The 72,089-nt window shown below is 40.1% G+C and overlaps 2 protein-coding genes and 3 long non-coding RNA genes across 5 annotated transcripts; 2 read left to right on the forward strand and 3 right to left on the reverse strand.

Annotated features, from left to right (window-relative positions):
* Positions 1–19,090: 19,090 nt before the first annotated feature.
* Positions 19,091–21,352, forward strand: LOC110918141 (SNF1-related protein kinase regulatory subunit gamma-like PV42a). Its single transcript, XM_022162503.2, has 3 exons — positions 19,091–19,586; positions 20,491–20,842; positions 20,927–21,352. The coding sequence occupies exons 1-3, from the start codon at positions 19,141–19,143 to the stop codon at positions 21,242–21,244; spliced, it is 1,116 nt and encodes a 371-aa protein (XP_022018195.1). The 5' UTR covers positions 19,091–19,140; the 3' UTR covers positions 21,245–21,352.
* Positions 21,353–24,578: 3,226 nt separating this feature from the next.
* LOC110917129 lies at positions 24,579–25,794 on the reverse strand. The gene is made up of 4 exons (XR_002580361.2): positions 25,599–25,794; positions 25,223–25,311; positions 24,915–25,044; positions 24,579–24,827 (listed from the first exon to the last, which is right to left on the reverse strand). It is a non-coding gene; the product is annotated as an uncharacterized LOC110917129 (long non-coding RNA).
* A 197-nt stretch (positions 25,795–25,991) lies between these two features.
* LOC110916645 lies at positions 25,992–27,003 on the reverse strand. The gene is made up of 3 exons (XR_002579896.2): positions 26,711–27,003; positions 26,517–26,643; positions 25,992–26,439 (listed from the first exon to the last, which is right to left on the reverse strand). It is a non-coding gene; the product is annotated as an uncharacterized LOC110916645 (long non-coding RNA).
* Positions 27,004–44,531: 17,528 nt separating this feature from the next.
* LOC110918888 lies at positions 44,532–47,162 on the reverse strand. Its single transcript, XM_022163166.1, has one exon. It carries the CDS (start codon positions 47,160–47,162, stop codon positions 44,532–44,534), a length of 2,631 nt encoding a protein of 876 aa, XP_022018858.1.
* A 13,751-nt stretch (positions 47,163–60,913) lies between these two features.
* Positions 60,914–62,136, forward strand: LOC118488425. Its single transcript, XR_004884686.1, has 3 exons — positions 60,914–61,213; positions 61,292–61,449; positions 61,529–62,136. It is a non-coding gene; the product is annotated as an uncharacterized LOC118488425 (long non-coding RNA).
* The last annotated feature ends 9,953 nt before the right edge of the window (positions 62,137–72,089 follow it).

Consider the following 72,089-nt stretch of genomic DNA (forward strand, 5'->3'; position numbering starts at 1 on the left):
CATAAGCTACCTAAACGGGTCGTAATGGGTCGTAAGCACTTAGGTTAGGTTTCATTTTAGAATGTAGGCTTTGTTAAACCATATTACACGAGTCTCTATACTCGTTTGGTTTACGAACCCTCATTCTATCCAATCTTCCGATTTTGGTCCGGTATATTAATATAGCTACCTATTAGGTGCCGTTTGATATTCCGTGATCTCTAGCATTGTGTGAATATTACACAAGAACTTCAAAGCAATCTCAGGTGAGTACATAGTCCCCTCTTTTACTGTTTTCCAAACTGTTTTGGGGTGAAACACATGTGCCTACTTGTTACTTTCATGCTTTCCTGTTTTCACATCATGTACTTGTTATGCTCATTAGTACACTATTAGTACATGATTTACATTACATTGTTTCGCTATGTATGTTTACTTAGCATACTTAGTACATTGATTTACATTACATTTTCTGTTGTGTATGTTGACTGAGCATGCTAGCACATTGATTTACATGACTTTTATGCTATGTATGCCCATTGTGTGCGTACTTAGTACATTGTTTTACATTACATTTTATGCTATGTATGCCCATTGTGCGCATCCTTAGTACAATTATTCATCACATGCCTACATTTTGGTATGACATTTGGTTTGTTTAAATTATACAATGTACATTCATTAACACCGATCATGCTGCCCGTTAGTAGGTAGTGGTACCATAGGAATTGACAACTCCCGTTCCGGACATCCTAGGTTGGTTTGGATGAAAGGAATGACCGAATTCGATACACATAACTTAGAGAAACCTTTAATTTGTTTAAGGGTTTATCGCCACAGTCTCAAGGCTTGGATGTATGCATTTTCACAATACCGCATAAATGTTTGTATCAGTACAGCATGCATTTGTTCCGCAAAACATAACTTTGATTTAAACCATGTTTTACTTCAATACCTTGTTTTTGTGCATTTTACATATGGTTTAGTTGATATATTTCACTTACTATACGTGATATATTTTGGGTACACATTACATGATCTACAATAAACATAAACATTTCGACATTGATATACACATTTGGTGGTTTACATTGAACATAGACATTTCGATATGGTTTACACAATAACACTTGACAATTGATTTATACATGAACTCTACATGGTGGTTGGTTTGGGTAAATGGTTTGAGTAACGTGGCGTATGTAACATGATACAAACATGGTGGATACACCGCTGGTACTTCCTATATATAAATGTTTGTATAATATTACCTATTGTAGCATTATTTAAATCATTTCAGTATAGATATGTTACCTTTTTTCACAAATAACATATTCTTCACAAGACATTGTCTTACAAACAAACTTATCTTATACAAACTCATTTTTACTCTCATTTAACCTTACATTTTATTTATACATATCATCTGATCTTATCGTCTCTCATATGATTTACAAGACTAAGCAATTTACAAGGTTCATGATTGACTGTTATTAAACGTTTTCTTTAAACTCAAGTCATGAATCCCATATTCACAAAACCTATGTATCTCACAGGCATTTTTATGCTGGCGTACCTACTTTCACATGTGTTTTCAGGAGCTGTTGCTTAGGATGATGATTGTGATACTAGGGCGGACCTGTGCCTTAGAGACATACAACAAAGATAGACTAGTTTAATTATGTTATAAACTCTTTATTTCCTATTTAAAGACAATGTAATACGCTTGTTTGATAAATAAAATGTAACTTTAATTTCCATGGTTATGAAACAATTAATTCTGTCCCAACACTCCCCGACGTTTCCACCGCGGTTGCATGTTATACGCGGTCGGGGTGTGACACAACGAATGACAGAGTATAGCCCGAGTTCGGACAGCACTCAAACATTCAAGTCGAAATCACGACGAATGACAAAGTATAAACTTAATTTGAGCAGCACTTAATCATACGTTGGATAGTTTCAATCGATCGGACGTTGAATCGTAATAGCGATCGAGTTATTACCCTGTTTTGCGGCAGCACTTCGTGAATTTGTGTGTGTTGTGGACTGTTTCTATGATATCTTAGTGTGTATAACGAATTTCTTCGTCGTTTTAGTGCCAGAAATCAAGTCCCAATGTCTACTATTTATGCACAAAATATGACATGCTTACGGACCGTAAAACTTTTATCCCTTACGGTTCGTAAGGGACACCTAATGGTCATAGGGTTGCCACGTGTGGGACTAGGCCTGCTGAGTTGATGAAATTGAAAAATTCGAATTTGACAGCACATAATTTAGATAATCGTAACTAGGGTTTACCCCCCCCCCCTTGAGTTTTAGGGGCCCTGATCCTGATTCTGATTGTTCTGAAAATTTTAGGGTTTGTGCAGAATCACTTGGGTGTCTTAATTAGGGTTTCCTATTGGATAATTAAAATAATAATTAAGACTTTTTGATAGGAGTTGTTACACCAAACCACATAGTTCAGGAGACAAGATTAAGGGTGGATGATGTGCTGAAAATGGGTCAAATAAAACTAACTAAAATACCCTAATTCTAGACTCTCTAAGTTTTAAATTTATAAACTAAGACTCGACCTAAACCCTAAACACACAATCGGCAAGTGAACCGATCGAATGTAGTAAAGCTAAAGTAAGTCCGAGTATCGAACCCACGAGACTCTACTGACTACGCTACGACTCTATCTAGACTCGGACTGACACGACATACTAAATTGTTTATTAATTTGGGGGGGTTTCTAAAAATCCTAAGTAAAATAATAAAATAATACTAGAAAGCTAGACACGAACTAAAACGAAGGGTCTGATCAGTGGGAATGAAGACTACCTAGGCTAGACGCAGGCTAAACTCAGAATGGATTCCTAAATGATAATGATGTGGTGTGGAACCGGGATCTTAAAATTCTCACCTCTAGGGAAATCTAAGGACCCCTAATCCCTCTCAAGAGCACACTAAGATTCCCTAGAGGTTGTTAAATTACCGGTTTTCTAGATTTCTTGTCCGTCCTCTAGTTTCTTGAAAGTGCTTATGTAAGACGCTCTACTTTGCCGCGCGAACGTCTAAAGCAACTATGGGTTTAAACTTGGCTTGATAGACAATGGGTGGTTAATTCCTTATAACTACTCCTAGACCTACCAATATCCTCGAGCCTTTCCGCGACGAGTCTAGCAGCACACTTGATTTTAATTAATTACCGAATATTGTTCCTAAGGTTACTAGTGCACTTTTCACCCTAGAGAATTAATGACCTATTATGTGATATAGACACTCACCTAAGTCAAAAACCCTAATTCAACTCTATTCCGTGATAAAGACCGTCACCAAGAATTGAATGGAACAAATAAACGATAAATAAGAAATCACAAGCATACAAACGCACCAAGACAAACTATCATAGTGTTTACAATGCAAGAAAAATCACAATCACATCAATAATCATATAAAAATCCAATCTTTGTCATGCCATAGTCATCACCTAGGTAGTTTGTGGTTTTTAGCCGAGAAACATAATCAAAAACAATATCAATAACATAGTATCAACTGAATTCATCGATAACAAAGTCTAAACAAACAAAGAATGCAAGAAATAGGTATGTAGAACCCGAATCTTCACTCCCGAATGCTCAAGAATGCTTTCCCGATGATTCCACGCTTCCGGTATGCTTCCGACACGATCACAGCCCTCAATCAGCAGCCAAAACAGCCCCAAAGTTGCCCTAGTTCGTCAATAATCGGCTGTGTACGCGTATATCTTCATATATAACCACAAACCCTAACTTGCCATGCAATCCTCATAATTCTGCCGACACAGCTTCTTTAGGCGGCCCGCGTGGAGTATTGGCTTGATCTTTCACGGGTCGCCTAGGATTTCAAATTCTGATTCGATATACATATCTCTCGCGGCCCGCCTAATGTTTCTGTCTAAGTTGACGCGGGGCGCGAGAGGGTATTGTTCCATAATTTCTTCTTTAAGTCAATGCGGCCCGCCTTGGTATGCCTGTTTAGTCAACGCGGCCCGCCTAGGAGCTCCAGAGTTGCAAATTTTCTTCGTTTCAGCTCCCGACTCCCTCGGTTTCCGTGCTAGCCTTTCGCCATTCCAGATTTCTGCTCGTTTACGCTCCTTTTGACTGAAAAGACCTGGAAACACGAATAGATCAATAGTATATACATTCTACAGTAAACCGACACTAAAACTGACTAAATAACAACTAAAACCGACGCGAATACCGATGTATTTTGCAATACATCAAATATCCCCACACTTATCTTTTTTTTCGTCCTCGAAAAAGAATAATGCAAACGGAATCATAGTCAAGATAGTCGATCGGGACAAAAGCTTAGATTAATTTATTAAATCTATACTCGTGTTAGCCGCGATTGCAAGTATAATGATCCTCTTAAACCCAACCCGGTTTCAAGCCCTTATCATGCAATTTAGGTTCAAGTTCGGTCAATCCACCTAGGGTCTCACGCTACGAATTGCAAGTCCACCTACTCCCCCCTCAAGCTTATAGGACAAAAGGAACCACCACTGGGTTATTTCCTAACCGCCTTATACCAAGATCAAGAGAGTTTAAAATCAAATCTATTTTTCCATTTTTTTTTCATTTTTTTTTCATTTACGAGCGTAGACGTTGCTTTCCCTAATCCTAGAGGTATTCCGGCTGTAGAGTCGCTATCCCCAACCACAGATTACATAGGCCTCGGTACTTTTTATTTATTTTGCAAGGTCGATTTCACACATTCTAGCGGTATTCCGGCTGTAGAGTCGCTATCCCCAACCACAGATTACATAGAATGGCTACTTTCATTTAGTTTCTAGCTCGCTTATTTATTTATTATTTTTTTCTTCAACGAGATAATGACCAAAAACTCTAACGATCTTAGCTTATAACGGCATCCCTTATACTATTATTGGCGGTTTCAATTTCCCCACTTTCCCTAGATGAGAACCCACTAGTAGACCGACAATTAGGTATAATTAATATCAAAGGAACCCGAAACCGAATCAAGCCTACCCGCGCATCCCAAACTAGACACAAGCACGAATATTTTATCTCATATTATTATTATTTGAACCCGATCAAAAACCCGACTTTTCTATCATTTTCCGTTTTTATTTTGCAAACTTCTTATTTCAAAAGATATTTTTCTATTTATTTTATTTATTTATTTTTTTTTTCAAATCAAGACTCACTAACTAAAAGTTCCCATCCCCACACTTGAATGTTGCATTGTCCCTAATGCAAGGATGTAAACCTGACTCCTAAAACCTAAAAACAAAAATAAATAAATAAATATACAAGTATACAAGTGGAACGACTTAGCTGAATCATATGTGAGACTGTCAGTATGCCAGTCGATACCACACATGCCCTCCAATCCAAAACGCGCTCAGCAAACTGTACTAACTCGGACACGCGAACGGAAGCGGCATCAAAATCAACCTATCACTCAAAACATACTAAACCCAAAATAATATAAACATCGAAGCATCAACCAACAAGTATCATCCAACCCAAAAACCCAACCAACCAAATATATCGTATTTATACAAACCGACTATCGAGGATCAAAAACAGCATAAAAATAAAACAAAAGATATAACCGCTGTAATCACTGCTGCTCATCCTCATGCATCTCCACCAGAATGCTCTCCCCCAGCTGGCTCCTCCTCTCCACCAGCGGGACCCCCCTGCTGTGGCTGCAATGCTGGTGGTAGCTGTAACTGAAAGTAATCATAAAGACCCTGAAAACCCAGCTGCATCTCATGTCTAACCTGCTCGACCCGATCATACAAACCCTCTAGAGTAAGCGGCTCCGACCGCGGCTGCCTGAAAGGATACTCCCGTGCTGGGAGCTGATGTCGCTGAAGTGGCACCTGGTACCGCTCCGGAATCGTAGTGGTCGCTGCCTCCTCGGCAGTCGGATCCGGAGACGGTGGTGCTGGCAGAATCTCTGTCCATGCTAGCGGCTCAGTGAATGTGACAATCCTGGCTAGCTGTAGACTCCTCAACTCCACAAGAGATGGAGCGGGTCCCGCAGTCATCCTATCTGCTGGAAACTCAGCAAACACTCCCAAATTGGCTGCTAACATGGTGATATACGGCCCACCATACAACCTGGCCGTATCACCGCCCTTCTTCGGCCTCGCCAAGGACCACGCCAAAATACTAGCTAAGTTGGCCGGCCGCCTCTCAACCATGCACATCAAGCAAAACAAACTGTGCTGGTTCACCTTATCTCCCTCGTGCTTTCCTATCAACGTAGAACACAAAATCTTATGCACGAACCTATAAACCGGATCCCTAATGTCTGACGCCACCAAATTGCTAGAATATGGTGAAATAGCAATGGTGCGCCAGAAACGTGCTAAATCCTCCTTCACAACACATGCCTCTGCCGGGTCTCTCAACACCTGCCTCAGTAAACCTCTAAACTCATCTGACCCAACCTCCTCAGCCGAATACAACCCTGTCGCCTCTGCAAACTGTATCAGACTCATATTGTAAACCTGTTTGCCCAGCGCAAACGAAACCACATCCGGCTGATCGAACCCCCTGGGTGCCTATAAATGAATGTGGAGTGAAACTCCATAGTCAGCTCTAGATACTGCGGCCACTCACACTCCACCGCCCACCTAAACTTATCTCCCAGAAGCTCCTGAACTCTCTCAACCTGCCCTAACCTCCTAACCAACTCCCAGTCAATCCTCCTACTTTCTAACAACCTCACCTTCTTCAATGCCCCAAATTTCATGTACTCGTATGATCCTACCTCAAAACGCAGCAACGGGCTCTCAACCAGCCTCTCACTCTGCCCGTGTGGGGTCCCAGCATCCCTATACCTAATCTCCCGAAGCACCGGAGCACCCGGCTGCTCCTGTGCAGCCGTCTGTGAACGAGTAGTGCGCCTCTTGCGCTTGGTACCCGACGATGATCCTTCACCTGACATCCTGTTCACAAAGAATCAAACAAACATGCAAAACAGGTGAACCGTTAGTAATCGCAAGCTATTTTTGGTCTTTTTGAATTTTTTTGATTTTTTTGGAATTTTTTGTTTTTATATTTTTTTTTCTATAATAAAATAATATTAAAATATTGTACAATCGGGCGACGGCCGTATAGCATTTCGTTCGCGGCCGTCGTTCGATACAAGTGCATATCACACAACAACCCGAAACTAGGCCAACCTCGCCCGAATGGAGATTGAGTACGGGCAACGTGGCCTAAAATCGAGCGGTGCAATAGTACGCGCACGACACGACTTAACAAGACGCAACTATGACTCGAAACACACTAATGGACCTTAAACGACGCAAAAGTAGACGCTACGACACTTCATGACTCATTTTACAAAAATTTAAAACCTGTACCCCCTCCCGGCACCTTGCTCGCCCTCGAGCAATCCTAAGTGCCGAGATATCAAAATGGCCCAAGTGCGGAAACAACGGAAGCGAGGCGCGTTATGTTTGTGAAAAGTGTAGCTTTTATGTGAAAAACGCGCGACGCCTCCCCACACTTATCCTAAACAGAATGCCCGCGCCAATTAATATGACCACAAAATTCGCGGACAAAACCACCCCCCCTTAATTTCTCTATGTCGCATCCCGTTCGCACACCTCTCAAAGCAAATCAACCAATACAAACAAACCAACCCGAACCGCCCGCACCCTCTCTACACTATGACACGACTGACTCGACTCAACTGTGGTCCTGACTGAGTAACCGGACTGCACATAAGTGACTGCTACAAACATCAAATAAGGACCTGTAAACAATGACTCGACTAAACTAAGACTTTCAGACCCGACACCTAACGTTGACCAAAACACTGACTAACTACTGACACGACACCTAACAATAACCTAATATACGGACTCGACACAAAAGCATAGTGCAAGAATCATACCTGGTAACCGACGACGCTGAACTCAACTACTGTTGGTGCTGTAGGTGAAATCGATGGTAATCAGCTGCGAAGGTGGACAGTGGTTGAAATAGTGGTGATGCGGTGGAAAGCGTGGTGGGTAAACGGCTGTGGATGGATGGTGGTTGTGACGGGATGACTGTGGTGGCAGGTGGTGGTTAAAATGGACGGAATGATGGTGATGATGTATGGCAGTGGTGGAGTTCGGTGAATGGTGGTTATGGGTACAAGATGGTGGTGACCGGAGGTAATAGTGGGTGGTGTAGTCGGTGGGGGTGGTGGAAAACGGTGGTGGGTAGTGGTGGATATGGGGAAGAACGGTGGTGAAGATGGTGGTTATGGGGGTTTTAGTCGCCGGAGATGAAGGGAAGTATGGTTAGGGTTTCAAATGACACGGTTTGGGGGTTTTGAAAAGGGCACACCGACTGTGACTGTTACGCGACCCGCATGAAGTATCGAGTCACAGTGAGGCGGGTCGCTTTAGCTTTGTTATTTTTTTTGAATTCCTTAAACCCCAGGCGACCCGTGTGAAGTATATGAGTTAGTGTAGGCGGGTCGCGAGCGTTTGATGATGCTGAAATTCTTTATAAGTCCAGGCGGTCCGCGTGAACTAGGGAATAACCCTACACGGGCCGCATGGACAGTGCAGAACTGCTGTTTGGTGAACAGCAACAGCATGTTTCAGCCAAATTTCGTTTCCTTTAATTACCCTTTTACCCCCTGTATTTATTCCCGAGTTTTTAGCGTTAAACGTACCTGCGTCACCGTTTGTTGATCGATGTCGGCTCCGATAAAGGCGATGAATCCTGCAAAACACTTACGACACACACACGACGCAAAGACACACAAAACGACGCAAATGACGCAAAAACTCACAAAACTATACTAAAGACTCGACACGAACAATGATGCAAAAAATACAAACTCTACACTTGAGTTTTCACTCAAGAACCTACGGGGCGGTGCTAGGCGGGTCCGAAAGAGGAACGGTTTCCTCTTCGATGGTATCGATGGGACCTCCTATGTAATGCTTCAACCTATGCCCGTTCACCTTCCACACATGTGAACTCTCCTCATCAAACAACTCGATGGTACCGTACGGGAAAACCTCCTTCACGACGTACGGCCCGGACCATCTTGACTTCAACTTCCCGGCGATCAATTTCAACCTCGAATTGAATAATAGCACCCGATCGCCCACTTTAAACTCCTTCAACTTTCGCAACTTCCTATCATGCAACGCTTTCGACTTCTCCTTGATACTCCAAGAACGATCATACGCGGCGTCACGAAGCGCCTCTAACTCATGGAGTTGGAAAAACCGTCTCCTAGCGGCCTCGGTCAAATCTAAATTCACCGTTTTGAGCGCCCAAAGAGCCCGATGCTCTAACTCGACCGGTAAGTGGCACGCTTTCCCGTAGACGACCATAAACGGTGTCGTCCCTAATGGCGTCTTGTAGGCGGTTCGGAAGGCCCACAACGCATCGTCCAACTTGTCGGACCAATCTTGCCTACTCTTTCCTACCGTCTTCTCTAAAATTCGCTTCACTCCCCGATTCGCGTTCTCCACTTGACCGCTCGTTTGTGGATGATACGCGGTGGACAAGCGGTGCGTAACTCCATATCTCTCCAACGCCTTCTCCATAACCGCATTGCAAAAATGCGTGCCGCGATCGCTAATAATGGCTCTAGGCGTACCGAATCGCGTAAACAACTTCTTCAAGAACCTCACCACCACTCGTGCATCATTTGTAGGCGAAGCTTGAGCTTCCACCCACTTCGAAACGTAGTCAATCGCAGCGAGGATGTACCGATTTCCACTCGAAGATGGAAATGGTCCCATGAAATCGATGCCCCAAACGTCAAAGACTTCTAACACTTGAATGGGATTCTGGGGCATCTCATCCTTGGATGAGATGTTACCGGTTCGCTGACACCGGTCACACTTCCTCACAAACTCGGCCGCATCATCTACTACTGTCGGCCAATAAAAACCACAATCAAACACCTTTTGCGCGGTTGCATGCGCGCCATGGTGTCCGCCGGTCAATCCCTCGTGCACGTGCCTCAGGATACTCTCGCCCTCTTCTCTACTCACACATCTCCTCAAGACTCGATCACCGCCTATCCTGAAGAGATAGGGATCGTCCCAAATGTACTTCCTAGCGTCCCTCGTCAACTTGCGCTTCTCCTGCAAACTCAAACTCTCCATCACAAACCCGTCAGCCAAATAATTGGCTATGTCGCTAAACCACGGGAGGTCTACGGCTCCTGCCGTGACAGCATCAATAGACTCGTGAGGGAATCTGTCTCCTATCGCCTCCTCACGAATCTCCTCACGCTTCGGATCCTCTAAGCGAGACAAGTGATCCGCCGCCACATTTTCTGCCCCCTTCTTATCCTTAATTTCAATGTCGAACTCGGAAAGAAGCAGAATCCATCGTATAAGACGCGGCTTCGCGTCCTTTTTCTGAAACAAGTGACGCAGAGCAGAATGATCAGTGAACACGACGGTTTTCGAAAGAACGAGATATGATCGGAATTTATCGAACGCGAACACCACCGCCAACAACTCCTTCTCCGTGGTAGTGTAATTTTCCTGGGCATCATTTAGCGTTTTACTCGCGTAGTAAATCGGGTGAAAATGCTTCTCCCGTCTCTGCCCTAACACCGCACCAACTGCGTAGTTACTCGCGTCGCACATCAGCTCGAATGGTAAGCTCCAGTCAGGCGACACGAGGATCGGTGCACTCACTAACCTCTCCTTCAGAAACTCAAACGCTCGAAGGCACTCCTCATCAAAGACGAAAGGAACGTCCTTCTCCAATAATCGCGTCATGGGGCGAGTGATTTTGGAAAAATCCCTAATGAAGCGCCTATAAAATCCCGCATGACCGAGAAAACTACGAACCGACTTGACACTAGTCGGCGGAGGAAGCTGGCTAATCGTATCTATCTTCGCTCTGTCAACCTCAATACCTGCTCGCGAAATCTTGTGCCCTAGCACAATCCCCTCAGTCACCATGAAGTGACACTTCTCCCAGTTCAGCATCAACTTCGTCTCCACACATCTCTTCAGCATCCTCTCAAGATTCGCTAGACACTGATCGAAAGAATTACCGTACACTGAGAAATCATCCATAAACACCTCCATCGAACTCTCGACCATATCCTGAAAGATCGCGATCATACAACGCTGAAATGTAGCAGGAGCGTTACATAATCCAAACGGCATGCGTCGGTACGCGTATGTGCCATATGGACATGTAAAAGTGGTTTTCTCCTGATCCTCTGGTGCAATAGGAATCTGGAAATAACCCGAAAACCCGTCGAGAAAGCAATAGAACTGCTGACCCGCGAGACGCTCAAGCATCTGATCAATGAATGGGAGCGGAAAATGATCTTTACGAGTGGCGTCATTTAACTTTCGATAGTCAATGCATACACGCCAACCCGTAACAGTGCGAGACGGAATAAGCTCATTCTTCGAATTCAGAACAACCGTCATCCCCCCTTTCTTCGGGACAACCTGCGTAGGACTCACCCAAGCGGAATCAGAAATGGGATAGATCAACCCAGACGCTAACAACTTCATCACCTCTTTCTTCACTACCTCCTGCATATTCGGATTCAACCGACGCTGTGGCTGCACTACAGGCTTGAAAACGTCCTCCATCAGAATGCGATGCGTGCAAAAGGTAGGGCTGATGCCCTTGATATCGGATAGCCTCCATGCAATCGCATCACTGTGCTCTCTAAGCACCTCAATCAACCTCGACTTCTCCTCCTCTGTCAACTTCGACGAAATGATGACAGGCATATCAGGCTTCTCTCCTAAGAACGCGTACTCGAGATGGGATGGAAGAACCTTAAGTTCTAAGGGCGGTGGAATCTCTACCGGAGTACTCTCATCACTAATCGCATCTAGCCCTAATGGCTCAGTACTAACCTCATCGCTCTCATCTAAACACTCCTCCTCTACCTCCTCTACCTCATCCTCAGAATGCTCGTCAACAACTCCCTCACCTACCAGATCGGCTCCACTAATGTACTCGAAGCACGTGTCGACACAAGACATGAATGAATTAAGAAAATAGACGGAATGACACGGCCCACTAACATCATCTCCACAACTAGGATGCTGCATCGCTCTATCGATCTCAAATGTGACAACCTCGTCACCCGCACGAAGAGAAATCTTACCGTCAAAGACGTCGATGATCGCCTTTGCGGTTCGAAGGAATGGACGGCCTAGAATAATAGGAACTCTCTCATCGACCTCCATATCAAGCACAACGAAGTCTACTGGGAACACAAACCTATCGACCTTCACCAACAAATTCTCTACTACCCCACGAGGATACTTGACTGATCGGTCAGCCAAGGACAATGACATGCGCGTGGGGGTAAGCTCTCCTAGACCAAGACGCTCATACAACGAGAATGGCATCAGATTGATGCTGGCTCCTAAATCGGCTAAGGCGTGAGAAGGGGTAGCGGCTCCCCCGAAGAAACATGGAATCGTGAATGTGCCGGGGTCAGTCAACTTCTCTGGTAGCTTATTCAAGACTACCGCAGAACAACCCCCTGTCAGTGGAATATTCGAAAGCTCACCGATTCTCTCCTTACGCTTCAAAAGATCCTTAAGAAATTTCGCGTATTTAGGCATAGACTGAAGTGCCTCGATGAACGGAAGATTGATTTTCAACTGAGTAAACATCTCAAGGAATTTCCCGTATTCCTAAGCATATTTCTGCTGTCTGGCACGGGCGGGAAATGGAAGGCGAGAATGATCAATCACAGGTGCCGGCCGACCTCTCGTCGGCTGTCTCTCTACTCTCTGCTCTACTGGTGACTCCTCGGCGTGTGCGGTACTTGCTGGGGCTAGCCTCGTGTGCACCTTGCCTGGAGCCTCCATCTCGATCTCCTCATCAACCTCTTCCTCTACCTCTTCGAGCTCTCTCTCTCTAACTACCTCTCCTACACTCCTCCCACTACGGGTCGTAATCGCCTTCGCTGACTGATTCGCTGGATTCGGGAAAGTGTTTCCCGAAAACTGACCCGGTGGGTGCTCCTGTAACTGCTGAGCAATTCCGCCTACTGTCCTCTGAAGGTCGAGGAGGGTGGCCTGCTGATTTTTGAACTGAAGGTCATTATTCTTATTGATTTGCTCCTGATTTTTCATGAATGCATCGCTACGCGTCATCATCTGAGCAAACATCTCCTCTAACCTACTCGTGCTAACCTCAGGGGCTTTCGCACCACCCTGACTCTCCTGAGGCGGTCCCCTATTCGAAAACTGACCACTAGACCCCGACCCACTAAACTGCCCTGAACTAGACTGCGTGTAAATACCGGGCCCTCTACTCTGATACTGACCAGATGAAAACCCAGGAGGGTTTCCAGACGAACGATACCCACTCGAATTACCACTACCTCGCCAGTTGGAACTAGAATTATTGAACGGATTCGTGGGACCCCTAGGCTGACCAGCTATATACTCTACTTGCTCAAGAGTGAGCGTGGGGCAATCTATGGTGTCGTGACCTCCTCTACAAACCTCACACCTATCGACCTTCTTCTTTATCTCACTCAACTCCTGCCTCATCTCCTGTCTAATCTCCTCCTTCGCCCTCTCGACTGCAGCAGCTACCGATGAATCCAAGCTAACTTGGTTTACCCCTCGACCGGCCGAGGTGGTACGCACAGGAATGGAAGTCCTGCTGGTAGTGCTGTAGTCCATATCGGAGTGGGCAAAACTCTCAAACAAATCGTTGCACTCTGCAACTGTCTTCTTCCCCATAAGCTGCCCTCCTGCTGAGGTGTCGAAACGAGCCCTAATCTCTGGAGTAAGTCCATTGTAGAACTTCTCCACTAACGCCCAATCAGATAGACCATGCTGAGAACAACGGGTGATCAGGGTCTGAAAACACTCCCAAGCCAGATGATACGGCTCATCTGGCTCCATACGAAATGAGTGAATCTGGTCACGAAGGCGAGATGCCTTGGCTGGCGGAAAATATTTGGCTAAGAATGCATCGCGAAGGCCTGCCCAAGTACGGAAAGTGCCAGCAGGCTGGGAATCGAACCAGACGGCTGCGCGTCCAGCAAGTGAGAACGGAAAAACCTGAAGATACCTAGCATCAAGATTGACACCCTCAATGGAGAAGGTGCTGCAGAGACGAGTGATGCGATTGATATGGGCGGGGGCATCCTCGTCGTCACGACCATGGAACTGGCAGGAATTTGTGATGGCGGTCATAATATAGGATGGTATCTGCCAAGACCGATCGTTCGGGATCTCAGGAAGGGTGATGGGGGAATTACCACCGGCGAAGCCGGTGGTAGCCTGGTCGTAAACTGTCCTACGGGCCATGTGAGCTACGGGTGGTGGACTAGGTGGACGGGAGGGTGGTGGGGAATTGTGGGGTGAAGATTTTGGTGTAAGATCGAAAACTGGGGTGGACTGAGAAAATGAAGTAGAGCTAGAAGCACGTACCTCAGACGTAGATGACGAGAGGGAAGACCTGAGTGCAAGCGGCAACGGCGGCGGTCCCTGCGAGCGCGTATGGGGCATCCACTGCAAAAACCGAAAACAAACAAGTAAGACGACTCTACTAAACGACTCGACTAACTATAAAAAGACACTAAAATACTTAGACACCTACGACTCAAACAAAGAAACAAAATAGCACGTAATATGTCAAGTAAGTCCAAACAAAGTAATCAGCGCAATCGCCAAGAGTCCCCGGCAACGGCGCCAAAAACTTGATGTGCTGAAAATGGGTCAAATAAAACTAACTAAAATACCCTAATTCTAGACTCTCTAAGTTTTAAATTTATAAACTAAGACTCGACCTAAACCCTAAACACACAATCGGCAAGTGAACCGATAGAATGTAGTAAAGCTAAAGTAAGTCCGAGTATCGAACCCACGAGACTCTACTGACTACGCTACGACTCTATCTAGACTCGGACTGACACGACATACTAAATTGTTTATTAATTTGGGGGGGTTTCTAAAAATCCTAAGTAAAATAATAAAATAATACTAGAAAGCTAGACACGAACTAAAACGAAGGGTCTGATCAGTGGGAATGAAGACTACCTAGGCTAGACGCAGGCTAAACTCAGAATGGATTCCTAAATGATAATGATGTGGTGTGGAACCGGGATCTTAAAATTCTCACCTCTAGGGAAATCTAAGGACCCCTAATCCCTCTCAAGAGCACACTAAGATTCCCTAGAGGTTGTTAAATTACCGGTTTTCTAGATTTCTTGTCCGTCCTCTAGTTTCTTGAAAGTGCTTATGTAAGACGCTCTACTTTGCCGCGCGAACGTCTAAAGCAACTATGGGTTTAAACTTGGCTTGATAGACAATGGGTGGTTAATTCCTTATAACTACTCCTAGACCTACCAATATCCTCGAGCCTTTCCGCGACGAGTCTAGCAGCACACTTGATTTTAATTAATTACCGAATATTGTTCCTAAGGTTACTAGTGCACTTTTCACCCTAGAGAATTAATGACCTATTATGTGATATAGACACTCACCTAAGTCAAAAACCCTAATTCAACTCTATTCCGTGATAAAGACCGTCACCAAGAATTGAATGGAACAAATAAACGATAAATAAGAAATCACAAGCATACAAACGCACCAAGACAAACTATCATAGTGTTTACAATGCAAGAAAAATCACAATCACATCAATAATCATATAAAAATCCAATCTTTGTCATGCCATAGTCATCACCTAGGTAGTTTGTGGTTTTTAGCCGAGAAACATAATCAAAAACAATATCAATAACATAGTATCAACTGAATTCATCGATAACAAAGTCTAAACAAACAAAGAATGCAAGAAATAGGTATGTAGAACCCGAATCTTCACTCCCGAATGCTCAAGAATGCTTTCCCGATGATTCCACGCTTCCGGTATGCTTCCGACACGATCACAGCCCTCAATCAGCAGCCAAAACAGCCCCAAAGTTGCCCTAGTTCGTCAATAATCGGCTGTGTACGCGTATATCTTCATATATAACCACAAACCCTAACTTGCCATGCAATCCTCATAATTCTGCCGACACAGCTTCTTTAGGCGGCCCGCGTGGAGTATTGGCTTGATCTTTCACGGGTCGCCTAGGATTTCAAATTCTGATTCGATATACATATCTCTCGCGGCCCGCCTAATGTTTCTGTCTAAGTTGACGCGGGGCGCGAGAGGGTATTGTTCCATAATTTCTTCTTTAAGTCAATGCGGCCCGCCTTGGTATGCCTGTTTAGTCAACGCGGCCCGCCTAGGAGCTCCAGAGTTGCAAATTTTCTTCGTTTCAGCTCCCGACTCCCTCGGTTTCCGTGCTAGCCTTTCGCCATTCCAGATTTCTGCTCGTTTACGCTCCTTTTGACTGAAAAGACCTGGAAACACGAATAGATCAATAGTATATACATTCTACAGTAAACCGACACTAAAACTGACTAAATAACAACTAAAACCGACGCGAATACCGATGTATTTTGCAATACATCAGTGGATGATTGCAATTAAAAAATATCCCAAAATAGACAATATTTAATTATTAACGTCGATGTTAAATTATTAATATACATCCCTTATGACTATCCAGTTTCCAATAAGAGCATTTGCAAGGATGTCCGTTAACCCTACAACACCGACGACGTGGAGGGAAGATTGATATGGAAGAGAGAGGTCATTGGTTCCTAGAGGAAGTTTTGTGTACACGGAATCACGGATGGTCCTTGAAGGAGAGAGGTGTTGGCTGTGAGATTGAGGATGAGATTTGTATAAGGTTTTTGGGGCCGTGATCGGAACACCACATATTGTCTAAGGCAATATTACATATTCGTCGATATACTTTTTGGCATATCATGATTTTTTTAAGGTTTTTTCTATCTATTGCTACAGCGAGTAATAGTTCCGTAACGAACAAATTGATAACAATCGAATTCTCATCGTATATCGCGAGTAGTAAACAGATTGATTTAACAAAGAAAAGGTTTTTCACATTTACATAAACAATAGTGTTTTGAATACTGCTAAAACATACGTAAGCATAACCAATTAACCATAGATATGTGTTTGGACTTTCCAGAGTCCAGACCCCAGAGGCCCAGTGTCATTTGTTTAACTCGGTTTTATCAAAACATGGCCTATAACGAGTGGTAAACGGTAGGGATGTTCAGAAAAAACCGTAACCAAATAAAAACCGTAAACCGAACCATAACCGTAACCAAATAAAACGACCCGAATAACGAATTCGGCTTTTGGTTTGGTTTCTAACCGAAATCGAATTGTGAATATGTTTTTTGGTTCGGTTTATGGATCTACATTTTATTTTATTTGGTTTATTCGGTTTATTTGGATAACCGAATAAACCATTTAACTTAATTAATTATTAAATAAAAATAATAATATTTTATAAATCATATACAATTTATTAGCCCAAAATAGTTATTTTTTATGCAGCCCAAAATACCAAAGGTAAATCTAAAAGCCCAACTCAAAACCACTCTTTAAGTCATCCAATAGTTTCTATGATCTATGTTTTGAAACTTTAACTTTGTGGTTGTGTTTAGTACTACTTTATAGATGTGTTTGTTTTATTTCGCAATGAAACTTTCTTGTATTCATATATTGTTAGGTGTAAAGTAGTTGTGATGTTCGGAAGTTGGAATACAAACATAAATATAAATTAGGAAAAAAAGTACTTAAGTACAATTTGGTTAGATTTGGTTTATTTGGTTTCTAACCGAAACCAAACCGAATTGAATTTGGTTTGGTTTGGATCGGTTTGCATATTCCTTATTTGGTTTGGTTTGGTTTTTGGTTTGAGGTACAAAATTTTGAAAACCGAATTAATCGAACCGAACAAACCAAATAAACCATAAACCGAACCGATGAACACCCCTAGTAAACGGTTTTACTTTTATATATTTACAATCTAAACTCTGAAATAAACTGTTAAAGTACATAGATACATATATGCCCATAGAAAATAAACAATTTCCATAAAAGTGAGAGCTTAGAAGACCAATGACCAAAGAAAGAATACAACTTGATTTAAGCTAAACAGTAACAACAACAACAAACGTACCCAGTATAATCTCACCTATAGCCAAACTACTGGTAGGGTCTGGATAGGGTGAGATGTAGACAAGTCTTACCTTTATCCCAAGGGACAGTGGCGTATCTAGATAATCCTTACAAGGGCAATGTTTCAAAAAAAGGTAACAAAATCGAAAAACGCCAATTTTTTCCAAAAATTACACTACCGCTGGAGCGTCAAGGGGTAGCAGGGCTACCCCTGTTTACACGCTATATCCACCCGTGATAATTGCAATCACAAGTTACATCTTCTCACTTTTACCTTTCAACATTAGTATTAGTACTTACAACGCCTCAATAATGTAAAGACTTTGAAATGAATTTCACATCTCAATATTGTAAAGACTATGTAATCAAGTTTACGTGTTTATTTTTTATGTACGTGTCAGTGTAAATTCAAGTTGATTTAGATTTCCACTTAATTTTTTTTTTTTGGAAATGGGTAGGCTCAGATATAATACGTATTTGTGCTTTTTTTTATGTACGTTTTCCATTAGTCTACGTTTTGACATATATATTTTGTTTTAAAACTGGTCGGGTCAAATATGATATGTTTTCATTAGATGGTATAAATTCGAAGTAGTTTACGTTTCGATGCCCGCAACACGTCGTACCATTTTTATCTTAAAAAACATAATTCTCTTACGTACTTATTTTTATGTACGTGTCGCTATAAGTTCAAGTTGGTTAACGTTTTGACGTAAATTTCTTTCGCAAATAAGTCGGATCAAATATAATACGTTTTCGTGCTTGTTTTTATACATGTTTTCAACTTATCTACGTTTTGACGTAAGTTTTGTTCAGAAACAAATCGGGTAAATATAATACGCCTTTGTTATACGGAATAAATTCGAGTCAGTTTAGATTTCGACCCACCCCAATACGTTTTCTAGTTAAAATATAAAAAGGATATAGGTCGGCCCAACACCCAACAACTGCTCCCTCAGGATAACTATCAAAACAAAGTATCACCACGTGTCACACAAACACCATAACACATTAACGTAGTCATCATACAACTTTAAAACACATAACATCACTTCACAAACCAACTTACATACCATACAACTTTCAAACACACAATCTTAAACTTTAAACAATGCAAACAACAATGATGGGTGTGAAAACCGACAACATACACCCCACCATGGAGCCACAAGTACATCTAAAGGACAAAAAGGTAAAAGAACTAGTAGCCGACACTAAGCGGCTAGTGGAGGTACCGTACACAGCCACCCTGGCGCACACGTTGAATGCGCTGGTGGCGAACCAGGTGGTGGCAGTGCCGGTGGCTGCACCACCTGGTCATTGGATTGGGGCTGGTGGGTCTATGATATTAGAGTCGGATAAACATACGGGTGTTGTGAGGAAACATTATATAGGGATGGTTACTATGTTGGATATATTGTCGCATATTGCGGGGGATAAACCGGATGGCGGCGATGAGGGGTTGGATATGGAGGAGAGGATGGCGGTTCCGGTTTCGTCGGTTATCGGTCATTGTCTTGAGAGTCTTAGCCTTTGGACGCTTAACCCTTGCACCAGGTAAATTTTAGGTTAGAAACCAGTGTATTACATATAAAATGAGTATTAAATAGTTCGTAACAAAGATTTTTTAATTTATAACAATATATTTTAGTTAAGAAATAGAATACGAAAGTGATTCTTGAGTGAAACAAATTAAATATTAAATAGTTAGTAACATATATTTTTAAATTTTTTTTACAATATTTTAGTTAACCTTTTTGATTAAGATATAAACTACGGAGTGAACTAAAATAAATATTAAATAGTTAGTAACAAAGATTTTTAAATTTATAACAATATTGTAGTTAACATTTTTAGTTAAGAAATAAAGTACGAAAGTGAATTTTGAGTGAAATAAAATAAATTTAAATAGTTTGTAACAATAAATTTTGAATTTTTTAACAATATTTTAGTTTAGTTTTTTAGTTAAGAAATAGAGTACGAAAGTGAACCATGAGTGATATAAAGCAAGTATTAAATAGTTCGTAACAAAAAATTTTGAATTTTTAACAATTTTTTAGTTTAGTTTTTTAGTTAAGAAATAGAGTAGAAAGTGAATCATGAGTAATATAAAGTTTGGGTTAAAAGTAAACAAATTAAGAGGGTTAAAATACAAAGATGAAAACTTTTGGGTTAAAAGTGGAAAATCACAATTTTTTTTTTTGGAAAAACACCCTATGCTTGGGTACAACAACACAATGCAATAAATCTAACTGGGTTAAGCCTAAAGGACAAAACGTGCAATAAAATTCCTTGTAAAGGGCAAAACTTGTCAAAATTCCTTAAAAAGGACACCGTCTGATAAGTGGTATTAAGATAAAGAACAAAACTTGTAATTTTTCCTTTATATTATGGAAATACCATCACTAGAAGGAACATATACAAATGGTAGTTTTCTATCTGTTTTGTTATATTTATGCAGCATTCTAGACTGTATGGAGGTGTTTAGCAAAGGAATTCATCGCGCATTAGTACCACTGGATAGCAACATGGAGAACGTAGCCGGAGTAGAGCTCGTTGAGTCGGCCTCGACATACCGAATGGTCACACAAATGGACCTCATCAAGTTCTTAAAAGGACACGAACCCGAACTCAAACATATACTCAACCAAACCGTGCACGAACTGTCTGTAGTAGTCGAACCCGTCTTTGGCGTCACTAATCACACCAAAGTCATAGATGCCATCAAGTCAATGAGAGCCGGCTCTCTTAACGCCGTCCCTATCATTGAATCTACAAATCCCACAACCGAAGATCACTCGCTACTCGTAAATGTAAAAAACCGTATACTCTACAAAATTCTATAGATTACGGGTTTTGTTTTTAAATAACGGTTGTGTGTCGGATATTTCTTGTAGGGAAAAGGGAGGAAAGTGATCGGTACATTTTCGGCTACGGATTTGAGAGGGTGCCCGGTTTCTCAGTTGCAATCTTTTTTGCCGGCAAGTGTGATGGAATACACGACGAGCTTGTTGTCCGTGTCGGCTAATATGGCAGGGTCGAGCCCGAGGGAGCTTGTGATTTGCTACGGTGAATCACGACTAGGTGAAGTGGTCGATAAGTTGGTGGCGAACCATGTTCATCGTGTTTGGGTTGTGGACCGTAACGGGCTGCTCGAGGGGCTTGTTTCGCTTACGGATATAATTAGAGTGATTAGGAGCTCTTTGTTAGAGTAGTTTATAGCAAGTTTGGGTGTTTTTTGTTTTGTATTTACTGAACCATGTTCATCGTCTTTTGGGTTGTGGACCGTAACGTGGTGTATTAAATGTTTCTTTTTTAAGATATGTTAACATACTAATCAAATTTGAAGTCAAAGAAAGTCAAAACTGGCTTTTGCTCTTCCAGTAGAAAAAGAGCGGTTCGGGTCCAAATAAGAAAATTGAACGGCAATGAGTCGGGTATGACTAATATCATACTTATACCCAGATATAAAATCTTGTCTCATACTCGACCTATTACCTATCGGGTATTTAGCGGGCATTTACTCCGCCATACCGGCATGTATCGAGTATACCCGTTGGAATTTTCATATATTTTTATTTTTTTTTATAATTTTATGTCTTAAAATTTTATATAATATATTAAATTATGATAAATATCATACATATCATCATAGTCATAATTATATTTGATATATTTAAAAATGTAATATATTATATTAATAATCTTAAAAAATAATTTTGTATTTCGTAACATATAATTATGAATAATGTCATCAAAATGTATATTCAAATGAAAAGTTTAGTTTTCAAATAACAACGTTACAAGACTGAAACATTACTTAACAATAGTTACAAAAATAAATATAAAACTTAAGGGTGTATATTTCGAATAATCGGGTCGGATCTAATCTCATACCCGTTTCATACCCGTGAAATACCTTTTTCCGTGCCCATACCCAACTCAATACCCGTCAGATATCAGGTATACCTGTCCCAAATACTTCGGGTTTCAAATATACCTGTCGGACTCTGGTATTTTTCTCATCTTTAGGAACACCTTTAAGTAGAGAAGTCTGGTTGGGCCCCGTATTTCTTTAAACAAAAAAAGTGGGCCCTGATTTTAAAATAGAACACCTTCAAGGCTTCAACTTCAAGTAGAAAAGTCAATTAGGCCCAATTTTTTTCAAGGCCCTATATTTTTTCAACACAAAATGGGCCCTAATCTTCTAGCGGACTATAAGCCCTTTCAATTGGGCCGGTTTTATTTACACCTCTATAATTCAGAAAATATGCCGAGCTATTGCTTTTGAAGAGGTGAAAACTAAATAAATCAAAATACACACAAACATGTACATAGAGAGATAGATGTAAAATCCTAACAAAAAATGATTAGAACTGACATACTGACATTGTTGTTCATCCGAGAAGAGACACGACACACAACAAGATTAGAGGAAACCCCTCCCCCGCGATGATAGGAGTGCTCGAGTCATGATAACTAATATTTACGCTTTGCTTTGTATGCACCTAAAGGCCTAATTTTGTATGACATTATTGTTCATCCGACCAAGAAGAGACACGACAGAAAACATGATTAGATCGAGCCCCTCCCCCACCCCCCGGGTGCGCGTGCGGTCATAATAACTAATATTTGCGCTTTGCTTTGTATGCACGTTGAAGGTTAGTATATACATATTTAACACACTTTTTTAGTTACCTAGTGGCAAAATTGTGACATAACTCGTCTTCCAATTACTTGGTAAGACATCGTATGGCAAAAGTGGCATAACTCGTCATCTAATATAAGTAAGAGAAAAGAAAATGTATACTTTGTTCGTTTAAAATAAAAGTGTACGTTGTTAGACAAGTGATAAAATTACCAAGCAAATCAAACGGACAAGAAACTTGCTTTCAACATGTTATCCATATTGATTAGGTGAAACTATTGGAATAGGGACTAACATTGAATAACATGGTCGGAAAAGGAGTGTTGAAGACAAGTGAAAGTGATAGCATTATCATTTAACACGTTTTGTCATGGGACACCTATGCTATCACGACTCTTTCATGTCATACTTTTCCAGCCTAACAATTTGAGCTATTCATTAATGCAACCAAATATTTATTGATTGAATAGAATGATAGATATTTATAGAGTTATGTTTATCACTGTTTTGTAAAGTTAGTGATAAGTATAACCAAAAAAATAATAATTAACCGCCAACAAAAGCTTAGCCACCTGGGTAAATCCAACGGCAAAAGGACACCCATACTCTCGAACGCAAACCCCACTGGTAACCCGGGCGCCACAATTCCGGAGGAAACCCATGCTCGAAGGCCAATTGTGATTAAACCAATGGCTCAATCCAAGGCAATTTTGCTCTAGACGAGACTCCAACCAATGACCTCCACTTTGAAAGGTTATAAGGCTGCGGTGTGATAAATAGAAATTATTTTTAAATGTTGATATACATTTATATGTGTGTGTTTGGGGGGGGGGGGGGGGGGGGTGTTCATTCGAACTACAAAAAAAATAATAAAGGGGGAAGCGATTAGTTTTATATGTAAAAAAGTCACAAAAAATTAATTTCTACACAAAAATCGACCCATAACTAGTGGACCAAAATGAAGGCAAGTTCAGTAATACTCGAATCGGTATATGGCCTACATCAGAACTCAGCATCCAATTACTAGCCCTCAACAGGACCACATCTGAACTCAGTAGCTTGCATCAAAAGCACATGAAAGCAAGACAAGTACATGCATGCTTCCTTAATTATTAGACTGGAGGGTATGGGGGCCGGACTTGGCCCGGCGCCGCACCCCCACACCGCCGCCTTCTCCTTGTCCCGGCTTCTCCGTCTCCCCAAGGCCGCTGACGACGGGCCACCTCCTCTCACATAAACCTATACATACATACATACATACATACATACATACATACATACATACATACATACATACATACATACATACATACATACATACATACATACATACATACATACATACATACATACATACATACATACATACATACATACATACATACATACATACATACATACATACATACATACATACATACATACATACATACATACATACATACATACATACATACATACATACATACATACATACATACATACATACATACATACATACATACATACATACATACATACATAAAGGGGTTCATCCCCCACCCCACCCTCTAGGTCCATCCCCTTTAGGTCACGCTTACGTGGCGGTGACGTGGCGGCCCATCCCCTTGGGGATGAGGCTCTCCATACCCTCCAGTCTTATATATACAAGTATGTATGAAATATGAACTTGAATACCCTAATTGCCATTTGCCATTGTCTTTTTATATATACAAGTACTAGGTTATTACCCGGGATTGCTTCCCGGGCTTGAGAAAATTTTTATATTAAAAACTATATCTAATTAATATATAAATTAGATCATAGAAAAAGAAGTATGACATATTAAAACTTTAAACCAAACCAGCGGCATCACATTCTAAGCTGGAAAAGATATCTATACTCTATGCGACGAACTGATGTTTCGGGAGACTTGACGTAATCATGTTTTATTACAGTTGATACAAAAATGAAGCAAATAAAAAAACTTAAAATACTTTTTCCCTCGGAGTTTATCCTGGTCCTAACACGACAAAACGTTGTAAAAAAATCCTCGAACAGTATCACTATGAGGCAACACTATCGATCCAACATCTATTACTTTATTCTGCCTTTATGATCACACCAACTTCAGCAGGTCGTATTATTCGATCATGGAGCGTGTATCCTTCCTGCAAAACCAAAAGAGAAACATGGTCAAGTACGGGTATGCATCAGGTCACAACCAAAACCATAGGAAAAATTTTGGTTTTTTTTACCTTAAGAACAACCGCAACAGTATCGGGAGCCTTGGTATTATCTGGCACTTGAAACACTGCATTATGCCTGTTTGGATCGAACTCCTCGTTTGTTGGATCATATTTCTCCACTCCAAAATTTCTTGAAAACCTGAAAATCAACAAACCTTCTAAATTAAGAAAAAACTGATCATTGATAAAAATACAAAAGGTGTTCGGTAGACTCGTTTTGAGGGTACACAACTATAATTTATAAAAAAAAACAAAAAAACGATAACTAATAAGAAAGTTAAAAATTTACACATTCAAGATTTTTAAAAGAGGGATACCTTAGAAAGGGTGCTTCCAATCGGCTGAAGATGAAAGTTACACATTCTCCTTAAAGTGTTCCACATCAGGAACCAACCTTTCCAATTGCCTAAATTTTCATGTTACACATTTTCCTTAAAGTGTTCCACATCAGAGTATAACAATAGAACACGAAAGTGCAATATCGTTAACCTAAACATAGATTGGGTAAGCAAGATTTTTTACAACTAACTAACAAAAACCAAAAGCAATTGACCTTTGCATCCAAAGAATGCCACCATATCCATTTGGTATGGAAGACGAAAAACTAAAAAAGGCCCGTCCCATGGTTCCCATACAAAACCCACTTCACCAACTTATAAAATAAACATTAATATTAAAAAATAGAAATTATACCTTTTTAACATCAGCGACGCACTCCAGAGCTTGCATTAAATTACCAAATTGAGTGGAAAAAACCCTAACAAAAAAGACTGATCATCAACACATTAATAAAAACCCTCATTCATCAGTCAAAATCATTAATTTCAGCAGATGACGATCTTTTTGTATAAGATTCTGAGTTGTTCCCGTTTCCTTTGAGATGCTACCCTATTAAACAAAAGAAAAATTATACCAATCCATTGTTTGGGGTTAAAACAATGTTTTGAAACCACTGTTTTGGGTTAAAACAGTGTTTTGAAACCACTTTTGGGTTAAAACAGTGTTTGAAATGGCAAGTGCAGGTATAAGAAATCCTGCATCATTCAAATCGCCGAAAAGGCCTACTTTCGACAAAAATGGCAAGTGCAGGTATAAGAAATCCCAAACACCCTCAAAACAGCTTGATGCTGCATATCAAAAATCATGTTACTATCTTTTCAAGGCAGCATTAAAACCAAAACAACAAAGGAAGTGAGAGTAACCTTAAATAGGGTTCAGATGCAGTGATATCTTCTTCAAGGTTGTATATCTTTTGTGGCATGGAGGGTACAAGACCTGTCCACGTCAGCAACTTCCTTAGAAGCATGCCACGGGGTCCGGCTAATGACAAAATCCCTTCATAACGAGCTACAGCCCTCTGCGCAGCAAGCCATATGGGAAGATCTTCATCTAATAGTTGATTAACACTGAACATATCATCACTACTCAGAGGTTGTTCAAGCATGTCAGATTTCCTGAAAACAGGGAATTCCTTGATCCATTTCATCCATACCTCAGCAGCATCTTCTTGTCCTTCAATGGTACGTTCTAACGCCTGTCACTCACAACAAAGCAAAGCATTTTAATTAAACAACCAAACTTCGAATGTTGTAATCAATCTTAAGCAATTACCTCAGCAAACCATCTCCCTAACGGCTCAGAGATACTGGAGAAAAGTGCTTGCAGAAGCTTGGACTGCAAGTAATCCAGTTTTTCGACAATTAGTAGACCCTTCTATCTCTCTGTGGCGTATCCCCTCCTGTAGGATACATGGGTCAACACTGAAATCAAGTCAGAACATGTAGAATGAATGATAGAATTCTCACCTGAAAATGATTGCTTTAGACTCGGACGCTTTCTTCCAATCAACGTAGACGGGCAGAGTGAGGAGATAATCAGTATTTAATGCTGACGTTAACATTAAATCAGCAGCTGACAGCTCTTCAAATTGAGCATTGTAAAGTAGTTGAATGAAAGCACGCTGAAAACGGGTGTCAACGGACATATCTTCCATTCCCAAAAAGTCATCCTCCTCGTCAAAGTGATGACGTTGATGATACTAATTAGCAGCAGCATGAGTAAGATCATAATCTGCTCGCATTTCCTCTAAAATGCTTTTATGTTTAGCATGTAAAATAGAGTCCAGACACCTGAAACACACACACACACACACATATATATATATATATATATACATATATATATATATATATATATATATATATATATTTAAAAAAATCAGGAAATTCACAAGCAGAAAAAAGTCAAATCAAGCTTACGAGGACATGAGAAGAAACTCTTGTTTCTCTTTTGGTGAATCAAAGGTTGAGACGATGGCGTCTAAGTTCAATTCGAGAATAACAAATCAAAATTAATAACAAAGTTTAAACCTGTCAAACAATGATTCAAACAGGTCAAACAGGTTGCTGAAATCCTGTCAATACCTAGAAATACGGAGTTTAAACCTCAAGGAGTGCATAGGTTTTAAATGTGACAAAACTGGTGAGTTGGGTAACACGTTGGATTGACCTTGCCCCTTTCTAGCCCAAGATCTGAATAAATTGGTTAAATTAAGAATAATTATCATTTAATAACTTACAGATCTAGAAATCTCAATAATAGAAACCTGTGTACCTAAGCAAATGCCAAGATATGGAACTTTGTTCTCGTCGGCATACTTGGTAGCTAGTATCATTTTGTTTACACCACAATCACCAAATCTGCCAGGAACCAAAACACATGATGAGTTTTGTACATATTAATATATAATTTTACAATAGTAATAACTCATATTGAGATCACTTTATGCATAGTGCCACAAAAAAACTAAGATATACCAAGTTGTGTACAAAGAGAAATGATAACTAATATGCAGAATGCATGGTGAATATTTATAGATAATCTAAACCCAATTCAGAAGTTGTCATGCATTACATGTTCCCAACAACACCAAGCACACGTACAAGGCAAACATGAATGAAGTTGAAATTATCTCCATAATAGGGCATTGACATAGCATTTAAAAACGACGATGATCAACCCACTTGCATCTTCGTTCGCTGCAGTAACAACTGCCCTGCGCACTATTCGTACAACAACAATCAATAGTCCTAAAAAAATGTATTGTTCCTGAGAACAGGCCAAATATGTCTATAAAAAGCATACAATAAATGAACAAAGATATTATCTTTATAGCATCCCTTCTACATATGATTGTGTAGAACCTATAAACTGCAAGAAAATAAACCTTTGAGAACATCATATGATGTTTGACCCTCGGATCGTCTATGGAGAAGTATCACTGAGCTATAGTCTCACTGATTACATAAAGTTGTGCATCCACCATTGCACCAGCAGACCACAACATTGTAACTTGTAAGAATCGCCAACGCGTAGTAAGCTGGAACCCAATTATCCTGTTCCCACTCACAAACTTAACCACAACACAATTCATCTCATAAAATCGTTGAAACTGCTCTAATTACCAGATCCAGATCATAATACTCGTTCACAAAAATAGATCAAACTTAATTCATCTCATAAAAATGATGAAAACACTATAATTACCAGATCCAAATCAAAATGACCGTTCACAAAAACAGATTAAACTCAACACAACACAACACAATTCATTTTGAGAAATCGTTAAAATGGCTATAAATACCATTTCCAGATCAAAATAACTGTTCACATAAACAGATCAAACTTAACCACAATACATCTCATAAGTGATTTACCACTCGAAAGAACTGGGTAGATACCACAAGAACAAACATACTATGATAACCTTTAACTTGGTAGTGTTAAAATTAGCCCTAATTTTGTAAATATGGAAACGAAATTACCTTAATGAAAGGAGAACAAACATACTGTGATAACCTTTAACTTGAAGAACATGAGTGTGTACCACCACAGCGATGAATCCATCTATACTCCCAAACCCTAGATGTTTAACATCATCTCTCTGCAAAGCATCTCTAGCCACCAATCGAAGGAGATGTATACAGTTGATTCCGATCTTGTCCGATCATCCAGTGTCACATAGAAGTTTGTAACCAAATCATCACCATCGTCACTCTCTTTCGTCCCCCAAACTCAATGAGTTTGTCAGATCTAACCCTAAACTACATAGTGTTTCTTCAAGAGTATGAAATTCTAGGGAAGAAAGAGAGAGAGGAAGAAGATGAGGGTTTGAAAAAGAAGCGCGAGAAAGAAAAAATAGGAGTACAGGAGAAGGAGAAGTGAAGTGAAGGAGAAGATTTTAGGGTTTTTTAGAGGAGTGGTACTGTTGGGCGGGAAAAGGGAATTGAGGATGCCCTAATCAAGTGACACGTGGCCCAAATAACTTTCATTTATTAGTTATAATAGATAATAGATGTATTGTAACTTTTAATTAAAAGATGACTATTGATATGTGGAGTACTAGATTTAACATGAGTAAAAAAAAGGGTTAAGATTCCTTCTATCTGGTGTCCGTTTTGCTCATTACGGGCGGCATTGGCGCAGCTTTGAAGGGGCCGGGAGGGGCGCCCGACCCCCCCCCCGAACTTTTCGATCACTAGTATTATATATGTAGTTTTCGTATAGAAATTTTTGGGCATATACGTTTTCGACTCCCCGGTTCTATAGAAACTTTTTGGTATATATATTTTCGACCCCCCCCCCCGGTCGAAAACGTCAAGCTTCGCCACTGACGGGCGGAGACTTGAGATCATGTTTTGGGGGAGTATTGAGATGCGTATCGTGTTTCGAATGATATTGAGATGCGGTTAGATATAGCTTTTCCGGTTTCTAGATCTCCTTGTACGATTATCTCTTGTTTGAGTCAAGTCATTTTCCTAATCCGAAGACGACAATCATTGAAGCTATAATCTTTTCAGTATGGTGGAGCATTTGAAGGGCTCGAAATGATAATTATCTTTGGTCGATACAATGGTGACGAAGAGTTTCTGCTCGACAATATTATATCTATGTTTTTTCTGTGGTCTTTTAGTTGATTTAGAAAATATAAGATCGGGTGGATTGAGTGGTTGAAAAAATTCGCTCCTTTCATATAATTGTTCTTTTCTTTCGCCCTTGTTAGTGATTTGCTAAACGGGTGTCTGGTTTATAAAGTTTGGTTTACTAAAAGAAACTTTACATCCCGTACAAAGTTACCAACACATATGGGTTCTTCAAGTAGGACTAACATAAAAGAGGCAAAAACCAAGCCACCTAACCAACGTGTCAAAGAAAGTCGCAACAACCACAGGTGCAAAATGGGCTAGCAATAAAATTTTATAAATAAGCAATAGTTTAAAATTGTTGTACTAGCAATAAAATTTAAATAATAACTTCTTTCACATGTAATATGTATTTACATACGGATTTACAAGATTAGCTTAAGTTAATTTAATTAAAATTTGTTCATTGTCATTATAATACCTTTTCTGTTTAATAAGAAAAGAATACATTAGCATTAATATAAGTTTTACAATTAATGAATATTATCTAGGGGTGTGAATTATGACAATACACGAGACTCGCATGAAATTTACATGTTCAATTTTAGTATAAACTGTTTGCGTTAGTTCGTGTGAAGCCCGTAAACACGTTTAGCTAAGTGGATCAGGTCCGGTCAAATTTACGAGTTCACGGGTTTACCCATATATCCCGTTTTGGGTTATTGGATTTTAATAATCCTAAGTTTCACCCGTTGGCCGATAATAATCGCAACTTTAAAAATTCACTCAAACGATCCCAACTTATAAAAATTTGGACCCCGTTGATCCATTTCTAACTGCAGTGCACTTGAATCTATTAAGGAGGCTACAAGTGCACTTGAATTTATTGAGGAGATCAAATTCTTATATTTTAGAAAAGGATCGATGACGGCCAAATGCTTACAAGTTGGGATCCTTATAGGGAATTTTTAAAGTTGAGATTATTATCGGCCAACCGGTGAAACTTAGTATTATTAAAATCCAATAACTCTCACATTTTTATTGTAAGTTAAAAAAAGAGTTAATTACATAGTTAGTCTCTGTGGTTTACACAAAGTAACAATCTAAGGTATTAATAGTTTAAAATCACTTCTTAGGGTACTAGATTTCCATTTTTTAACATGTGGGCGTATTAACGTTAATTCCCTGGTTAAATATTAGTACATTGGATTGTTAGTTTGTGTAAACCACAGGGAATAACTATGTAATTAATACCCCACATGTTAAAAAATGGAAAGTTAGTACCCCAGAAGTGATTTTAAACTATTAGTACCTCAGATTGTTAGTTTGTGTAAACCATAGGGACTAACTATGTAATTAATACCCCCACATGTTAAAAAATGGTGTTCGAATTCGTGCATCTAACATGATTTTAAGGTTCATATCAAAATTTTCGGATTTGCGTCTAGTTTAACCTGTCAACCCACAAACACAACTTATTTAACACCCTTAAATTACTAACCCCTGTAGAAAATGAGATGATAAGTTGTAAATATTAAATGTGTGATTTGTGACGTTTTACATCATTTGTATCTAGAGACTTATCAACTCTTTTTAAATGATTTATAATGATATGTTATTATTCCATATATAAATAAGTAACTTTTTTATGCATAAATACTTGTAAGTTGTGTTTTGGGGATTTTTCAAAAAAAAACTTGATTTTTTAGGTTTAACCCAAAGGTTTTTACCTTTTGCAATTTTAACCCTACAAAATTTGTTTTTTAACTTTAACTCAAAACTTTTCATTATTTGCAATTTAACTTCATAACTTTTATCAATTATACTTTTCGTTGGTTTAACGTTTTTACGTTTCGTTACGTATAGTTCTAAATTTTTCGAGTTAATACGACGCAACGTACGAGTGTGGTTCAACTTTTTATGTTTTGTTTCAAATTTTGCATGTTAACACGGCACAACGTGCATGTGTGGTTCAACGTTCTTATCTCTATTTTTTCATGTTTGATAGGTTCGTCGCAACACGCAGATCCTAGGTCGAGTCAGTGTTGGTGGTCGATTACGGTTGTGTGACATTAGTACTATTTGACACCGTCTTACACCCCGCCACAACGCGGGGTGTGCTTTGGGGTTTTCCAAAGAAAAAATGGTTATGCATATTGTTGTCGTAACCTTGGCTTTAGGGGTTTCCAAAAAAAAATTGATTTTTTTTACTTTTCATTCAAAAGTATTTCATAAATTACTTTTAACCCAAAACTATTTGTTTTTTTTTTTTTTTACTTTTAACCCAAAACTTTTATCTTTTGCAATCTATCCTCACAACTTTTTTTTAGTTTCAACTTTGATCCTTTATAGTTTTCATTTTCCGATTTATGCTTGGTTCTAAATTTTGTGACTTAACACATCGTAACGTGCGTCTTTGGTTTAACGTTTTTACGTTTCTTTCTAAATTTTGCGAGTTAACACGACGCAACGTGCGTGTATGTGTGAACGTTTTTACATCGTCTATTTTTTTTTCCCGTTTGACAGGTTTAACATAACGTGCGGGTCCTAGGTCGACTTAGTTATAACTAAAGAATCCCCGTCGCATTGCGGCGGGTCTCAATTCTAGTTAAGTGTTAATTGGTAAAGAGCCTTCTAATATACACCTTTTGATCCGATGGTTGTCTACAAGTTAATATCAAATCATCCTTCTACTTCACCTAACTTTATAGCTCATTCGTGTCAAAAACTAATTTCATCTTGTTGACTGTCCAAAAGTAAATAATGTTTTTTAATACAATATATACTATGCATTGTTTCGAATCATACGAGAATACAGAGTAAATCACCCATGAACATTTTTATTTTATATTTAACTAAATATTGGATTTTTTGTGTTAATTAGTCATTTACTTCTACTAAATTATTGATGAAATTAATAAATACATTTAGGGCTGGCAATTTTAGACACGGGCACAAAAACATGACACGAAACGACACGGCGTTAACATGTTTGTGTTTAACCCTTTGTTTAATTCTTAACAGGTTTCGTGTTTGAAACAGATCGACACGATAGGACATGTTAATTTTCATGTCTACACAGGTTAAAACCTCGTTAACATGTTAAGCAACTGTGAAGACATGTTAATAACTTTTATTTAAAAACTTAGTAAGTGGGGTGGGGTTTTTGATTTACGCGACCTGAACAAAGGAAAAAACATAACCCTACTTTTGAAACATCAAATATCGCAGCGTGTAGCCGCATCTCTCTCTCTCTCTCTCAACGTCTCCACGACAGGCATCCACACTCCACCCCTTCAGGGTGTGTTCGTGTCTTAAAGGGACGTGTTCATGTCTTAACAGGTCGTATGATACGCTGCTAAGTTTTTTTGTGTCTTAACATGTCGTGTTCGTGTAACCTATTTATTATCAGGTTCGTGTTCGTGTTTGGAAAAAAAAAACCAATATAATAAGATTTCGTGCCGTATTCATGTCTTATCGTGTTCGTGTCTTAACAGGGCGTGTCTGGCATGATATGTCAGCCCTATATACATTTGAGTCTTGAGTTACTTCGAGCTTCTCAAATTAATTCACTGTATTTTATGATGTTTGTGTTATTTTATACGGTAAGAGTTAAATTATATGGCTAATTACAAAAAAGAAAAAAAAATACAATCCGCTCTAAAATAATTTGTTAATGCAGATGATAAAATTATAAATTTAATCTTCAGCATGACATTTTGAATGCTCAAAATGTGTTTTAGCAAAGGTACTAATAGTATTATGTGATGTATTTATCCAGCTAGGTATCAACTAAACATCTTGACATATGATAGGATTTTCTCACGTATTTATCCAGCTAGGATTATGCGTCTTACGTTTGATTCAATAACAATGTAACACACTGGATGATGAAATAACGCTCAAATCAAAACAATATGCAATGTATCAAGTACAGAAAAATGTACTAAATCGAATAAACATAGCGTTGATGCATACATGCAGCACATGTCCATTATATAAAAAGAATTTTGTATGTACAACATGTTGTGTCGGATGTTTGTGTGAGTTCATTTCCGGTTAAAGCTCAAACAAACGTCTAAATCTCTCCATCTTTACGTGTATACCATATATATCTTTAAAGAAAATTACATCTAACATATATAAACCTAATATTTAATTATTTAAACAATCAACAATACGAAGACATGTGGATAAAAGAAAAGAAAAAAAAAAGAATAGTACGAATACATGTCATATCATCATTTATACATTAGAAGTTTTATGTGCTAGATTTTTAAATATAAAAATTTGTTAGTATTTTATGAAACTTTTGGAAGTTTTTTTTTTAAATACGCATAAATATGCTTGTCTTATACTTTTAAGAATTTAAACTCATATTATTTTTTTATAGCAAATATTATAGCACTGTAACATTAGATTATTAATTTTAAGAAGTTAGCTAATCAAAGGATTAGATTATTAATTTTAAGAAGTTAGCTAATCAAAGGAAGATAGGAGAATATAATGTTCCACACAATATACATATAGAGTAACAGGTGAGGTTCCTGTAAAAAAAGATTTTTTTATGAGAAGTGTGAGAAGGCATAGAAATTAACATGTAGACATCATTTTTTGAACTTATGCATGACGTTTTGGGTTGTTTTAGCAAGAAAAACAACAAACATAACAATTTAAGACACAATGCAATATATTATGGACGTGAAATTTAAAAACACTATTTAACACTTAAAACACACTACTTAACGTTCTTGGCATGGTGTTTTAAGTTTTAAGCCTAAAATTCATTACATTGTGTCTTAAATTGTTATATTTAGTGTTTTTCTTCTCAAAACAACACAAAACATTATGCATAAGTCCAAAACATAATGTCTACATATGAATTTTTATGTTTTTTTCACACTTCTTACGAAAAATATTTTTTTTACAGGATCCTAAGACTAGAGTAACAAAATGTTTTTTTTATAACATCTAACATAGAGATATTTTCTTTTAATTGCTTGACACGTAATTTAGATATCTAATTTATTTTTGATACATAACTTAAACACCTGATAAGTTGTCTTTTTTATTAAATTAAGCATGTCTCCAATTGATAATTTATATATGTGTGTTAGCTTTTATAAATATACGAGTTTTTAGGACCTGTGCGTTGTGAGGGGACTGTATTAATCGAACAAGACATAGACTTAAAACGTTGAACCACGTACATGAATTGCGAAGTGTTAGCTCGCCAAATTTAAAACGAAACATAAGAGAAAAAAATAGAAAAATAACTTTAGTAAAGTTCAAAAGACCTACGATGACATCATTAAATGTCACACCCTCAAATTTTCACATGCAGGGCTTTATCGCGAGGCGCGTGACACACCAGAATCAAGCCATCAATCATGTTGAACCATTTCAAATTAATTGTAAAACGTTTAACTGCCACATTCAACATGAAGAGTGATAATAGTTTTAGATCTTTGAAAACGTAGGTTTAAGTTAACAGCATAAGCAAAAGTATAAAATCTAGACATAATCAACACCATGGTTATTTAGCATTAATAATGGCTTTCTTCGAAAACCTAGTTGCATAAAACGCAATTGACAAAAAGCGTAAAAAATGACTTTTTCTAAAACGCAATTCACTAAAAACACAAAGAAATATCTTATTTCTAAAACGCAATGGCCTAAAAACACAAAAGAAAGTGTTTTTTCTAAAACGAAATGGACTGAAAACACATAAAAATGTGTTTTACCTAAAACGCAATTGACTAAAAACACTTCAAAATGTGTTTTTCTAAAATGCAATGGACCAAAAAACACATAAAAATGTCTTTTTTTATAAAACGCAATAGCCTAAAAACACAAAAGAAATTGTTCTTTTTAAAACGCATGGACTGAAAACACATAAAAATGTGTTTTTACCTAAAACGCAATGGACTAAAAACACTTAAAAATGTGTTTTTCTAAAACGTAATGGCCAGAAAACACATAAAAATGCCTTATTTCTAAAACGCAATGACCTAAAAACACAAAAGAAAGTGTTCTTTCTAAAACGCAATGGACTGAAAACACATAAAAATATGTTTTACCTAAAACGCAATGGACTAAAAACACTTCAAAATGTGTTTTTCTAAAACGCAATGGACCAAAAAACACATAAAAATGTCTTTTTTTTCTAAAACGCAATGGCCTAAAAACACAAAAGAAAGTGTTCTCTCTAAAACGCAATGGACTAAAAACGCTTCAAAATGTGTTTTTCTAAAACGCATTGAACCAGGGTATGTTTTGTCTGTGAGTTGTCTGAACCAGGAAGTAGGAGATTAAAAACTGTCTACGAATTTAGCTCGACCCCATCTAGGGGCTGCCGCCCGTTGGACCATGCTCCCAGGGGCGCTGCCCCCGGACCTCCGCCAAGATTACTTTGTAAAACGCAATGACTCAACTCAAAAACCCAGATCGTAAAAATGCAATTTTCAAAAATTTCTTACATAGATCGAAGCCGATTTCTTCAGATTTCTTTACCGATTGACGAAATTTGAATGTTAGAAACACTTATCAGCGATCGAATCGAACGAGTCGAGTGATTCGCTTCAAAATCACAAGAAAAAATGAGATATTTTATGAAATTAAACTGGGTTTCTTCTAAAAAGTTGAAGAACACGTTGATTGGGTTTTTGAATCATTGATTGGTGACGAAAATCACACTATAATGTAGTGATTATTGAGATAGAAAGTGAAGAAAAGGTTGAATATGATGGGTTTTGAAGTTACATAGAGAAAAAATGGAGAATATTGGATAAAATTGACTAAAATATCCGTCCTTTTTTATTTTTAATTTTGACACATATCATAATCTTATTGCTTTTATCCTTTCTAACTAAAATAAACTTTCTATTTGATACTCTCCCCGATAATAAAATGCATTCATGTTTTTATCAATTATAAGTACAATCTTATTTTTTTTTAACCATAATTAAAATATCTGTATTTTTTTATAGAGTGCATAAATCATAAAATAAAGGGTGTGAATCACCATCAATATTTAACACGTAAATATAGCAAGAAACAAAAAACATATTTTTTTACGTTTTTACCGATACGAATAATCAGGTTTCAGGTTTTATCTGTAAACTCTAAGACTATGGGTATGGGGCGGGGTTGTGGTGTGGGTTGGGTATAAACATCCAAGTCACCATCCCGGGTGGGCTTGGGCTTCGGCGTGGCCCCTTGGACGGGGGGTTTCAGCCCGGGTGTTGGGCGGGGCTATCAAGATGACATGGCGGGATCTCATTGGCCAAGAAAAGTAGCCGTTTGGGCTAGCCGTTGGCCAACGGCTATGTGTTTAAAAAAAAGAGTAAACTTTCGTTTTGCTCCCTGTGGTTTGGTCACTTTAACGGTTTTGCTCCAAACCTTTAAAAATAACCATTTTACTCCCTGATGTTTCAGTTTTTTTGCCAGTTTGCTCCCCGCCTCTAACTCCATCCAAATTGTTTGTTTTTTCCATTTTGCTCCCCGCAGGGAGCAAACTGGCAACAAAACCAAAACATCAGGGAGTAAAATGGCTATTTTTAAAGGTTTAGGGCAAAACCGTTAAAGTGACCAAACCACAGGGAGCAAAACGGAAGTTTACTCTAAAAAAATTATTTTTTCACTATAAATACTCACACTTCTATTCATTTTTTTACCACAACTACCCCACCTCTTCTATAATCATCTCTATCTTATTTTAAAAAAAAATCTCATCCAACTACAATACGAAAAATGAATCCTCAAAATCGTGGTTTTGACCCGAACAATCCGTGGGCATACCAAGCACGAGAGAAGAGATAAAGAGTAAACTTCCATTTTGCTCCCTGTGATTTGGTCATTTTAACGGTTTTGCCCCAGTAGTTTAAAGATAGCCATTTTCCTCCCTGATTTTTCTAACTTATCGTCATTTTGCTCCCTGCCTCTAACTCCATCAGGGAGGAAACTGGCGACAAACTCGAAAGATTAGGGAGCAAATTGGCGACAAACTCGAAAGATCAAAGAGGAAAATGACTATTTTTAAACTATTGGAGGAAAACCGTTAAAATGACCAAACCACAGGGAGCAAAATGAAAGTTTATTCTAAAGAAAAAATATTCCAAGCACTAGGAATTTTTTTATGTAATTTTTTTAAAAAAACATTATTAAAAAATATAAATTAGTTTATAAAAAATATAAATATGGAGGTTTTGGGCTAGCCCCGTCCCAAACCCCTGCCCCACCATACGGTCTTCAATATGGGTCAGCCCAGCGAAGCTCAGCCAAGCCACGTGTCGGGCCACGCCCCAAACCCCTGCCCCACCATACCCCACGGTCTAAGGCTATATGTCCGATGTAAACTTTGACAAAGTCAGGTTTTAGGTTTTATCTTTAAACCAATGTTTTAAAATATAGTTTTTATAGCGTATTAGATTGGGCTCAGAAACTAATCAGGTGTATCGGGCGGTTTAACTAGATGTATCAGACGGTTCAACCGGTACTATCGGCCGGTTTAAACCGGGTTTTAAAACATTGCTTTAAACTCTAAGGTCATATGTCCAATGTAAACTTTTACGTGTTACGGTTAGAGAAAATTACATATTTTTGTGTTTTCTTAACAAAATTGGGAAAAGATCAAATAGGAAGTTAATTTTCGCTAGGAAGAATAGGAAGCCATATGATTATGACATGTGGCAAATTTTAAAATAAAGAGAAAGGGTATTTTAGTCAATCCAACTCCTTCTTCTTCCTTTTTCAAAACCCAGTAAATTCAAAAACCCACCATTTTCAAAACCCACCATCTTCAACTATTTCTTCACTTTCTATCTCAATAATCACTACATTATAGTGCGATTTTCATCACCAATCAATGATTCAGAACCCGATCAACGTGTTCTTCAGCTTTTTTTTGAAGAAAACCCAGTTTAATTTCATAAAAAATCTCGTTTTTTCCGATGATTTTGGAGATAATCACTCGATTCGTTCGATTCGAGCGTTGATAAGTGTTTCTTTCATTCAAAGTTTGTCAATTGATGAAGAAATCGGCTTCGATCCATGTAAGAAATTCTTTAATTTCATTTTTATGATCTGGGTTTTTGATTTAGTCATTGCGTTTTACGATCTTTGCGGGGGTCCGGGGGCGGCAACCCCTGGTAGCGGGGTCCAAGGGGCAGAGCCCCTGGCTGGGGTTGAAAAAACGCAATTTTTTTCGATTAAATTGTTGTACTAAAAACGCATCAGAAAAATTAATTTTCCATAAATTGGCTCATTTAGGTAAAACACATTTTTTAGGTGTTTTCAGTCCATTACGTTTTAGAATGAGTCATTTTTAAGTGTTTTCTGGGCATTGCGTTTTACATATAAGACATTTCTTTGTGTTTTTGGTGCATTGCGTTTTAGGTAAAACACTTTTTTATGTGTTTTCTGGCCATTGCGTTTTACAAATAAGACATTTCTTTGTGTTTTTGGTGCATTGCGTTTTAGGTAAAACACATTTTTATGTGTTTTCTGGCCATTGCGTTTTACAAATAAGACATTTCTGTGTGTTTTCTGGCCATTGCGTTTTACAAATAAGTCATTTCTTAGTGTTTTTGGTGCATTGCGTTTTAGAAAAATGTCATTTTTTAGGTTTTTTTTTTCATTGCGTTTTACGTAACTGGTGGTTTTCTATTGCGTTTTACGCAACTGGATTTTAATTTTTTTTTTTTTAAAATATAGCAATAGTATACTCGTTTTAAAGATAAAAAACGCTCGTTTTTTTGTGCAATTTTTATAAAAAAATAATGTCGTATAAAAGAGTTATTAACGTTTAAAAAATGGGGGGGAATTGGAGGAGAGAGAAACTATTGGCTTGGATTGACTAGAATGCCCTTGAACAAACTTACGCGCCTCTTTTCTTCCTTTCAATTTTCCTGATTTAATCTTAGCCCTTGATTAACTTAATGGATGGTCAAGATCACTTCCTATCCTTCCTAGCCAAATAAACTTCCTATTGTATCTCCACCCTTCTTAACAATAAATAATCTTACCACTTACTCACTCGTAAAACAAAATGTTTCTTAAAAATATGTGAACATTACCGATAAAATATATTTTATTAAACTATTTATCAATTCAAATAATCGTTTAGAGTTGAGAGGATGAGGTTTAGGGGTGGAGGATGTGTGGTTATCGGTGTTTGGGGGGTGTTAGATGTAGGTCCCTTTCTCACAAGTTGATTCTTATCATTTTTCTATTTCTTCTTTATGTTGGTTTGAATTTTCTTGATAAAAATTCGTATAAAAAATTCGTATAACAAGTTCATTTAGATTTTGGTGATGTTTATAAAATCTAATTTTCACCACCACTACTTCGCCACTTTCTCACCTCCGACCACCGTTCACAGTCAACACCGCTACCATCAATCTTGTCGAATACCCAACCTCCGAATGACGTCCGTTGGGTCTTCTTGACGTAGAGAGCTCCTGTCCTTATTGGCTACAAAATAATAAACCGTTAGCCTCGCCACGGAGGACCCCGGGAGGGGGATCCGTGACCAAGCTCCGGCGTGAGAGTAAGTAAGCTTGCCGGATAAGGAAGAGGAACGTTTTCCGATGAAGATATTCACCAGAGAGTTCCTATCTTGGTGTGAATCTAATTAATGTGTTGTGTGTAGTAAATACAAGGAATCTTGGTCGGAGTTAACGAGGGAAATAAATGAGAGTAGTTAATGAGAATAGTGGCCGGAGATGATAATACCTGCCTTTGCCTCATCCTTGTGTCCTCTTATATAATAGCATTCCCTTATCTTCAAGAGAGATCTTCCCATACTATCTAACGGTAACTATATTACCTTGGGAAGGTCAGACACGTGTCTGACCCCCAACGGTGTGATGTCCGTCTTCATTAATGCATCGCCGGGCAAGTACCGTGATAGTGACCGAATGCCTCTCCTATCAGACATTAAATGATCCTGCAACCTCTTAGCTGTTTTCCCGCTTAAATTTATAAGGGACCTTGGTGAGCAAGGATAGTTCGTTTATGGGCCTTTTAGTATTTTTGGGCTTCCAAAGAGAAAGGCCCAAAGCGGGCAATGTGGGCTCCCACACAGGCCCGTCGTTAAGTCATCTTTAGTCCCTGGTTCTGAGACCCGAGGCTCATGATCCGGGGCTGAATTACAACCGCTTAAGAGAGGCGGTTTCTCTTTGGGTGGGCCCACTCCTGATCAGTTGCTATTTGCAGTTTTGATTCATCATTGCATCGCCGATTCAACTGTAGCGGGAGTTAACCCCCTAGTTGCACGTGCCCATTTTTGAATTTTGAGAGGACTGCTGATGTGACAGTTACTTGTACATCAGCAGTTATCTTCTTTAAATACATCCTTTAATTTCCTCTGATTTCTCATTCAAACCTTTCCATCTTCTTTCTTTCTCTGCAACTATTCTCCCTCATTCACCATTCTTCTCAACCATGAGCCGCGGTGGCCGGTCATCAATAAGGTTTGTCCTAACGATGAAGGATCTGAAAACCTTTGTCGAAGCTTACAACATTTCAGATCAATTTTCCCCTTCTTTACCCGGCCCCAACGAATCGGCAGAATGTACGCCGGATAGAATACCCATCTATACCCTTGCCTTTTCTTCCTGTGGGGTCCGATACCCCCTTTCTGCCTTCAAGATCTCCCTACTCCGTCACTTTGGCGTGCATTTCTCGCAGATTCACCCTTTGGGGTTCATGAGGGTAGTCCACTTTGAACTGTCCTGTGCCGCGATCTCGGGGGAACCCTCTGTTCCGTTGTTCTGCATGTTTTATCGGCTGATTTCCGATGGTGATTGGTTCACATTCGCTAAGCGTCAAAACAATGTTTCGAGGCCCTGTTATAACTTTATGCCAACTTCGACCTACCCGAAAGACTGGAAGTGCAGGTTCATATTTGTTTCTGCGGCTATGTTACCGGAGTCCCCTGTTCCCAAAGATCTTGACGCTGCCATTGAGGATGTGGTCCCTACCCTTTCTGCGAGTGAGACTGTCCAGTGGAAAAGAATGTGTGATAATCCGACAAGGGCTTTTACCTTTTCGGAAGGGATGCTTGCTATGGGTGGTTTGAGTCCTTCCTACCCAGTTCGTCCAAGAGCCTTCTTTGGCAAGAAAGGTACTTTTTGTTCTATGTTTGTTTCTTATGGTCATTTTCTTTTTTCCTTCATGCTTTTGGGGACCCGTAGTCATCTTTGGTGTCTTGTGTAGAGATAACTTTGTGGTGGCTTCTTCAAGGTGATTCCAAGGATGTGAAATATGTGGTTGATAATGAGATCGATCCCTGGCTAAATGCAGAGGCACAGGCTGCGGGGGGATCCGTTCAGGCAGGGGGTTCTGTTGCCCTGGGTGGATCTGAGGAGGATCTTTCTGGCGGAGAGGAAAGTTCTCCTGACCCTCCTCCTGTTCATCCCTCCGGTCAGAGTGACGATGAAGAAGTGGAGATACAGTTGGTTCGTAAGAGAAAGTCTGTCAGTCCTCATCCGGCTCCTGCACCTCGCAATATTCATCAGAGGCTTCGGAGTGCTAGTGGGCAAAAACCTCCTTCTTCCAAGGCTGTTTCTGACCTTCCTCCTGCCGGGGTCAAAGGTTCTTTGTCCAAGCACTTAAAGTCCTCAAGCTTAGTGAGTGCCCCATTACTGGTAAGTTATTTCTTTTCCTCTCCTTTCTTTTTGTGTCTTTCCTGACTGTCCCTTCTTCTTGTTTTTTAGGGGAGTTCCCGGGAGCCTATAGAAATTCCAACTGGTCCTTCTTCTTCCCGCATCCGGGACAAGGCCTCTGAGGTGGGGGTAGCTCGATTCTCTTCGGCTTATGAACTTTCTTCGTTACGTGCTACTGGGACTAGCAATCCTACTTTTCAGGAGGGCCTTGCTTGTCGATCCCCCATTGCCCCTCTGTTTGCTGATGCCATCCCTACCTCTTATGTTCCCAAGTGGAAGGTAACTAGTTCTTCCGTGATAGGGACTCCTGAAGCAGCCAGAGATTTTCTGAGTCATGCTGTCCCCCCCCCCCCCATAAATTTGTAAATTCTGCCATGAGGGATGATCTCTTTGAAGATCAGTACAACATGTCTTTGTGTGAAAGCTTCTTTAGGGGTGCTGGGATGCTGCAAAGGATTGACGATTTGAGGAAAGCAAACGAGGGACTCAAGGCTGAGCTTAAGGCTTCCCAGTCGGTTGTTGCTGGGCTTAGAGGCCAAGTAGTTGATGCTGAGAGGAGGCTACAGGAGGAGAAGGTGCATAATCTTCTCCCCCCCCCTCCCTCCCCTTTTTTTTATATACACATACTGCCATATTCATTGGTTCTTTGTCTAGGGAGCTGGAGCTATCCTTGAGAGGAAGGAGCGGGCCTGGGAGCAGGAGATGTCATCGTTGATTGCGGAGAAGGAGGAGCTTGCTGCTGAGCTGAAGCATATGAAGGAGGTTGGCTCTGTTTCTCAGGAGCAGCTTAACACTATGTATGCAGATTATGGGATAACTTCAGATGACAACCAACGGTTGGCTGGGGAGAAGCACTGGTTGATCACTGAAGGTTTTGGAGCCTTCCTGACCGCTGTTGCTCAATCAGAAGACTTTAAGAATGGTTTGGAGGAGATTTACAGGGCCTATAGGGATGTTGGCTATCAAGCGGGGTTGAAGGATGGCTATGCTTATTCTGCCTAGGGCCTGGGCAGGAAAGAGACTCCTCTTTACAACTCCAAGGCAAAGAAGAAGTTGTCCAAACTAAACGAGGAGTTCGGTCGTAAGACCCCAACTGTCCTTGCCAAGATTCTTGAACATCCCATGATCTCAATTGCTGAATTGAAGGCCTTGTTCTCCCCCGTTGGTCCCTCGTCTCCGCCGTCTCTTTCTGGGGGTGATCCCCAGTAAATTCTGAACATTTGACAAATTTCGATATGGTTGTAATAACTCTAACTTACCGTAGGATGCTCGTATGTTTGACTTTATTTTGGATGGTCCTTCGTGTTGGGGACCATGTTGATCGCTAATCGTATGATCTATGGTTATGTATAGCTCCTCTTCGGCTTGGTTGCCTTCTTCTTGTCTTGTTTGTTTTATTTTGCAGGGGCTTATATCGGAAGCTAGCTTGGTGGTTCCTTGGAGATTTTCAAGCTGCTTTGGCGAGGAGCTATGTCTTTTCTTTGTCTTGCCGTGTCTGTAATAATCTTTTTGGCTTTTTGCCCCAGTTACTGGGGCTTCTTTTTGTACGTATGACTTGTATTAAATAAAGCAGGTTTCCCTTCGTAGTTTTCTATATACGAGTGTGTTTGCATTATTTGTTTGTTGTTGTTTGCTTTGTTAAACTGTGATTGTCTGTTCGAGGCCAATCGGTGGACAAGCCTATAATGTGATATTATGTTTTTGACTTGCTTTTGTCCGTTTTTTTAGGTTAGCTAGACCTTTATTAGCCCCACGGCCGGGCTTTGGGCATGTCTTGAATGCCTCGTACATGTGTGTTTGCTTGTTCTAGTTATAGATTTAAAGGGTGTTCAAAGGCACGTCTGCCCAGGTATGATTACCCGCAGTTTTCAAAATGGGACACTTTTGTCCGTCTTTTCATTAAATATTTGGGGGATTTATACTTCCCTTCACAGATTGTTTACAAAAGGTTTACTTTGAGGGGGGGAAGTCCCCATACATATAATTTTCCTACAACAAAAGTGGCACTTGGCCGTTTTTTCCTGGGGGCTTGCCCCTTACATGTAATACTTCCTGAGCTGCATCAGGTTCCAGGTCCTGGGGACCTCTTTTCCTTCCAAAGTCTCCAACTTGCACGTTCCCTTCCCGTTTGCCCATGTGATTCTATATGGGCCTTCCCAGTTAGGTCCCAACTTCCCGCTGTTTTCCTGTAAACTGGCCTCGTTGGCTCTAAGGACTAGGTCCCCTGGGACGAGGTTGAGCTTCTTCATCCGTGCGTTGTAGTAACTTGCCAGGAGTTTTTTGTAGTGAGCTTCTTTCACCGCTGCTACTTCCCTTCTTTCTTCCAATAAGTTCAGGCTCATTCTTAGATCCTGCTCGTTCTCCTCATCCCTCAGCTTCATCCGGGCGGTATGGGACCCGATCTCTGCAGGGATCATGGCTTCCGTCCCGTAGGTAAGGCTGAATGGGGTCTCCCCATTGCAACTTTTGGGAGTGGTTCGGTATGCCCATAACACAAATGGAAGTTCTTCTAGCCAGCCCTTCTGTTTCCTCCCAAGCCTGCCCTTCATTCCTTTGATAACGCTCTGGTTGGCTCTTTCTACCAATCCGTTACTTTGGGCATGGGTTACAGAGGTGAATACCTGTTGGAGTCTCATTTGTTCGCACCATGGCTTGAAGGGTCTCCCGGCGAATTGCACCCCATTGTCACTCACCAGTTCCTTCGGGACCCCATACCTGCACACGATGTTATCCAGTACGAACCGCCTCATTTGATCTCTGGTGATCTTTGTCAGGGGTTTCGCTTCGATCCACTTAGTGAAATAATCGATGGCCACTACCACGTATTTGACCCCCCCGGGGCCCTCTAGAAAGGGTCCAATTATGTCTATGGCCCATTTTTGAAATGGCCAAGACGTCGAGACCGGGACCATAGGGTGTTTATGTTGGTGGGTCATTGGTGCATGTACTTGGCAGTTATCACACTTCTTGATCTCTTCAGATGCCGTCTCGTACATTCGCGGCCAGTAGAATCCTGCGTTCATTGCCCTTCTTACAATCGTTCTCGGTCCTGAGTGCATTCCACAGATTCCCTCGTGCATTTCCCTGATCACATATTCGGCCTCTTCCATGTCTATGCACTTTAGGGACGGACCCAGATACGACCTTCGGTATAATTCTTCTCCAATTAGTTCATACTGTAAGGCCTTGACTCTTACCTTTCTGGCCGCCCATTCCCCCTCGGGCAAAGTCCCGTCCCGGAGGAATTTAACGATTGGAGTCATCCATGTTTCTTGGGAACCTTCGATTGTGGCTACTTCTGTTACGTCCAGGGAGGGGGATGTCAAGACCTCTACTTTGACCTCCTTCGCGAGGTGGTCGAACGCTACTGAAGCTAACTTGCTGAGTGCATCAGACTTTCTGTTCCTCCCTCGGGGGATGTATTCTAGTTTGAAGGTTCTGAATGCCTTAGCTGTCTCTTTAACTTTCGCCACATACCGAGCCATGATGCTATCCTTCGTTTCATATTCCCCCTGATACTGCTTCACCACCAACTGTGAATCGGTACTAGCCTCCACGTGTTTTGCTTTCATCTTCTGTGCCAATCTCATCCCTGCTAGGAGGGCTTCGTATTCGGCGGTAATGTTGGTGTTTTCGAAATCTAGCCTTATAGCATATGTCAGCTCAACCCCCTCGGGGCTTATCAGCGTGATGCCTGCGCCATTCCCTTCTTCACTGGATGCTCCATCAGTGAACAACTTCCAGACGGCTTCGTCCCCCCTCCTTCTTTCTTCCTCCTCCAAAGTTTCCCACTTTTGTAATTCCCTCTCTTCGTCCTCGGGTACTTCTGCTAGGAAGTCGGCCAGTATCTGTCCCTTCGTGGCTGTCCTGGGCTTGAACTCTAGAGAGTGTTCTCCCAGTTCTACGGCCCATTTAGCCAGTCGTCCTGACTGTTCCGGCTTTCTAAGCACCTTCTGGAGGGGTTGATCAGTGACTAAGGTGACCTTATGCCCTTGGAAGTATCTTCTGAGCCTCCGAGATGCAAAGACCAGGGCTAATGCAAGTTTTTCTAGAGGCATGTACCGTTCCTCGGGCCCCTTGAGTGTTCTGCTGATGAAATATATGGGGATCTGCTTCCCCTCCCGTTCCACCATCATGACCGCGCTTATGGTCGTTTTAGAGACAGATAGGTAAAGGAGCAGCGGGTCCCCGGGCACCGGGGTGGCTAACGCTGGGAGCTTGCAGATGTAGGCCTTCATTTCCTGAAAGGCAGTTTCAGCCTCGGTGGTCCAGTTGAATTTGTTGGTCTGGATGCAGTCCTTTAACACCTTCATAAAAGGGAGGGTTTTGTCAGCCACTTTTGATAAGAAACGATTTAGCGCAATCAGCCTTCCGTTTAATTGCTGGAGGTCCCTCAAGGACCTGGGGGAGCGCATTTCGGCCACGGCCTGGGTTTTTTCTGGGTTTGCCCTTATCCCTCCTTTAGTTACCACCACCCCCAGGAAATTTCCTTCCTCTACCCCGAAACAGCATTTCCCGGGGTTCAGCTTCATGTTTACATCCTGCATTGTGTTGAGGGTCTCAGCTATGTCGTCTATCATGGCTGCTTCTGTCAGACTCTTGATGACAATGTCGTCAACATACACCTCTAGATTCCTTCCCCTTTGCTCCCTAAACAAGGTGTTCATAAACCTTTGTTATGTCGCCCCCGCGTTTTTGAGACCGAAGGGCATCTTAGTATAGCAGAATGTTCCCTCATCGGTGATGAAAGCAGTCTTTTCTTCATCTTCTATTGACATCTGTATTTGGTGGTATCCCTTGTAGGCGTCTAGGAAGCACTTCAGTGGGTACTGGGACAGGGAGTCGACCTGGGTGTCTATCTCCGGGAGGGGATAGCAGTCCTTGGGGCATGCTTTGTTTAAGTCTTGGAAATCGATGCACATCCTCCATCCCCCATCTTTTTTCTGAACCATAACTGGGTTGGCAACCCAGGATGGGTATTTGACTTCCCTGACTATCCCCGCTTTGAGCAGTTTGCGGGTCTCTTCACAAGCAGCCCTTCTCTTGTTTGGCCCCATGCTTCGCTTCTTTTGCTTCACTGGTTTCGCCCATGTGAAGGTGTTGAGCCGGTGTTCCGTCAGGCTTCTGGGAATTCCCGTCATGTCCCCGTGTTGGAATGCAAACACGTCTATGTTATGGAGGAGTAATTCCTTCAGGGCACTCTTGCATTTGTCACTTAGGTGGCTTCCTACCTTGACTGTTTGTTCTGGGAACTTATCACAGAGGACCCACTCTTCCACCTTCTTCCCTGGGGTCTTCCCTGGTTCCTCCCCTTTGGATACTGAAGAGACAACTTCATAAGCTGACTTCACCCATGCAAGACCCTTCGGTGTTTGGAATACCAACGCTCCGTGAGGAGTAGATGCTTGTGCTTGTAGATCTCCAATCCCAGGTCTTCCCAAAATCGCGTTGTACTTGGAGGGTGCCCTGACCACAGTGAAGGTTAAATTGATTGTCCGGACCCTATCCCCTACGCCAACCGTAAATGGGAGCTTGATCTTTCCTAGAGGATGTGACACACTGTTGTTGAATCCCACCAACGGGATAGAGTCCTCCTCCAGTCTATCTCTTATATCTCTATCGAACCTGAGGAAGCAATGTTCATATATTACTTCGACGCCGGATCCTCCGTCCACGTGTATTCTGGACACTTTGTGTCCAGCTATCACTGCTGAGATATTTAGCGGAAGCCGTTATACTTCGTTTTCTTCTAGGTACGGCATGAGGATGGGAGCTTTCATGCAGTTTGGAGAGCCTAGGATTCTGGCCTTAACACTCCGGGTAACATCGAATTCATTTCTCCTTCTTATCATATCAACATCTGCCCTCCCCGGCTCTCTTGCATCTCTTCCCTTACGATCCCCTCCCCCTTCTTTGATCTCCTTGACCAGGTGCGCCAGTCTTCCTGTCTTCACCGCCGCCTCTATTTCCCTCTTGAGGTACATGCAGTCATCTGTTTTGTGCCCGAAGCCCTTATGAAATTCACAATATTCATTCGGCTGTGCTTTAGGTCCTGGCTTTATGGGGGGTGGCCTCGGGAAAGAATTCCTCACCCTTTCCGTGGCCAGTATTTCACTTGGGGTTTTGACAAGGGGGGTGAAGCTGTCGGAGTAAGGGGGAGGCCCCTCCCTCGGGGTCTGTAGGGGGAGTATGAGGGTCTTGCCCTGTCATGCAACATTCTATCACAGGGAGGCTTTCGTGTGTAGGGGGTACCTTTCTCAAGTGGTCTTGTTGTTGGAGTGGCCCTCCGGGACGTGGTGTCTGTCTCCTTAGCTTTGCTGACCGTATCCTTTCCCCGGACGAAAGCCCTCACCCTGTCCATGAGATTGTCGAAAGAAGTGGGAACTCCTCTCCCAGCTTTTCACACAGTTGTGTATGCTTCAGCCCGTTTATGAAGCTGCTAATTTTCATGACCTCCGGGACATCCTTGATGTTCATGCTTTCCTTGACAAACCTTTCCATATATTGATCTATCCGTTCGTTGTCCCTTTGTCTGATATGGAGGATTTCATTGGGATTCTTGACTACCTTCCTTTGTTGGCCGAAGTTCCTGAGGAATTTTTCGCTTAACTCTTCGTAACTGTCTATGCTTCCCGGGGGAAGGCTGTCAAACCACAACCGGGCTCCTTCCGTTAAAGTTTGCACAAACATGTGGCACCACACTGGCATGGACCACCTTCCCAGTTGCCCTGCCCCCTGGAAAGCATGCAGATGATCCTCTGGATCTCTCGTTCCGTCATAGCGGTCAAAGCCTGGAGGCAGCTTTGTCTTAGGGGGCATGGGTTCCTCTGATATTCTCCTTGTGAACTGTGAGACCTCGGCCAAGTCTCGTGGTAGGTATGGTTGGTCCAAACCAGTGTTACCTGAGTTGTCTTTCTCCTTTTCCTTATGTTTCTGACCGGTGATCAAGTCCTCTCTTTCTTCGGAAGACATCTGTCTCAGGGCCGTCATGAATGTTTCCAGCTGGTCCCCCTTATCGTTTTTACTTTGGGGGTCCGTACCTTCTCGATCAGACGGTGTGTCAAAAGAGAGTCTGGCTCTGAGGCTGTCCAACTTTTCTTGTCTCTTTAGATCGTCAAGATACTTGGTTATCTTTTCCCTGTGCATCGCCACAAAGCCAGGGGTGACATGCTCCGTTTCTTCCATGTTTTCTACCAAATTCTCGTTATCTTCCTCATGAGTAATATCCTCCACAGTGACTTTCTCCAGATCATTCTGAGCCGTTTGGGTGACACGTGAACTATGTGGAGTTGCCATGCCGTTTTTGGAAAGGTGAGTTGCTCTCTGGACGTCGAATGTTAATGTGGGAACACCGGTCAGGCTTGGGTCCCACGGATGGCGCCAATGTCGAATACCCAACCTCCGAATGACGTCCGTTGGGTCTTCGTTGACGTAGAGAGCTCCTGTCCTTGTTGGCTACAAAATAATAAACCGTTAGCCTCGCCACGGAGGACCCCGGGAGGGGGATCCGTGACCAAGCTCCGGCGTGAGAGTAAGTAAGCTTGCCGGATAAGGAAGAGGAACGTTTTTCGATGAAGATATTCACCGGAGAGTTCCTATCTTGGTGTGAATCTAATTAATGTGTTGTGTGTAGTAAATACAAGGAATCTTGGTCGGAGTTAACGAGGGAAATAAATGAGAGTAGTTAATGAGAATAGTGGCCGGAGATGATAATACCTGCCTTTGCCTCATCCTTGTGTCCTCTTATATAATAGCATTCCCTTATCTTCAAGAGAGATCTTCCCATACTATCTAACGGTAACTATATTACCTTGGGAAGGTCAGACACGTGTCTGACCCCCAACGGTGTGATGTCCGTCTTCATTAATGCATCGCCGGGCAAGTACCGTGATAGTGACCGAATGCCTCTCCTATCAGACATTAAATGATCCTGCAACCTCTTAGCTGTTTTCCCGCTTAAATTTAGAAGGGACCTTGGTGAGCAAGGATAGTTCGTTTAGTTGGCCTTTTAGTATTTTTGGGCTTCCAAAGAGAAAGGCCCAAAGCGGGCAATGTGGGCTCCCACACAGGCCCGTCGTCAAATCTCAACCATCAACAGATCACTTTCACCGTCCCCTGCCGTCGTCACCACCGCAAACATCATCTACGAGCTCCACCGTACAACCTAATACCACCGTCTCACCAACCACAACCTCAACCGTCCACCGGATACCTCTGAAACCACCACACACCGCCGCAACTCAACACCACTTGAACCACCTTCGTTTCATCGGCACTCAACCAAAGCTGGTTTTAAGTTTGTTGTTGTTTAAAAAAAAGAAAAGAGTAGAAGAAGATTGATTTGTTTTTTTTTTCTCGTTGAGGGCATATAAGCATATGGCGGCTGCTGAACTTTTTGAACATTAGGGTTGCTCTTGGTGAACATACAGAGATAGAGACATAGATTGGGGTTGGCGGCTGATGTTTGCAAAATTTAGGGTTTCTCTTGACTTGTGATACCAAGGTTTATTTTTAAAATAATAATAAAAAAAATTAAAAGTTACAGGTTTTGTTTTACTCCCTCCGTCCCATTAAATGTGTCTTATTTCGAATTTTCAAAGTCTTTATTTATAAACTTTGACTTTAATTATAATTTTTTTTGTGTTATATAAAACTTGATGAAAATTAACCCGATAAAAACACTTGTAAAACACACTCAAATTATATAACTTTCATCAAGTATTATCTAACACAAACAAAATTATTTAAGGTCAAAGTTTATAAATAAAGACTTTGAAAATTCAAAATAGGAGACTTTTAATGGGACGGAGGGAGTATTAAATTGGGATCTGCTACAATGGCACACTCATGACGTAGCTCTATTTTTATGGGGTGTCTAGGAGGGTGAGCAATTGTAGGTTGCTTCCCTTTCCTTCGTATCTTGGGTGGGTTGATACCTGGTCTCCTCCTTACCTCGAGGCGAAGGACTTGTTATCACTTCTCGGTTTTGTTTGACTGTTTCCAATGGGCTCTGCAAAGGGTAGGAGCATGGTATCCAGTGTCTTTGAAGGGGATGTTGGCCCCACCTCGTCCAATGGAGTATGGCTATGCCCCTTCAGGAACTTCCACGAGTGTAAAGACGGCAAGCCTGGGTCTTGTGGGTATAACAGATTGATCGCGCATTTTCAGCAATTTCATTTTAAAGATGATCGTAAAGAATCCCTTCAAGATGCACTTTCTAAGGATTTAGAATTGTTTTCAAATGTTGGGGAAACCTTGCGAGTTTTTGGATATTGGTTGTGTGGGAGGTGCATGAAGACACACGCACTTAGCAGGGGGTGTCATCATCCTGATGGTGTTTTCACGTTCTCTAGAAAATCCGGGTCTGATGAGGATTTTGTTGTGGGGATCCCAAGGCCCCAAGATCCTGTGATGGTTGAGCTTAGGACCCCGTAGGGAGTGACAGGAGATGTTGCTCTCCTTGAACGTGTTTTCTCCCTTCCGGTTCGAACTGTTAAGAGCATCCCCCCAAGCTGCCGTTTGGCATTTGCACAAGCTTTGACAGGTGCCATCCATAAGGTAGTAGCTTCCCCTGGGACTGTTGAAAGTTGGGTCAAACTCTTGCTCTTACCCCGTTGTACCCTTAAGGTGGTTAAGCCGTCTTCCAGGCAAGAGAGAAGGTCGGGTAATCGAAAGTCCTTGCAATGTGATAGTATTTTGCGGGCCTTAGCTATGTGGAAGGAGGGCTCTGGTTTTGAGATTTTGGTCAATTCCCTCCTTGCCGATAGTGGAGAAGAGGTCGTGCGTGGGGGGGAGGCACAACGGGAGATAGCTGAGGAGGTTAGCCCTAACATCAAGCAATGTCTCAGGAAAGTGAGTGATGGTCACTTCACTGCTGCAGTTAAGGTGTTGTGTTCCAGTGGGGTTGCTCCCCGGGGGGAATCTACCATGCAAGCCCTTATCGACAAACATCCCTTCGCGCCACCCCCGAGCCTCCCTTCAACCCCTCTTTCCCAACCTGCGTTATCCGTGGATAAAGACTGCGTCCACAGATGTGTGAAATCTTTCCCGAAAGGGACATCTTGTGGGCGAGATGGCCTCCGAGCGCAACACCTGTTGGACGCTCTTAGCGGTGAAGGGTCGGCGACTGCCTCGGGACTGCTTACTGCCATCACTGAAGTGGTAAACCTTTGGCTAGGGGGGTTATGTCCTAAGGTGCTCACGGATTTTGTTGCTTCGGCGCCCTAACCCCTTTGTTGAAGCCTGATAATGGAATTCGCCCCATTGCTGTGGGGGCAATTTGGAGAAGATTAGTCTCCAAAGTAGCCATGAAGAAAGTTGGGAAAGAAGCTGTTAAATACTTGGGGGACTACCAATTTGGGGTGGGGGTCCCTAATGGGGCGGAAGCGGTGCTGCACAGCGCTAACAGGTTCCTTAATTCTTTTCATTCAGATGGCTCGTTGGCCATGCTTACGGTTGATTTTTCCAACGCTTTCAACTTAGTTGACCGTTCGGTTTTGCTTCGCGAGGTCCATAGCCACTGCCCCCCCATATTCCCATGGGTTCAATTTCTGTATGCTCAACCTGCTAGGCTATACGTGGGGAATGACCGCATCGGGGCATTCACGGGGGTGTAGCAAGGGGATCCCTTAGGACCTTTGCTTTTTGCCCTAGCCTTACACCCCTTAGTGCTTCAGGTGCAGGAAAACTGTAAACTCCCCTTCCATGCATGGTACTTGGATGACGGGACGATTATCGGGGACGCTGTTCAGGTTGCTAAAACTCTCGACATCATCGGTTCGGAGGGTCCAGCCTTGGGGCTATGGCTTAATATTAGAAAAACTGAATTATTTTGGCCGACATGTAACGGGGTGAAGGTCCGGCCAGGGCTTTTCCCCAGTGAGATTGGGAGGCCGGAAAGAGGTGTCAAACTGCTAGGAGGGGCAGTCAGCCGTGATGCTAGTTTTATTAGTGGTCTAGCGGCTAAGAGGGCAACGCGCGCTGTTGACATTATGGGGCACCTTCCCTGGTTGCGGGATCCTCAAAGCGAACTTCTTTTGCTTAGATCTTGTATGGGGGTTGCAAAGTTGCTTTTTGGTTTGCGAACTTGCCAGCCCCCCTTTGTGGATGATGCTGTTTCATGTTTTGATAAAGGTCTTCGGGAGGCAATAGAAGACATTGTCGTATGTGGGGGTCCTTTTTTTGGTGAACTATAGTGGCGGATCGCGACATTGCCAATGCGGCTTGGTGGGTTGGGCCTTCTCTCAGCCCGGGATTTGGCTGCCTATGCCTTTGTGGCTTCCAGGTCTCAATCTTGGGAGTTGCAGGACCACATATGTGACAACCGGTAATTAACGGCTTCTAATTACGCGATTAACGGATGTTTAAAACAATAATAAATAGTGTTTAAGACACAAATTAAATTAATAAGGCCTTTGGAGTGCCTAGGATCGTCTAACTGGCTTTACAGTGCGCGAACAGTGATTTACGGAAAAACCTGCTAAACGTTAAACAACAACGAATTGAAACCAAACAAAATACTGACCACGCCGACAAATACGAAGTTTATACGTATAACTTATACTTATGAATGTGGTTTTGCGAAAATATTATGCTTTCGAACGATACAAAACGCAAACGTGAATGAAAAACGCGGAAACAGTAACGCACCGACAAACGACAAAACGAAAGCACCTGACTCGAATTTTCTTGATATTAATATGTTTTGATATATTTAGCTTCGCTTTTATATTTATTATCCGTCGTTGAAAACTAATCGAAAAATGGATTCAAAAACGAAAAACGAAACAATTGTCGCGTTTTAATGCAATCGACATATACGCGTCAAACCTCAAGATCCAACGTATTTTTTTAGCATTCTCGACTTAGCGTTATATCCTATGATATATTATGGCAATCGGGTTCGAAAACGGGTTCATAGAAGCTGGCGGGCCGCATAAAACACGGGATTGGGCTTGTGACCTTAGGCCCAAGCCCACTTAAAACACAACTTAACCTAGCTATAAATATGTGCTTATTCACTATCACTTCTTTTTGAGACCATAGAACCAAAACACACGCATACATGATCTGCTCTCTCTCATCTTCCTCACTTCACAATAAAAACCCTAGCCCCCTTATACTTTTACCCATCTTCTCTTATCTCATCTGCAGAGATTTGATATAAACACACACACATGAAATCAGAGTCATAACCATCTCCCAGCACAGCCATACCCACACCGATCGGACTAGAGAGAGAGAGAGAGAGAGCGGCGGAGAAGAACCAACGGCGGCAGCAGCGCCGCCGTCTACGGCGGAGCGACGGAGGACCGGCGACGGTGGTCCTTTTTGACTGATGAGTTTCTGGTAAAATCATTCTTCACTTTTTTTTCCTTTTGATTAAGATCTGACTCAAACCCCTTATCCTCTCGTCCCTCTCTCAGTTCCAACGAAGATCACAACCGGCCGAAGTTGTCAGAGCCGGTGGTGCACCGGCGGCGACAGGCGGCGCTGACGCCGCTCACGGCGGTGGCGGTGGTGGAATTTCGCGAAGATTGTTCAGTTTTTGTCCACATCGATGAAAATGGTGATGATTTTTCCTGTAAGCCATGATCCTTTCTCCTCTTTTATTTCAGATCCGGCTCGATCTCCATCTTCTCGACTATTTGATTTCGTTTTAAGTTAGTAGTATGGGTGTATGATGTATTGGCGATGGAAGATGACAACCGTGACGGTGGGGGTGGCTAACGGAGGCGCACGGCAGCAGTAGTGGTTATCATCTTTTAATTTGGGTTCGAGTGAAGAGGTTACGGATTCGGGTTATGTTTGGTTAGATCCAGCTGAGTTTGGTTTTCTTTCGGGTGAGAATTTGGTTCTGAGTTGGATTCGTTTCGGGCTCGGTCAACAGCCGTCAACGAGGAGTTCAGGTCAAACAAAGTCAAACCAGTCAACACGTCAGGTTGACTGGTCAACGGGAGTCAAGGGCAGAATTTGATTTGGGTTTCGCGACTCAGTGGGGTTCGAGTCAACTCAGCTGCGTTTCGGGTCAAACCCGGTTGGCTCGGTCAACACCCGAGTCAACTCGGGTCGACAACAGGTCAAGGCAGTCAACAACAGTCAACGCTCGGTCAACACGGGAGGCCCGGTAAAGTTGTTAGCGTAGCAAGTTAGTTACGTTAGATTTTAGTTAGTTATACGCGACCGAGCTCGACCCGAATCGATTAGCGATTGGTTACATTTTATTTTGTCGTATTTCATAATGTTTTAGTATATATTGTCTGTTGAGTGATTGTTGAATTTTGACAAAATACGACGACTTTTGTTGTCGGGTTATCCGAAAAACAGAGGAAACTCTATCCGTTTTTCGTTAAAAACCCGAATTATAGAACGTATCTAAATCTTTACAACAACACTTATCGAAATCCAAGTTTTCTTATAAAATAGATATAAAAGTATATTTATTTTAGTGACATTTTGGTAACTTATAAACTGAAATTATAACTTTTCGACAACACGCGAGTTACAACTTAACGAAACCCGACACTTATTTAGATAAACATAATTATCTATATTTATTCGAGCGTCGATACTTCCGAGTACTTTATAAAATAAATATAACGATTTATATTTATTTCAAACGTCGTTACGTCATGTATTTTTATAAAATAAATATAATGTTTATATTTACTTCATTACGTTCTACGAAAGCTACAAAGAGTCGTACAACTATTCACCTACGCCTTCTAATTCACGACGACTAATACGACTATGTAAGCATATTTATATTTATATATGAAATATATATATCATAAACTATTCGGAATAATAAGTCGTTTTCGATACTTAGTATTTGTCTCGATTAAATGGGATCAAACAACCGTAGATTGGTTATTCTAAGTCAATATCATAACACTACCTTAGAGTCGTTTAGCTAACGATTCGGTAGAGCTCGGACACGTAGTTTAGCTACCTTTAAATTAGAAACTGATAAGTTATTCCTTGATTAGGAATGCTTTAGTTGCACGCTAGCGAGTTCACATTCGTGGAATGACATCACGGAATCACTTTTAGCTAGCTTTGCACAGGAATGTCAAGGTGAGTTCATAACCCCCACTTTTTACTGTTTTACATTTTTATAAATGTTTTCGGGGGTGGAAAGACATGCAAGTTTTTGCAAAAGAAAACACTATTTCGATGAACGAAAACACATATTTATAAACCATATTGCAAATGAATTTCAACGAACTCGAATGGTTTACGAAAGGTTTATACTAAACATACCGGTTTTACAAAACAATCGCGTATTTTCACAAACGTGCATGGTTTTCATGACTAGTGACAGGAATGTCCTAGTTACTACAACGGGACTGGGTTGTTCTGCGTATGAACAACGAGACAACCCAATGGGTTTATGTCCCCCTTTTTCTTTTGAAATACATATTAACTAGGGTATGATTAAGCTATGGAATGAACTCTTGGATCACGTGCGAATAGGCGCTAACTTGGGCACCATTAATCCTTTTAAGGACCACGGAACAGGGGGTAGATCTATCGGGTACGGGTGAGCCCCACTCACGGTCCTTGTGCGGCCACTTAGAGTGCTTTTGTGTCCCTGTCGAAGTGAATCGACACTTAAATCGTCTACCAGGTTGAGTGCTTCCTATGTCAGCACACATATTAATGTCTTAGCTACACATTAATGATCAACATGTTCATAGACGCATTACATACCTACTTATAAACTGAACTTTCAAATGTTTTTAAGATTCATTTGATGTAAACTCACAAATACATGGATTTACAAACTTTGGTAACGTTTTTTCAAATTATACCTAAGTAAGAGGACGCGCTGATCCTGCTTATAAAGCTTCGTTTGGGCTCGGCCCATTCTCTCTCGTGCAATGCACAAAGACTATTGTGGGCTAGACTCACAGTTTTTCATATATCATGCCAAGTAAATAATTCTACTATATTTTCTCAACAACTTTGAAACCGGTTATCAAAAAGATTTATTTTAAATCTTTTCAAAACAAACTATGAGCTCGCTCAACTTTATGTTGACTTTTTCGCATGTTCTTTCTCAGGTTGCATTTTCAAAACTATGGAACGGTTGGAATAGGAGAACCCATGGGAATTCAAGTACTTAGCAGGCGTTCATTGTTTAGAAGTCTTAGCTTATTGCTTCCGCTGTGCAATGAAGATACCGGTCCAGTCACGCCAGCTCTGATTTTTCGGGGTGTGACAGATTGGTATCAGAGCGATAGGTTTCAGCGAATTAGGTTTTTGTAGAGATACTTAGGCTTTAACCTTACTTTCCACTGGGAACTTAGATTATTAAGACTTGAACACATCCAGAACGCCTAGGACTCGAATATGGGTTCCAACCGTTGCCGAAATCAATGAGTCAACAATTTTGGTTTTAGACATACACGAGTGTTGTGTTGATACACGTTACACGAATCAATTACACGCAAAAATCAGAACTTTAAGATTTTTGTATAACACGCATTTAGGACCTTTGGAAAGTTTGTGTCGATACTCATTAAAGGTCCTCACTTAGAAACCGTGACTATTAACTCGGGCAAACGCCTTTATATTATGTCGTCTATGCTATCTTACTTACCCGAGCAGGTAACACCTACGCGGAACGAAACGCTAGTTCACAAGTTTACATGAAACCTAAACTATACGTCAGAGGACGTCGAAGTACATCACACACGACTTTCAGGGCAAGGCCTTGGGGAAAACACAAATGGACACGACAACAACGATACTAACCCCGTCAGCGGGAGAACTACCAACCGAAATGCGACACTTTGCCACGTGATCCTGCAAACGACACGAATCTCGCTAAGGCACTGCATAAGAAGTCACATGTCTTCGCACTCCCCCTCCCTCATTAATGGAGATTACGCTATGTTCGGAATTCCAGGTAAAGTCCTTACATTTCTTTTGTTGAAATTTCGACTTCTTGCATATAGTGAGTAGATTTTTGCATTTCTACTCCCCTTAATGGCCATTGCATCACGAAGATTTTATTTCATGATAACGAACACTTAATTGCTTCATTCTTGACAAATCCATATGTTACACATGCGTTGTTCGTTACGCATGTGGCTTCACTTGAAATTGTTGCTTTATCGACGTTCGAATATTATTTCGCTATCTTCACTCCTTGCACTGTGATCTAGCTAAACCACATTATTGCATAATGTTGACTCTTTGATATCGAGTCAACGAAACTCGTTGAAACTCATTTCCTTTCAAGCTACATACATGGTTTTTCGTTGTAACCATGTCAAAAATTTTCGTGTTGATACATGCATTCCTTGTTGTAATGTGACTAAATCAAGTTCAATTGTTTGAACTTGCTCACAGTATGTATTCGATTCAAGATTCCATATGATGGATTGAGGCCATCATATTTGAAATAATCCTAACAAGCACTTCATTTGCTTTGAACCATAACATGCTTGTTTGGTCTTCGACTTCATTGAATCGTTTCCTTGATCACGATCACCTTGTGGTGACGTTCTCACAAATTTGAAGCTTGCGCTAATATCGTTTGCACACATCATGTACGGATTTAATTATTTATTTATTTGTTTGTTTATATTAAATCCACTTTGTTGGTTAATCATATTAAAGCAGTCTTAATACAATCGTGTATTAAGATAATGGTACACAAGTTCATGTCATATTTCAGTGTACCTCTTAACGGTTCTTTCACCATCGAGCGAACTTTTTGTGGTATTCATTGCTTTTCATCTTCGCTCGAAAACATTATTTATTTGTTTCATTTTCAATTGAAAATCCTATGAGATTTGTCTGGAACATTCACATTTACTTCGCTGAGCCTTTTTACCTGATTTCACACACGGTGATGCTTGTTCGGTCACCGCTATTATTGAATAATTTCAATCACTATGACACCTTGTGGTGTCGGTATAAACTTGTAGCTTGGGCTAATCATGATCGAGTGTTTCATGAAAAACACAGGTGATACTTGTTCAATCACCGCTATTATCGAATTGTTTCATTCACTACGACACCTTGTGGCGTCGGTATAAACTTGTAGCTTGTGCTAATCACGATCAACTGCTTCATGCGAAACTATATATGCTTTTCGTTTGACACATCGTTTAAGTAGTCTTAATGCAATTATGTATTAAGACGATGATACACCAAGTTCGGTTGTATTTCATTTCGGTGTATCCTTGCAATTCAATAATGTCAACACGTTGATTTTATTCATTTAACGGTTCAATTGTTGACAAATCATTTTTATGAGTCTATTAATTTGAACTTGTTAAACTCGAGTTTCAATCATACAACCAACACAAGTTTTCGTTGGTAGTGAATTCTATTGTTTCAAAATTGATTTGCGTATTGTGCACGTTCATTTGAAATTCTATTGGTTGAAATTCCTCTGGTGTTGAACCCCGTAAATTTGGTCGCATTGGTGATAGTATCATTATGCTTCGTTCTCTTCATATCGATATCTGGAACAAACTCAGTTGAACCGTTGGGTTCTTATTGATTCAAAATGTCTTTACACTCACGTAATCCGAATAAGTCTTGATTCGATTATGCAGTCATTCACTTTGGTATTATTTGGACTTACCGAGGAACGACACAACTCTGAGGAGATAACATTGACTAAATTTCGAGGACGAAATTTCTGCAACAGGGGGAGAATGTGACAACCGGTAATTAACGGCTTATAATTACGTGATTAACGGATGTTTAAAACAATAATAAATAGTGTTTAAGACACAAATTAAATTAATAAGGCCTTTGGAGTGCCTAGGATCGTCTAACTGGCTTTACAGTGCGCGAACAGTGATTTACGGAAAAACCTGCTAAACGTTAAACAACAACGAATTGAAACCAAACAAAATACTGACCACCCCGACAAATACGAAGTTTATACGTATAACTTATACTTATGAATGTGGTTTTGCGAAAATATTATGCTTTCGAACGATACAAAACGCAAACGTGAATGAAAAACGCGGAAACAGTAACGCACCGACAAACGACAAAACGAAAGCACCTGACTCGAATTTTCTTGATATTAATATGTTTTGATATATTTAGCTTCGCTTTTATATTTATTATCCGTCGTTGAAAACTAATCGAAAAATGGATTCAAAAACGAAAAACGAAACAATTGTCGCGTTTTAATGCAATCGACATATACGCGTCAAACCTCAAGATCCAACGTATTTTTTTAGCATTCTCGACTTAGCGTTATATCCTATGATATATTATGGCAATCGGGTTCGAAAACGGGTTCATAGAAGCTGGCGGGCCGCATAAAACACGGGATTAGGCTTGTGACCTTAGGCCCAAGCCCACTTAAAACACAACTTAACCTAGCTATAAATATGTGCTTATTCACTATCACTTCTTTTTGAGACCATAGAACCAAAACACACGCATACATGATCTGCTCTCTCTCATCTTCCTCACTTCACAATAAAAACCCTAGCCCCCTTATACTTTTACCCATCTTCTCTTATCTCATCTGCAGAGATTTGATATAAACACACACACATGAAATCAGAGTCATAACCATCTCCCAGCACAGCCATACCTACACCGATCGGACTAGAGAGAGAGAGAGAGAGAGAGAGAGCGGCGGAGAAGAACCAACGGCGGCAGCAGCGCTGCCGTCTACGGCGGAGCGACGGAGGACCGGCGACGGTGGTCCTTTTTGACTGATGAGTTTCTGGTAAAATCATTCTTCACTTTTTTTTTCCTTTTGATTAAGATCTGACTCAAACCCCTTATCCTCTCGTCCCTCTCTCAGTTCCGACGAAGATCACAACCGGCCGAAGTTGTCAGAGCCGGTGGTGCACCGGCGGCGACAGGCGGCGCTGACGCCGCTCACGGCGGTGGCGGTGGTGGAATTTCGCGAAGATTGTTCAGTTTTTGTCCACATCGATGAAAATGGTGATGATTTTTCCTGTAAGCCATGATCCTTTCTCCTCTTTTATTTCAGATCCGGCTCGATCTCCATCTTCTCGACTATTTGATTTCGTTTCAGGTTAGTAGTATAGGTGTATGATGTATTGGCGACGGAAGATGACAACCGTGACGGTGGGGGTGGCTAACGGAGGCGCACGGCAGCAGTAGTGGTTATCATCTTTTAATTTGGGTTCGAGTGAAGAGGTTACGGATTCGGGTTATGTTTGGTTAGATCCAGCTGAGTTTGGTTTTCTTTCGGGTGAGAATTTGGTTCTGAGTTGGATTCGTTTCGGGCTCGGTCAACAGCCGTCAACGAGGAGTTCAGGTCAAACAAAGTCAAACCAGTCAACACGTCAGGTTGACTGGTCAACGGGAGTCAAGGGCAGAATTTGATTTGGGTTTCGCGACTCAGTGGGGTTCGAGTCAACTCAGCTGCGTTTCGGGTCAAACCCGGTTGGCTCGGTCAACACCCGAGTCAACTCGGGTCGACAACAGGTCAAGGCAGTCAACAACAGTCAACGCTCGGTCAACACGGGAGGCCCGGTAAAGTTGTTAGCGTAGCAAGTTAGTTACGTTAGATTTTAGTTAGTTATACGCGACCGAGCTCGACCCGAATCGATTAGCGATTGGTTACATTTTATTTTGTCGTATTTCATAATGTTTTAGTATATATTGTCTGTTGAGTGATTGTTGAATTTTGACAAAATACGACGACTTTTGTTGTCGGGTTATCCGAAAAACAGAGGAAACTCTATCCGTTTTTCGTTAAAAACCCGAATTATAGAACGTATCTAAATCTTTACAACAACACTTATCGAAATCCAAGTTTTCTTATAAAATAGATATAAAAGTATATTTATTTTAGTGACATTTTGGTAACTTATAAACTGAAATTATAACTTTTCGACAACACGCGAGTTACAACTTAACGAAACCCGACACTTATTTAGATAAACATAATTATCTATATTTATTCGAGCGTCGATACTTCCGAGTACTTTATAAAATAAATATAACAATTTATATTTATTTCAAACGTCGTTACGTCATGTATTTTTATAAAATAAATATAATGTTTATATTTACTTCATTACGTTCTACGAAAGCTACAAAGAGTCGTACAACTATTCACCTACGCCTTCTAATTCACGACGACTAATACGACTATGTAAGCATATTTATATTTATATATGAAATATATATATCATAAACTATTCGGAATAATAAGTCGTTTTCGATACTTAGTATTTGTCTCGATTAAATGGGATCAAACAACTGTAGATTGGTTATTCTAATTCAATATCATAACACTACCTTAGAGTCGTTTAGCTAACGATTCGGTAGAGCTCGGACACGTAGTTTAGCTACCTTTAAATTAGAAACTGATAAGTTATTCCTTGATTAGGAATGCTTTAGTTGCACGCTAGCGAGTTCACATTCGTGGAATGACATCACGGAATCACTTTTAGCTAGCTTTGCACAGGAATGTCAAGGTGAGTTCATAACCCCCACTTTTTACTGTTTTACATTTTTATAAATGTTTTCGGGGGTGGAAAGACATGCAAGTTTTTGTAAAAGAAAACACTATTTCGATGAACGAAAACACATATTTATAAACCATATTGGAAATGAATTTCAACGAACTCGAATGGTTTACGAAAGGTTTATACTAAACATACCGGTTTTACAAAACAATCGCGTATTTTCACAAACGTGCATGATTTTCATGACTAGTGACAGGAATGTCCTAGTTACTACAACGGGACTGGGTTGTTCTGCGTACGAACAACGAGACAACCCAATGGGTTTATGTCCCCCTTTTTCTTTTGAAATACATATTAACTAGGGTATGATTAAGCTATGGAATGAACTCTTGGATCACGTGCGAATAGGCGCTAACTTGGGCACCATTAATCCTTTTAAGGACCACGGAACAGGGGGTAGATCTATCGGGTACGGGCGAGCCCCACTCACGGTCCTTGTGCGGCCACTTAGAGTGCTTTTGTGTCCCTGTCGAAGTGAATCGACACTTAAATCGTCTACCGGGTTGAGTGCTTCCTATGTCGGCACACATATTAATGTCTTAGCTACACATTAATGATCAACATGTTCATAGACGCATTACATACCTACTTATAAACTGAACTTTCAAATGTTTTTAAGATTCATTTGATGTAAACTCACAAATACATGGATTTACAAACTTTGGTAACGTTTTTCAAATTATACCTAAGTAAGAGGACGCGCTGATCCTGCTTATAAAGTTTCGTTTGGGCTCGGCCCATTCTCTCTCGTGCAATGCACAAAGACTATTGTGGGCTAGACTCACAGTTTTTCATATATCATGCCAAGTAAATAATTCTACTATATTTTCTCAACAACTTTGAAACCGGTTATCAAAAAGATTTATTTTAAATCTTTTCAAAACAAACTATGAGCTCGCTCAACTTTATGTTGACTTTTTCGCATGTTCTTTCTCAGGTTGCATTTTCAAAACTATGGAACGGTTGGAATAGGAGAACCCATGGGAATTCGAGTACTTAGCAGGCGTTCATTGTTTAGAAGTCTTAGCTTATTGCTTCCGCTGTGCAATGAAGATACCGGTCCAGTCACGCCAGCTCTGATTTTTCGGGGTGTGACAACATATTACGTAACAGCGGGGTTGCTAACATTGATCCGAATTATGCCAGCGCCTTGGAACGCTTGCATGAATGTCTACCTGACTTTGATCTTGGCGGTTTCTCTAACAAGGACACCGCCCCCAAAAAGCCACATAAAACTTTGGCGAATGCCCTTTGTTGTCGAATCGCACAAAGTTTGGGAGAAGATTTCCATTTGTCCCCCCGCCAGAAAGCCGTCATTGAATGCCTACGGAGGCCTCACGCTCAAGATTTCTTAACTGTTATTCCTATTGAAGGTTTGGGTCAACGTATGTCAGCGGTGGAGTACCGGTCAATCCTTAAGTACCGTTTGATGATCCCCATGTTCCCGAATGATGAAACTTGCCCAGTCTGCCGTAAAGCATACCTGGATAAATACGGGGAGCATGCGTTACACTGTAGAGAGTTGCCGGGGTTTAAGTATCGCCATGACTTTATTCGAGACGCGTTAATGGATATTCTCAGACAAGCAGGAATCTCGGCAAAGAAAGAGGCACCGGTTAATTTTCTTACAGACCCGTCAGAGGGGAGATCCACCCTACGCCCGGCTGACGTGCTAGTTTTTGGTTGGGAGGGCGGGAAACATGCTTGTGTCGATCTCACAAGTGTATCCCCCCTAGCCGGGTTCCGGGAAAATGGGTTTGTGGCGGGGCAAGCGGTTCTAAAAGCAGAGTCGAAGAAGGTGGAAAAGCACGCGAAAGCTTGTGAGGATAATCAGCATGCCTTTGTCCCCCTAGCGTTTGACACGTTTGGCTCTTTGGCGCCAGAGGCAGTTCGTTTCTTGTCCAGGGTTCAGCGTGTGGTCCACAACAACTTTTCGACCCCTCAGGGGCGAGGCTTTGTTTTTAGTAGATTAGGGTTTTCTATTAAGAAAGGGATGGCGGCGCAGTTAGTTGCTCGTCTACCTGCTATCCTTATGTAATTTGCCCTGATGATTGGAATGAAAATTTAACATTAAAAAAAATTTGTAATTTATCACGAGTTGTATGTCCAAGAGGAGAACGTATTATGTGATATTTATATGATGAGAGTGAAAATGCTTTTTTGATTACCATGCATGTTTTTTAATATTATCTAGTCGTCATCGGCGTCGTCGTCACCGTCGTCGTCGTATTGTGACGAACTATTTTTGTTATTTAGTTTGTGTTTACATGTGTTTTGAAATTACTAGCGCGTGGCGTACAGAACTGCTGACAAGAATAAAAAAGAAAATGTAGAAAAAAACAATAAAAGATAACCGAAAGAAAATCAACAAAAAAATTGTATGGTAATAATATTGTTCGTATGAAACCCGTGAACAGAGATGAGCAAAAGGTATTGGGTACCGGTACCGAATTTTCCGAATCGAAAGATCTTAAGTACCAATTCGGTACCGACTTTTAGTGTTCCTGGTACCAGTTTGCTACCGGTTTTTACCTTCATATACTGGTACCGTAACCGGTATTTTCGGTATCGGTTGGCATCGAGCTCATCCCTACCCCTAAAACTAAAAAAATCATTAAAAGTTAAAGAAAATCAAAAAAAAAAAAAAAAATTGTACGATACCGTTGTTGTTTGTACGGTACCCCTGATCAGAGATGAGCAAATGGTACCGGGTAGCAGTACCGAATTTCCTAAACTAAAAGATTTTTAATATCAATTCGGTACCGACTTCTGGCGCTTTTTATACCAGGGTGGTACCGGTTTTTACCTTCATGCACTGATACCGAACAGGACCGTACCTAGGGGTGAGCAAGTTTAGGTCCGGACCGAAAATAACCGAGAACCGAACCGAAAATATACCCAACCCGACCTGAACCCAAGTACCTAGGTATTTAGATCGGTTCCAATTTTTCATATAAAATAGGGTCGGGTCGGGTCGGTTCTCGGTTCTTTTAACGGTGAAACCCGACTTGGACATATGGACCAGAACCGACCCTATATTTAGGGTAGTGACTCGGTTCCGTATTTTATATTGGATCGGTTCTCGGGTCGGGTCGGGTAATGGTCAGGTAGGGCCGAGTTTTTCCTTTTGCTCACCCCTAACCATACCGATTCGATACCCGTTGACACCAAACTTATCCCAACCCATAATACAATAAAAATCACTAATGTCAAGAAAAATATGAAAAGGTATTCGACTTACAAAGTGAAGAAAATTATTATTATTATTATTATTTTTTTTTATTTTACTATATATTAATAAAGAAAATGAAATGAATAGTGATTTTAATATTATAATAATATATAGTTTTTAATAGTTTTATTATGTTAATATTATAATATAATATACAAAATTATTATTATTATTATTATTATTATTATTATTATTATTATTACTACTTTACTATATATTAATAAAGAAAATGAAATGAATAGTGATTTTAATATTATAATAATATATAGTTTTTTAATACTTTTATTATTTTAATATTATAATATAATAATAGTTATTTTCTTTACTTTTTAACTTTAATCTTTTTTTATGTCAGGGGTTGGGATAAGCTTGGTGTCAACCGGTATCGAACCAGTATTGGTATCGAAAATACCGGTACGGTTCTGTTCTTTATCAGTACATGAAGGTAAAATCTGGCACTAATACAGAAAATGTCAATAGTTGGTGCCGAATTGATATTGGAAATTCTGCTTCGGGAAATTCAGTGCTGCTACCCGGCACCATTTGCTCATCCCTGATCACGGTTACCGTACGAACAACGGTATCGTACAACTTTTTTTGTTGTTGATTTTCTTCAACTTTTAATTTTTTCTTTTTTAGTTTCAGGGGTAGGGATGAACTCGGTGCCAACCGATACAGAATCGGTATTGATACCGAAAATACCAGTTACGGTACCGGTATATGAAGGTAAAAAATGGTAGTGAACCGGTACCAGGAATGGCAAAAGTCGGTACCGAATTGGTACTTAAGATCTTTCGGTTCGGAAAATTTGGTATCAGTGACCAGAACAATTTGCTCATCTCTGACCACGGGTTTTATACGAAAAACATCGTTACCAAACAACTTTTTTGTTTGATTTTCTTTCGGTTATCTTTTAGTGTTTTTTTCTACATTTTTTTATTCTTGTCAGCAGTGTTCGTAACACGCTCATAGTGATTTCAAAACACATGTAAACACAGACTAAATAACAAAAGAAATTCGTCACAACGCGGCGAACTTCTTTAAACCTAGTTAAAATAATAACAGGATTTATATATATAGGGTAGGGTTCTAGAGTAAACACTAGGTTGAGAGTGAACTGTGTGAACTAAGCTAGGCCATTGGATTACATAATCTAGAGGTTTTTAAACAATAGCAAGATTGTAATTATAATGTTGTAACTTCCCATTAAAATAATTGACAGAAGGGTATTTACGTCTTTTGTATATTGTATATTGCATTTTGCATTTATTAAACAATATAATCAAGATCTCTAAAATCTCGCTACTTTCCGTATATACAAGATACACAACTGTTAGTGTATACACATGTGTATAGTCTCGCTAGTATCAGTTTATACAAGATACACAAATGTTAGTTTATACACATGTGTACGGTCTCGCTAACTATCAGTTTATACAAGATCTACAGTTGTTAGTTTATACACATATGTACAGCCTCGCTAACTATCAGTTTATAAAAGATACACAGATGTTAGTTCATACACATGTGTACATACTTTTATACATCTGTGTATTATATTCTAAAATGGTTACATATGTGTACATTAACAACATATAGTATAGAGTTAATTGCCAAAATCGTCCCTGAGGTTTGGGCACGTTTGTCATTTTCGTCCAAAATGACACTTTTGTACCAAATTGCTCCAACGTTTGTAACATTTTGACATTTTCATCCAAACCACTAACTTAGTTTATTTTTTCTGTTAAGTTGAGGATATTTGGATGAAACTAGCAAATATAAAACCACATGGACGATTTTGGCAATTTACTCAAACCCTTTTTAATTTCTTTTATTTAATTCTTTTTGCTACATATATAATAAAAAAGAATATACATAGAGTTTTTAGAAAAAAAAAATATGTCACATAATTTTTGTAAATTTTCATCCAACTCACTAACTAAGTTTATTTTTTCTGTTAAGGTGAAGGATGTTTTAAATTTTATAAACTAAGACATAAATTAATTCACAACTTCTTTATATAAATCAATTTTATAAAGAGAAAACGTCATTGGTGTGCAACACATAACAATCGATTACAACTTCTAGTATTTGTCAGTTGTAGAGATAGAAAAAAAATTGTAAAACGTTACATATTTTTTAAATGTGTTGAGCACCTAGGAAATATGTTGATAGAAATAAAATATTTATTTAATTAAGATTGTGAGGGTAACTAATTAATACTTATTGTTAGTGGCTTGAGTTTGAGTAAAGAAACTTTTGGTTCATAGCATTATAATTACAATTTAGTGGGTACTTTTAAGGTTTGGTAACGATACATTGTTTGATTGGGGGGGGGGGGGGCGGGGGGCACTGGCTTCTGTTTTTCCTTTGGAGCGAATTTTAAAAGAGTAGAAGATTAATTACAAACTTGGTACATATGATAATATTTTTTTATTTGACATTTTTCAATAAGGTCACCAACATTTTGGTTTTATAATATTTTGAGGTTTAAGTATATTTTATTTTTATAAAACTAATCTATATGAAAAATTAGAAATTAATTTCTGTCTTAGTTTATAAACATCCTTCGCCTTAATAAAAAATTAACTTAGTTAGTGGTTGGATGAAAATTTATAAAAATTATGTGACAAAGCTATTATTTTTTTCATATAAAAATTGCATTTATATTCTTTTTTATTATATATGTAACAAAATTATTTAAATTACGAAATTTAAAAGAGTTTTAGTAAATTGCCAAAATCGTCCCTGTGGTTTTATATTTGCCAGTTTCATCCAAATATTCTCAACTTAACAGAAAAAATAAACTAAGTTAGTGGTTTGGATAAAAATGACAAAAAGTTACAAACGTTGGGGGCAATTTGGTACAAAAGTATTATTTTGGACAAAGAGTTAATTACACAGTTAGTCCATGTGGTTTGCACAAAGTAACATACTTAGGTACTAATAGTTTAAAATCACATTCTAGGATATGAACTTTCCATTTTATAACGTTTAGAGGTATTAACGTTATTTGTAGGTTTAAAATCACATTCTATTAGTACCTAAGTATCTTATTTTGTGCAAACCACAGAGACTAACTATGTTAATACCCTAGAAGTTAATACCTCCAAACGTTACAAAATGAAAAGTTAATACCCTAGAAGGTGATTTTAAACTATTAGTACCTAAGTATGTTATTTTGTACAAACCACAGGGACTAACTATGTAATTAACTCTTTGGACAAAAATGGCAAACCTGCCCAAACCTCAGGGACGATTTTGGCAATTAACTCTATAGTATATTATGCATGCACGAATTATGAAATTAATGAAAACAAAAAAGTCACATGTATGCAAAAATAAATAACATCATCACATATTCAAAAAAAAAGTTGATGCCCAATAATAATTACAATTTCAATCTCAGAGAAATTTTTCAATATTTATTGAAAATTATAAAAAAAGTTAAAAAAATATATCATGATATCTATATATACGGATAATAAAAGAACAACAATATTCAAGTTAAAATTAAAACAAAATCTATGGATAAAGAAATGAGGGCTACGAATATTTGGAAATTAAATAATTTGTAAACAGAATGTTTCAAAAAAACACATTTGAAAAAAAAAAATAATAGTTTTGTCTTTATCATCTTATTGAGTGATAAGAATACCTGCAATATTCATCAATCAACTTCAACATATGAGCTCAAGATGTAGAATGATAATGTCGTAATCCATGATGGTCTACCCAAATTTAAAGCCTTCAATCTCTTATAATTAAAATAATGGCGAAATAATCAAAACGGAGAGAGAGAGAGAGAGAGAGAGAGAGAGAGAGGGGGAGAGAGTTAATAGATTAAGAAATTACGGGATTTTAATTAAACATACTTGGCTAATTTCAATCTTACCCTTTTAATTTTAAAAATGATCAAGGGCCAAGATTAGTTCACTCAGTTCGCTCTCAAGAAGTTGTTCACGCTTGAACCTAATCCTCTCTCTCTCTCTCTCTCTCTATATATATATATATATATGTATATAATGATATTAAAGTTACTATTCATTGGCTTGTATTATTAATATAGAGTGTAATGTAATGTAATGATTCTTAATATTACGCTTTCTTAGTTAGGCTCGTTACGAGATATTGTTGATAAGTTTATTGCTTTTGTTCGACTTATATCGATGTCTAACATATATATTTTTTTGGTTTTTACACAATAGGTTGTTACATCTTATGCATAAATTTATTTGTTTCGTTATTAATTGGTTGTCAACTTGAGTACGTATTTCAGATTCAGACATGTAACGTGGATGCGTTTGTAACGCCAAGCGTCCCTAAACTTTAGGCTCGGGGTAGGATTAGTCCCTAAACTTTTATCAATTGTTAGTTTTAGTCCCTGTAGTTATGTGATGTTGACACTTTTGGTATGAATCTTATTGATACTTGATGCTTAACACTATGATGCTTGATTCTTTATTCCAGATACTTGATTCTTGATACTTAATACTATGATACTTGACACTTAAAATCTAGATACTTGACTCTTGATGCTTAATCTAGTTGATTCTTGATACTTGGAAATCTAGATACTTGATACTTGAGAAACTATGATTCTTGACTCTTGATACTTATTTGGTGCTTGACTCTTTAGACTCCTGAAACTTGATTCTTGGTTGAACGAGAGACTAGAGTCTTGTCACTGGCGGAATCTATGAAATTGGAAACTTTTGTGTTTATGATGTAATCTAGTAATGTGATACTTTTACCAAACTATACGTGTTTTGGTCAAAAATTACCGAAGCAATTTAGTGATTAAATTAGTTAAGTGAGGTAGTGTGCTGAAAAGATGTGTTAAAAATATGCTAATTAAGTCGTTTGTAAAAACAGTTTCAGGATACGGCTCAGGATATCAAGCCATATTTGTGATCAAACAATGAGCAAAAATGTACAGGGTGACACAGGATGTACGAGGAAAGCCCTTGATCAATCTAGATCGCCGGCACAAAACCTCGGGAGCTGACAATCGCAGCTGCCTTGTTCTTCTATTACTTCAAATATCATGATACACTGCAGGATATGATACGGATCAACTAGGTGTTACAATGTTGTTCGGGTACAAGTGTTGGTGTGTAGTGATTGTTTGCAAGTAGAGAGAAAGAGTGTGCGAATGATTGTGTGTCCCTAATCTGATCCGATCAATCCCCTTTTATAGTAAAAAGAAAGCAACTAACTATCCTACTATTCCGAGATCCGGCGAATATTCCATAATTAGACGTTGTAGACCACGTCTTTCGGCTTCAACGTTCGTAATACAACTGATTTGCCCAAGTCTTGAGGAGAAGAAGTCCACCTGACCGTTCGAGACTTATACCCTTCAATCTGCACGTGGTTAAATAAGTCACTACCAGGATATCGTATCAGGATGTTACCAATATCCTGATCCGGCATCCTGGACACAATAAAACAAACAAAGTCAGAATATCAGTCAGGATATATGAGCGGAAAATCACCCATAACAATACGCAATGCGACGCTTAATCTAACTCGCGAAACGAATCAAAGACGGGAACGCGGAAAGGTGGGATTGACCAAGTGGCAATCCGATCGGATGACCACCCGATCGGATGGCCACTCGTTCGACCCGCCATCCGATCAGAGAGCCCTGCTCAACCAGATAAATAGGCCTGTCACATCACCATTCTCAGTGATGTGACAGCCCTGCTCGACCAGACGCACGCACACTACATTTCTCCATTTTCTTGACGATTCCGGTGCGTTTTAGGCTAGATTCTTGTACTTTCTTGATCTACACCTCATTCTCTACGTTATTCACCTTTGAAATCACACTTTTCACTGTGAAATCTCTCGGATCTGAG

This window comes from Helianthus annuus, chromosome 16 (assembly GCF_002127325.2).
Source record: "Helianthus annuus cultivar XRQ/B chromosome 16, HanXRQr2.0-SUNRISE, whole genome shotgun sequence".
Lineage (NCBI taxonomy): Eukaryota > Viridiplantae > Streptophyta > Magnoliopsida > Asterales > Asteraceae > Helianthus > Helianthus annuus.

Coding starts and splice junctions, on each gene's coding strand:
- LOC110918141 (XM_022162503.2), top strand. CDS start 19,141: ATGCAAACAACAATGATGGGTGTGAAAACCGACAACATACACCCCACC. Junction 19,587..20,490: donor ACGCTTAACCCTTGCACCAG/GTAAATTTTAGG, acceptor ATATTTATGCAG/CATTCTAGACTGTATGGAGG. Junction 20,843..20,926: donor ATCACTCGCTACTCGTAAAT/GTAAAAAACCGT, acceptor TATTTCTTGTAG/GGAAAAGGGAGGAAAGTGAT.
- LOC110918888 (XM_022163166.1), bottom strand. CDS start 47,162: ATGAACACCTTGTTTAGGGAGCAAAGGGGAAGGAATCTAGAGGTGTAT.